The sequence below is a fragment of the Acomys minous genome, assembly GCF_964271855.1.
Source record: "Acomys minous genome assembly, chromosome: 20".
NCBI lineage: Eukaryota > Metazoa > Chordata > Mammalia > Rodentia > Muridae > Acomys > Acomys minous.
In genome coordinates this window covers 13506027-13566974 of record NC_140502.1, presented here as the reverse complement: position 1 = coordinate 13566974, position 60948 = coordinate 13506027, and the positions used below count along the sequence as shown (strand labels likewise).

At 41.8% G+C, this 60948-nt stretch overlaps 3 protein-coding genes across 3 annotated transcripts; 2 read left to right on the top strand and 1 right to left on the bottom strand.

Moving 5' to 3' along the window:
• Positions 1 to 250: 250 nt before the first annotated feature.
• On the bottom strand, positions 251 to 13897 carry LOC311591080 (vomeronasal type-1 receptor 3-like; the record flags this gene model as incomplete). Its single annotated transcript, XM_084770449.1, has 4 exons — positions 251 to 1198; positions 3586 to 3621; positions 11520 to 11581; positions 13852 to 13897. 4 exons carry the CDS (start codon positions 13895 to 13897, stop codon positions 251 to 253), a joined length of 1092 nt encoding a protein of 363 aa, XP_084626575.1.
• LOC311591079 (zinc finger and SCAN domain containing protein 4C-like) lies at positions 10177 to 19879 on the top strand (the record flags this gene model as incomplete). The annotated part of the gene is made up of 4 exons (XM_084770448.1): positions 10177 to 10213; positions 14141 to 14600; positions 18617 to 18776; positions 18861 to 19879. Exons 2-4 carry the CDS (start codon positions 14205 to 14207, stop codon positions 19877 to 19879), a joined length of 1575 nt encoding a protein of 524 aa, XP_084626574.1. The 5' UTR covers positions 10177 to 10213; positions 14141 to 14204.
• A 19881-nt stretch (positions 19880 to 39760) lies between these two features.
• Positions 39761 to 41384, top strand: LOC311591415 (vomeronasal type-1 receptor 4-like). The gene has a single exon (XM_084770983.1). The coding sequence runs from the start codon at positions 39970 to 39972 to the stop codon at positions 40885 to 40887; it is 918 nt and encodes a 305-aa protein (XP_084627109.1). The 5' UTR covers positions 39761 to 39969; the 3' UTR covers positions 40888 to 41384.
• The last annotated feature ends 19564 nt before the right edge of the window (positions 41385 to 60948 follow it).

Below are 60948 nucleotides of genomic sequence, written 5' to 3'. Positions count from 1 at the left end.
ATGTTTTCAAAACGCAGTTTTAGCATTTTACAACAGATAAAAGAACATGCCAGTACAATGAGAAAAGAGAGACCAGCCAGGCATCGTGGCGCACGCCTTTAATCCCAGCAGTCAGGGAGGCAGGGGCAGGGGGATCGTTGTGAGTTCGAGGCCAGCCTGGTCTACAAAGCGAGTCTAGGACAGCCAAGGCTACACAGAGAAACCCTGTCTTGAAAAACCAAAACAGAAAAGAAAAGAAAAAAGACAGAGATCATGTCATGCTTGGAGAACGCTGCCTTCTACCAAAACAGGGTAAAAACAGGCTGGGAAGAGACTTCATATGGCTGATGAGAACAAAGGGGCAATACATGGGAAAGCACATTTCTAGAAATGTGTGTACGCTTACTCCCCGTAGCACTGGACACTTGAAGTATGTTGTAAAGATGACCAAAACGGAAGAGAATAAGTAAGAGATGCAGAACATGCACACCATGATGAGGACAGTTTGTGCAGCTCTGCCTTCAGGTGACACTTTTAGAAAGCGTCGAGCACTGCGAATATGCCTGACCTGTCTGTTATGTCTGTAGAGAACAGTCACTATAGAGACACTGGAGAAGGCCATGAGACCCAGACACACACCATCGGAGCAGCATAGTAAAAACATATAGAGTGCGGTTGCTAAATTGCCCGACGCAAACCAGGAGCAGTAGCCGTAGCCCATCCTGTTGGTTCCGTTCTTGTTGTAACGAGGGCCTGACACTCTTGCTGGGGTCAGCACGTTTAGAAGAAGTTGCGCAGGCCAGCCGAGTGAGCAGGAGGGACCAACATACTTCGTGGTTCCGTGTTTAAGGTTCATCCACCTGGAAATACTGGGGTTGATTGTGATTGCTTGGAAACAACTCAGTAGGCACATAGCATACAGGGACATACCCCTTGTTGTTCGGTAAATATACAGGACCAGTTTGCATCCAATGTCATCCATGAAATCTTTATATCCATAATCTGACATTGCCTGTGGAATGCCTCTTGAGATGAGAGACAAGAAGTTGGCAAAAGTCAAGTGCTCTATAATCAGGTCTTTGGACATTAAATGCTTTCTACTGACTATCAAAATGACATAATAAAATAGTATTAAGGAATTACCAAGCATTCCCACTGTAATCTGGGAGAACAGAAAAATTCTCATCACAAAATTTTCAGAAGTTTTGTTTTTTAATTCCTATTTAAAAAATAAAAGAATATATTATGGCCATGAGATGCTAGAAACACATTAGCAGTGTGCATTATTCTATGCTGTTAGTTAACATAGGTTTCAGTTTACTGTATTTATACAGCTCTCCTATTGAAAAGAACGACTAAAAGTTTGTTCTTTGTTAAAGTAAATATTATCATATACTATTTAAATAGAAATTTTGGATATGGTTACTGAAATATAATGTTTTCACTGTACCAGGTTCCACTTGACCTTCGACACAGCTATCAAGAGAGAGAGGGAGACTGACATATAAAATTGAGGATAACCTAGTCTCCAGAGTCAGTGCCAGGACAGCCAAAAATACACAAAGCAAAACCCTGTTTTCAAAAGCCACACCCCCCCCAAAAGAAGACTACACGGCACACCTTAGCATGCTTATCATCAAGAGAATACACAATAAAAATTCTGCTGCTGATGTGGTAATAGGTAATCATTATCCTATCCTGGTAGGAAGGTAAAGTACTACATTCATTATGGAGATAAATACAAAGACTTCTTGAGATATTAAAAATAGAATTACTATATAACACAGCTTTATGATTTCTGGGCATATACCCAGGGGGCTCTATGTCCGACCACAGATGCTCGCATATGCACATAAGATGTTACTTTGTTCACAACAGCGAAGAAGTCATGTCCGTCCTAGATGTTCATCAGCAAATGATGGAAGTATAGTAGCTCTACATGGTGGAATTTTGTTCATCTGTAAAGCAAAACGAAATGAAGAAATATTGAGAAATGAGGTGGACTTCCAAATAATTAAGTAATGTTAAAGGTTTGGAGAAACGAAGACCACATGACGTTTGTCTAGCAGGACATGTCCATATGAATATAATAAAAAGTGGTTATGAAACCAGAAAGGAGAATTTTTTTAAAGCAGGAAAAAAATAGGTATTGAGGAATCAAGGGGAGGATAATAGAGCAAATGTGGTATTAGCAAAGGATTATAAAGGGTATATAAAGATTCAAGGAGATGTTAGGGAGGCTGGAGAAGAAATGTGGAAGAGGAGAATCAAAAATAAATCCCTCTGAAAAATGTCAAAATTGTTCAATACTATATATGCTAATTAAGATTTTTCTAGACCAAATCCCCCCCTCCTCCACACACACACAAGACTATGAGCTCATGGTAATTTTTGCCTTTGAATGGTGACAATTCTTGTAGTCAATGCAGTCTTTAAAAATTACAGTCGCTACTTAATATTGCCATCGTCATTCTTATGGTATTTGTTTTCTATGGGAATGTTATTATTTTGGAATGACTGGCGATTGAACCTAGAGTTTCAGTCATAAAAGACAAGCAGTTTATCCATGGGGTTAGAGCCTTACTCTTTCTATTTAAATGTTAGGTCAGCATTTCAAGCTGTAGAAGAATGAAATTTGTGATTCTTAGTTTATGGTGATAGAGGGGCTCTGTTGTCATTTTGTGCATGGAATAATATAAGAAAAGCAGTCTTGTTTGTGTCCCTGAAATTCTCCTTGAATGATATGGCATAAATGTTCAGTAATCTTCACTTTATATATTATATTTTAGATCATAATAATTTCATTTCTCCAAGAAATGCATTTCTATAAGACATTTATTCTGCTTTATTAACTTTGTTGCTATTATGATATAGATGCCCTAAGAGTAATTTCTACCTTTTCATATAAGGGAGAATTTCTATTTCATCCACCAATTCCACTTTTTGTATGACTTTTTAAAATGAAAACAGGGTCTGGTAGAGAAACCTCCCTAGTCAGTTCCACAGCAGAATCATCCAAAACAGCAGAAAGTTGCAATTATTCCACATGGTCATCAATGAAGAATTGCACAAAGACAACATGATGTATACACATATACAAAGGGGTAGCCTTTATCCTTTGAAAAGAAGGTTGATACATGTTATAAGACAGATAACTACAGGGACTCCTGTGTTAAGTACTATGACCAGGTATACTGTTTGATTCCATCTAGCTGTTGTAACCACATTGATCAACTACAAATACACAGAAAACGAAATGATGAGGGCCAGCAAGGCTGATAAGCACATAAACGCACTTTTCAACAAGCCTGATGCTCAGAGTTCAATCTGTGGGCCTCCATGGTCAAAGGAGAAAACTGGCTCAAAACATAGATCCTCTAACCTCCAGACATATGTGCTGTCTCAGGCGCACCCACCCTGCACAGATATAAATGAATCATATAATGAAATTTTGAAAGACATTAGAGAAGTGATGGCCAAGGTTGCAAGGAGAAGATGATGGATGTGTGCTTCATGGACACAGAGTTTGGGTTTGTCAGTCAGTGAACTGAAGGTCGGCTGCAGATCATTGGAATCACTTTTTACATGAGGGAACTATACACTCACCTGGTTAAGGTGATAAATATCTGTTTGACTTTGGTTCTAAATTTAACAATAAAGAAATTACGGCGAGTAAGTGAGAATTTCTTGCTATGTTGTGTAGTAAGGAGCTACAGTGATGACTGTCAACTAAATAGAACACGGAATTGGGATCATAGATTTGTGATATAAAACTATGACCACAGGGATGAGTTTTCCTTTTTTAATCTGGGAGGAAGACTAAGAAAAGTATTAGATAAGAGTATGATATGATAAGGCTTTGTGTTTCCTGTTTCACTTATTAAAAGCAATCCCAGACATCAGGCAAATATATGATAAGTCAATAGAAATAGCGAAATCCAAACATACTTGTGTGTATTTTCCAGAAATTGACTAACCTAATATTTTACTCAAAAACAAACAAACAAACAAAAAACCCCACAATATCTACATATCCTTTCTAATAACAAATAAGCTGAGATTTTATACAAACAAACATCAAGATTTATTTAGTGTAACATAGAAATAGAATCAGGAACATCTGCCATAGTTCAGGATAGCCAAAGAACCAAAAAAAAGAAAAAACTAAATATACTCCTATTTTGCATTCATTTGCTTGTGGTAGGTTATTCAAATTTTAAGCCATTATCCACAATTTTCCATAAAATTCATTTTCCTTTATACAAAATCACCCTATAATTCTGCCATTGGTAAAACAATTGTAATTAACACCATCAGTATTCTATACCCACCATTCCTATATTCGAATTGTTTAAACACGAAAAAATGGAATATAGCATTTTTCCAGAAGCATGTAAATTGATGAGTAGGAGGATTTACAATAAGAAAAGCTCTTCTGGCTATTCAGCCTGAGTTGGAGGTGCAGCTTGTGTCTTGTCTAGTGGGTGCACGGCCCTGGCTCTGATCCGTAATGTTATCAGTAAGTTAAAAAAAAAAAAGAAAGAAAAGCCCAAATAAATATTACTCTTAAGAACTAAAACCTAGGAAGACACAGGGTAAAAATGAAAGATAGCGGTAAGGTGAAACAGTTGGAGGTGGAGACAAAGATGGAGATGAGAGACAGAGGCTAAGTGAAGAAGGAAAGAAGAAAATGGGTGTTGTATCCATGATAAGAGAGACTTGGTAGCAGCTTATGAGAGAAAGGGTCTTCGCACAACCTAAGGAGGATTGGAAACAGTGGACTCTGCCCTGAGCTGAAAATAGCTACAATTTCACCCAGATGTCTATTCCATTCTCTACTTCCTAAACAATACTTGAGTCCCTATTCCTTACCCTATTTCTGCCCTGAGTGCCTTCCTTCCTTCCCCTCTTCCTTCTTATCTTTATTTTTTCTTCTTCCTCCTTCCATCACCTCCATCCTTCCCTCTTTTCAGCATAGAGGTTGAAATAAATTCTTAATCCAGCTTTGAAGGACAACTAAGAGTAAGAGGCAATCGGGAGGAAAATAAGATGCCTTGCAAAGCACTTGCATGGCTTCTCCGAGGATTGCTGTCTAATGTATTTAGTTTTTGCTAGTCGTATGTCCTTGCCACTCACCTCAGCTCTGGAGGACACCATGACGGTGCCTGTCACCATAAGAAGTGAGTCTCTACAGAAACTGTGGTAAGACACTCTCCATCACTTAAAGGTTCACGATCTCTTGGGGTTCTTTCCCAAAAGATGGGTGATTTGCAACTCAACTCTAGACCCATGATGATAACGTCTCCACAAGGGTATGAAGTAACTGTTAAACACCTTCCTGTCAGACAACAACACAAAACTAAGCAAAACATGAAGTGCAAATGACATGAGCCGACTCCAAGGAAGAAATTAGGAAATGGGATGAGAGCTTTTCTCTCAGTCCTTGGAGCACAAAGCCTGTGGCAAAGGGACATACAGAAGTAAATTCAGTGCTATTAAAGTATAAGCAAGTTGCTGGCCTTGCCCTGATGGGCCTTCCCGTGTCACCCACACCATGAATTCTTTTTTTTAATTTTTGAAATATACATTTATATTATTACATGTATATACAATACACTACCTACAGCAAGAAGAACCACGAAACAATCAAGAATTATATAAATATTACATTCATAGTGTTTTGGTTATTTGTATTTGACAAACTTGAAGAGAACATCTTTCCTATTTGGGTGCACCTAAAATTCTGAATGTAAATCAATATCATTATCAACTTAAAACATCTACCTAGATCTAAAATCATCTTAACCCCTAAACAGATAAGCTTAATTGTAAAACTAATCCATGGCCTTCAATCCAATCAGAGACTTGAGAAGGAATAAAATTAGTTATCTGAGTATACAGAAAGTGCAGGTAAGCAGCCTGCAAAATGAGAAGATGACAGAGACAGTTTGTTACCTGAACAGTCAGTCACCCAAAACTCTCTATAACATTGGAGCATCATCTTCAGCCTTCTGGTCCTATATATAGGACCAGACAGACATATTTGTGAGGCAGGAACTATTGAAGACTTGCTTACCCTGACTTGGCAGAGTTTGGCCAGAAACTCTCTGCCTGCGTCCAAGCTTGTTCATTTTTAGGCAGAATTCTCTCTATGGTAGAATGGGGACATTTTTACCAGTGGCTTGATTGCCACATTTGAAGCCATCTCCATTAGGAGGTTCTTTGATGCTCATTGTCGTCTTTGAGGTAGGCTGGGTGTTACCAGGAGTTAACCTGTCTCATTGTCAATGAGTCTTTAAGATAATAAAAACATATTTAAATGGCATATCCTGTAACTCTCTGAGGTTTTTGAAGACCTTATCTATTTTACCTTATGTTTCTATAAAATCATATCTATCTGTTATACATAGGATGTGTATTCTTGTGATTAAAAATAGACTAGTAATTGAGATGGCCATGATTTGATCAACTAACAATTAACTTGTATAACTTACTTATCCTAAATAGGCTGCAATAGCACTTTCAAATTATTAGAATTAAACCTTGTATTACAATTGAGTTGTATGGGTGCAATACTTCATATTAGAGTAGAAATATTTATACTATGTGTGAAGAACAATCTTAAATATAAATTTTATAGCAATGTATCAAAAGTTATTTTGCATCTAAATCCAAAATTCTATATCGGTGAATTAAAAATAACCTTGGGAGTAACAGTTAAGGCATTAAGTTGAGGAATAGATTCACTAATCGACTTTTGTCCTATCATTCCTATATATTTATATATTCTCATTTTTTTCTTTTCAATCTCTATCTCCAAACCTAAGAATGAAAAATAAAGCAAAAGAGAGACATCCCTGAGTCCAACCTTGTTTTCTCTCTAAATAAGACCAGTAATAACTTATAACCAACTCCCAAGGAAAATAAATATCTACCACCCAAGAAAACAACAAAACCTTACCCAACTCCCCTTAAGGAAAATGGGGTGTCATGCTCTTAAGGTTTCTTCTGCCTGATATGGGACAAATAATACCTTTATATGGGCCCAAATAAAATTGAGAAAAAAATGGTTAAACACAGTCCAACAATATGGGAAATACAGAATACTGCTGACATGGATTCTAGCCCCCTCCAACACTGTTTACTTCCCCCAGGCAAGATGGCCTTGCCAGGCCACAGAAGAGGATACAGGTAGTACAGATGAGACTCAATAGGCTGAGGTCAGATATTAGGGGAGGTGGGCTCCCCTTTTTGAGGACTAGGGGATGGAGGGGAGGGGATGAGGGAGGGGCTATTGGGAGGTGATACGGGAGGGGGCCATAATTGGGATATGAAGAATTCAAACTGCAGAACAAGCAGGTAACTTATATTGCTAATCTCACTCCACGGGAATAGCTCTGAGATGAGCTGAGATATGAATGTCTATGCATGGACAATGCTTCTCTTTGGTTACAGGCTCCCTGTGATTTATTATTAGATGGCATTCTTTGTATGGCATGAATGAAGGTTTATAGATGTCTTTTTCTGCTTATACAAAGCGGAGAAGCAGCCTTAATTGTTCTGAGTCTCAGGCACACCTCATACATGTATAATTTTAGGACTGTATAATGCTTGTGAGAAATGATATGTTTTCACAACAAAAAGAAAAAAAGAAAAGAAACAGACACTGATCCCGGATCAGACCTGACAGAAATCGTTTCTCTCAGCATGCTGGACACTGACATCCTGCATCCTTCATGTTCCAGCATCAAGTGCTTCAGTTGCTGTTCCTCATCAGAAAAGGACAGCTCCCAGAACAGCTGTGAAGAAAGCTTCTAATCCCAATTGGTCCAACATTTCAGACTGTCTCACACAGGACTCTAATTAAGCCTGGAACTTCCCAACATTTAGAAACTGGACCCTGAATTCTTGACAGTTTCAACATCTCAAAACTGTTTGGCCCCAAAGACACTCTGGACAAATGGCTAACCTACCAAAGCATATGATGGCTGCCGGACTCTCACAGTGTTGCAAGTACCTCTTTTTGCTTGTTTGTCTCAATTGATTTTCATTAGAAAATATTTATCAAATATTGTATTTCAAGATACATTTGACAACACATACGTAGGGTGTGAGAAATAACAACAATTCCTGCACAGGAGGCCAAATTACACAATCACTTGTCATGATGTTCAATTGACCATCTGAATGACTTTTGGAAAGAAATTTGATGGTTATGGATCCATTTCATAGAAGTAAGGATTTGTAGGAGGTCAGCTCTGATTAAATAATTAGGTGTTAATTGATCTATGAAACACAAAAGTTTCCAGTAGTACTTGTCTAGCAAATAATCCTGAAGGGGAAAAAAAGAGGACATGAGGGGGAGAGCTACTTTTGAAGGTGCCTGGAAGATTGAGAAGAGGTCATTGGGAGTGAATATGATCAAGGCATATTATTTACATGTCTGAAATTGTTAAAAAATTAAACAAAAAGTTTTTCTAAAGTATCCACGTAAACATTCGTTTTCCTATTTTACAACTTGTAACTTCAAATATTGTACGTGATATAAACAAATACCTTGATAGACAGCCTGCAAACAAACTCTCCAGCAAGTACTTTTTACTTTTTATTTAATTAATTAATTAATTTATTTATTTATTTTTTGTTTGTTTGTTTGTTTGTTTGTTTTCGAGATAGGGTTTCTCTGTGTAACCTTGGCTGTCCTGGACTCACTTTGTAGACCATGTTGGCCTCGAACTCACAGCGATCCACCTGCCTCTGCTTCCCGAGCGCAGAGATTAAAGGTGTGCGTCAGGAACGTCCAGCTCCCAGCAACTACTTCCTAAAGAGCCCTGGCTCCTCTCAGTCTTCATCTCCTATCCTAAACCTCTGGAGCCCATGAGCTTCAATTTCCTTCTGTTTCTCTTTCCTATAGACACTTTGGCCATGTGCTCTTGGTCTCTCTCTAGGTTGCTCTCTTGGCACATTTTCTACTTGGCTCTCTTGGCGGCCCTTTATCCTCTCCTCTTTTCCAAGTCTATCTCAATTGTCATGTCCATTGAATTACCTTCTATACCTGCTTGGGACCCTTCCTGATGGGTCTAGCCCTTCTCTGTTTCATATATTCAATAAAAAAAACCTCTCCTCAATCTCCTCAGTGATCCTTTGGGTTGGTGATGTCCACATTTTCAATAAAAATGTCCAAGTATTAAGGAGTATGGGAGAAGTGAGAGAGTGCTTCCAGAGCTTGCTGGTCCTGGAACTTCCCACGTAGACCAGGGTGGCCTTGAACCCACAGAGATCTGCCTGCTTCTGTCTCCTGTATGCTGGGATTAAAGGCGGGCACGTGCCACCACTTTTGGCTTTCTTCTAATTGTTAGGTAATTAGAAATTTAACATCACATTCACGAATTTAGGTATTAACACGAAAAATGGTGGCCTTATTTCAAAAGAGTGCTGACCTTCAACACAAAAGTCAGACACCTAAATGCCATCACCCCAAAGAAGGATGAAAGCTCTGTGATGAAACATTCTGATGTCTAAAGTCCCTTAGTTTATAATACTGAAACATCTGTGTTGAAACCACAAGCTATAGTTCTGCTGGGAGAATTTAAAAATAAAAATGACACCTGATAGGATTAGAAAGCCAAATTCTGGGAATCAACAACCCACAAGGTATATCGTGTAAAAAAAAAAATCATTATTTGCCTGCATTAATATTCTTTCTTGTTGATGAAATTCAGGATTTTGATAAGGTAAAGAAAGCAATATTGATCAGAAGCACTCGTTTTCGTGAGAGTAAAAAACACGCCGACAGCCGAGGAGTGCCCACTTCGGTCAGTGGTTCCTCCAATGTGAATGTGCGTGTGCCTGCGCGTGTGTATTGGGAGGTGATGTGTGTCACCCACAACTGAAAACACTTGAACGCTTACTTGGAAACAAACGCTGAAAGCGAAACTATTGTCTCTAAAGATCAGAAGCCGCCAGTGTGGCTGGCTACGATTGGCAAACTGCACCAGAGTGACCCTTTCATCTGCCTGCTTAGAAATTAGACCTTCAGGACCCCTTGCATGGAGTAGGAGGAGACAGCAAAGGATGCCATATCTAGATCTGTCAGGAAAAGCAACAGGCAGCTATAACCCTAATACGCCACTGCAGGCGCCCCCCTCATCAAGACCCAAAAGTTTCTGAAAAGCACGTAACAGGCTAAGGCATCTTCAGCTCTGGCACAGGGACCGATCGCTTTCTCTAGACGGTACGTAACAGCCCCAAATGGACAAAGGGCTGACACCCCATGAATTTCCCCACAAACCCACCCTAGGTTCGGCAGTGAACAAGAGAAGTAGAAATTCAGAGTTAAGTAAAAGTGAGCTAATTACGCTGTTGGGGGGTGGGGAGAAGGGGGGAGGAGATGAGCATCCGCCAGCCCCGTGGTGTTTTGTTATGAACTTCCTGGATCTTGGGTCCTGTTTTTTTGTTTTGCTTTGTTTTCTTTTGTTTTGTTTTTGTTGTTTGATTGCTTTGTTTTGTTTGCTTATGCGTATAAGACGTATGCCAACAGCTTTCATGGAGTCCCATTTTCCTACCTTGTCTTCGGTTTTTGCCTGTGGGGCAAGGGCTAAACGCAGGCTACGCTCAACCCATGGGCAATGTCGGGTACAGCTGTTGTTGGCTTATAGTCCTTGGCTAAGTTTTTTCCTCCGGCTTAATGTTCGTGGTTAATTATACCAGAGAAATGGGGATTCTTGGAATTCCTCCAGGCCTGCAATGTGTGTTGGTTTTAACTACTGATCCTACAACTCAAATCTAGGATCCCATACGTGCTAGTCACATACCTATCATGGATCTGTATGTTCTTCTTTGTTTGTTTGTTTTGTTTTTGTTTTTCGAGACAGGGTATCTCTGTGTAGCCTTGCCTGTCTTGGACTCACATTGTAGACCAGGCTGGCCTCGAACTCACAGGGATCCACCTGCCTCTGCCTCCCGAGTGCTGGGATTAAAGGTGTGTGCCACCACTGCCCAGCATGTGTGTTCTTTTATCTAAATGTTTCACCAGTAAACATCAGTAAGACAGAAAAAGCTGACTCCCAACTGAGAACTTTCAGCTTTGGAAAACTGTGCGTTTAACCCACTGATCTTGTTTTCTCATTTGAGAACTTTAAAAATTAAATACTCTTCCTGCTAAATTGATAAAAAAAAAAATTATGAGGATAAGGATTTAAGTAAAATGGGAGAAAAATAAAATAAAATTCCCAGTGCCAATGGATAATAGAGGCATAGGGAGCCCATGTACAGTGGTAGAAAGGCTTTATAATCCTCGCTAATTTGTGATAAGATTAACTGACTTTGTACACCTGCCTGCTGCATGGATCGATAGGTTTTTTTGCAGTAAAGGTTGGCTCTGTCAATCTGACTGATTCACATTGATTTTCTACATCGTTATGATCTTTCAGAAATTCTGACAAAGCTGAGGCTGTAGCACAGTTTCCAGGGTACATGCCTAACGTTCCAGAATCCCTGGGTTTCATAGCTTACTACATCATCCAGAAGGTTCCTCTCACCTGCAGTCCCAGCACTTGGGAGATGGAGGCCACCCGTGTCAGTAGTTCAAGGTCTTCTTTGACTGCATACCAAGTTCAAAGTCAGACTAGGATATAAGAAGTGTGACAGAAAGACATTTTTCCCTCTAGTGTTCGAAATCAATGAACACAAATGTTATTATTTTTTTTGTCCAAGTCCCAACTCACCCATGTCATGATTGTGTGTTGTTTCAGGCACATGGATATCAACTCTAGGTGCTAATAATACAGACAAAAAAAAAAAGTTGGCAGGAACTTAGATGCAGGCAGAGTCGACAGCCACAGTTGGCCAAGTCAGGGTAAGCAAGTCCTCAGTGGTTCCTGCCTGGCGAACAAGTCAGGCAGAAATATTAGGCCAGAAAGCTGAAGATGAGGCTCCAACGTTATATAGTGTTCTGAGTGACTGGTCAGGCAGTAAACCATCTTAAGTCAATTCATACATTTTGGAAACTGCTAACCCACACTGCTGGGTCACTCAGGAATTTAAGTTTTATTCCTTCTCAAGTCTCTGAGGGGCATTGAAGACAAGATAGTATAGTTTTACAACCAAGCTTAGTTGGTAAGGGGATAAGATTGTTTTAGATCAAGATAAAGAGGTTAAGCTATTAGAGTTGAGATAGGATAGACATTGAATTTCATTCAGAAATTTAGACCCAACAAGACAGGAATGACACTTACTTCAAACGGGACGAATGCAGATGGCCAATTCACTATGAATGTAACATGTATAGAACTCGTTATTCTCATGATTGTCACATGGTTCTCCCTGCTGTATGTAGCTTATTTTATACATGTGTAATCAAATAAATGTATTATAAAAAAATTGGCAGGAAGAAAACAATCACGCCCAGTGACATAAATGATTTTAATTCTCATGGAAACAACTATTTTCATATGAGTGCTTCTGATCAACGTTGCTTTACCTTATTAAAATCCTAAATTTCATCAATATGAAAGAGTATCAGGGCAGGCAAATTACAATTTTTTACACTGAATCCAAACATTGATAGATCTTGTGGCCAATTGATTCCCAGAACTTGGCTTTCTACCCCTGTCAACAGGCACTTTTTTGTTCTACCAGCAGAGTGGCAGCTTATGGTTTCAACATGTAGATTTTTCAGTATTGTAGTCTTAGGGACTTTAGACTTCGGAGTGCTTCATCACTGAGCATCTGCCCTTCTTTGAGATGATGGCATTCAGGGTTCTAATTTTTGCTTTGTTTTTTTGTTTTGTTTGGTTTTTTTTTTTTTCCTTTCTTTCTTTCTTTTGAAATAGGGCCACAGTCTGAGGTCTTTGGGGCTAATGTTTCAACTTCTGAATTTCAGGGCACACAGTTTAACCTAACAATTAGAGTACTTGGAAAGAGGCAGGCATGGTGACCCACACCTTTAATGCCAGCATACAGGAGACAGAAGCAGGCAGATTTCTGTGAGTTCAGTCCACCCTGGTGTACAGGGAGAGTTCCAGAAGAGCTAAATCTAGGGAGAGCCTTTCTCAAAAACAAAACAGAAGAACAAACCAGAGAAAAAGTATCCAAAAATGAAATGATTCCTGTGAGGGAAGCCCAGGACCGGGGAGGAAAAGCCTTAAGATTGGGATAGAATATCCTTCTCAGCTACTTAGTTAACTTGTGAGCAGACTAGGTTACAAGATACCCTTTTTCAAAAATAATCAAACAACTATAAAGCAAAGATGTCGGGGGAGGGGGAGAAAAAGAACAAATACTTGTTTTTTACCACATTTTATTTTTTTATTTTTATTTTTTATTAATTTATTCTTGTTACATCTCAATGGTTATCACATCCCTTGTATCCTCCCATTCTTCCCTCCCTCCCATTTTCCCCTTATTCCCCTCCCCTATGACTGTTCCTGAGGGGGATTACCTCCCCCTGTATATGCTCATAGGGTATCAAGTCTCTTCTTGGTAACCTACTGTCCTTCCTCTGCGTGCCACCAGGTCTCCCCCTTTTGACCAAATTTTAATTCCTACCTACACGACAGTCCTCATACCAAATCTCCCAAACATCATATGTTTCCTCCCGATAAATTAAAAGCCCCTCTCTCTGCTGACAGAGAGACGAGGCCTGATCAGCCCGTCTTTTCCTCTGTTGTGATTCACACACAACCGGAAAGGCCTCTTAACCTCTGTCTCATCCCGCTCCCACTTGACCTTGTTCACTGAAGCACTTGGGATCCAAAACCCTCTGAAGATGGTGAACTGTTAACAAGTGAGAACTCAGAGTCACGGCAGATAAATGCCAGTCTTGAGATGCCCTCGAGTGTAGTACTGTGCCCTTTCACCACAGTGACTTACCGTGCTTGCTTAGGATGTGGTCTCCTTGTGGAGACGAATCCGGCATTGCATTAGAGATGCAGAGCTGGAGTTTTGTTAGGATTCCCTCTGTGACTCTATGCCCAGGAAATGTGTATTTCCCATGTTTCCTCTGCTAGCTTGTTTTTTGCTGGGGTAGTAATGCAGCTGTCAGGTAACTCTGAAACCAAATTTGGCAGAACTCTCAGATGATTTTTTTTTACTTTAATTATGTGTCTCTTACCTTTTTAATTGACAGTATTTACACATTATTTACCTATTGTTGATACAGGTCCTCCGTCAAAAGGCAGATACCAAACTGCCATCATTGAATTTTTCTGAGGAGTCCCACCACAATGGCTTCGCAGCTCAGAGAAACCTTTAAGTCCGAGTCACCATCAGATGACCTTGAATTGGACAACACAGAGATTCTTCCAGCCCAAGTGTTTTTGGTGCAGTCAGGAAAAGACAGTTACAACTCCCCAACTTCTCAGCTCAACTGTCCCCCAAATGACAACGGCTCTTTGGCAAAGCAGGAGCTGCTAAAACTCTGGGAGATGTTTACCTCCTGGCTGCAGCCAGAAAAACAGAGCAAGGAGCAGATGATTTCTCAACTGGTCTTGGAGCAGTTTCTCCTCACTGGGCACTACAAGGACAAGTTTGCCTTGAAAGAGAAATGGGAATCAAATGGTAGAAACCTGGGGAGATTCATGGAGGATCTGACTGATGAGTGCTTGAAACCCCCTGTCATGGTGAGTACCTGGGGCAAGAGAGGGCTAAGTCAGGAAGAAAGACATTTATTCTTTTTTCTTTTCTTTTTTTTATTTTTTTTTATTTTTTTAGTGAGATTGCACTTCCCCTCCAAAATTGGTACAAGGGAGAATAGCTACTGCTCTTGATTAGCATGAGTAAATCAGAAAGGAGCCCAGCAATAGTTTTGATGGTTCTAATTAAATTTAGTTTATTTATATGATGGCGGATAGACTGAGTAGTTGACCTTTATGGGAGACTGAAATGGCTTTAGAGGAAATTCCTTAGGTCTGGGAGATGGCTCAGTCAGGGAGGTGCTCACATTGTAATCATGAGAACTGTCCTGGAAACTCACCACACACCTAAAGAGCTGGCCCCCAGCACCAGTCTGTGATCCCTGTCCCTGGAGGGCAAAAACTATGGATTGAAGTGACTCCCTAACTTGCCAAATTGGCTAAATGTCAGTAAAGTGTCTTGGTGGAAAAACGGTAGCGGTTTCTGGTGTTGAAATATGACTCAATTGTATCCAGAGCAGTGACTCAATTGTATACAGAACCATCAAAAATGCCTTAATGTATGTTGGTGCCTCAGTGCAAATGTTCAAATCAAGAAAGACTTAATATAGATATAAACAGGTTAGATCTTTGTCCAGGGTCTAGAATTGCTTAATTTTCAGTCATTGAGAGAAATGGTGAAGGTAGAGAAAATTTTAAAACACCCCATACGCACATTGGAAGAGGTCGCTATACAAGTCACACTTTAGGGTTTTAGATTATTTTGGTTTTGATTTCAGTTTGTTTGTAGGGATTTTTTTTCCCCAATTGAGGTATAATTTCATAGTGCATTCCTGGCCGGCCAAGAACTCAGCTGTAAGCTAGACTCTGTCCTCTTCTTAAGCGATGGATGAAATGTATGGACCGCCACCACATCCTGCTGTTCCTTGGAGTTCTTTTACTTTATAAACAAGTTCTCATCTTGTTTGGGAATGTTCATTCAGAACACAGCTGTTCTGGCATGAGGTCACATCCAAAGACTTTCCAGGTCTTGTGATGTGCCTGGAGTCCAAACACACCTTTTAATCCAGGAGACAGAGGTAAACGGATCTGAGTTTCAAGGCTAGCCTGGTGTAGAGCAAGTATCAGGTAAAGAAAAGGGCCTGAGGGTCGAGGCATGGTGGGTACATGCCTTTAATCACAAAAGGAAGGAAAGTCAGCTTGTAGAAAGAAGCACCGTGTTTGAAAGTGATGTCTAATTGAGTGGCAGAAAAGGTGACGAGTCAGAGATTTGACAGAGTAGGATGTGCCCAACTCTCAGAAAAAGAGGGAGGAAAGGGAAGCACTTAAGGGGCAGTACAGAGACAGGGGAGGCAGTTTTTTTTTTTTTTTAACCAGGATAGGAGAGAGAGAACTCTGAAGGAATGAGCCAGAAAATGAGAAGCCAGAAAGTTAGAGCAGATTGCTGAGTCAGTTTGAGGCCAAGCAGGGCAATTTTGGGACAAGTGAGAAGTCAGATTAAATAAGTGAGCTGGGAGAAGAGTTTCAGCCAGCTGAGGTAAAAGACCCAGAGCAGAGCTCAAAAAGAACTTGTAAGGATGAGCTTATTAAGCAGTTAAGTCTCAAAGGCTAAAACCAAAGTTAGATTTTATGGAGGCTAGAAGCTTCCAGGACTAGGCCTAGGTTAGCAGAAGGAGGCAACAGTTGAGCCATGAGGTACCCTTACATCATTTCACAGTTTTTTAAAATTCCAGTTTCACACATGTGATTTGTATTAAATTAAGAATTTCATGATTGAGCCAGGCATGGTGACACATTCCTGGAATCTGAGCACTCTGGGAGGGAGGAGCAGGATCTCCATGGGTTTGAGGCAGCCTGGACTAGAGAGAGAGTCCAGGACAGCCAACGCCACACAGAGAAACACTGTATCAATAAACAAATCAACAAACAAAATAATTTCATGATTGGAACTGAATTCCAGGTAAACTGCAGCTGTAATATCAAGGCAGGTCGTGCTCCTAAGAGCAGAGGCAATATGCATCTTGTGCAGACAGTGAAGGTGGTTGGGGGACTTGTTTCAGACAGCTCTGAGTTGTGTTAAGGACTCAATAGGAAACAAACAACCTCTCCTGAAATGAAAGGTGGTTTCTTGTTAAGGCCATCATTGGTAAAGGATAATTGTCTAGGGCTAGTATTCCATGAGAAAGACCAAAAAAAAAAAAAAAAAAAAAGAGGTATTTGAAAAAAAAATTCACACAGAGAAGTGAAGTGACAGAGGGAGAGATGGCTGACAGACATCAGAGTGGCAGCTACTGCAGAATTAATGTAGATAGACTTAAGGTTCCGGGCAAAAAAAAATCTCAATTACCTATAGGTAATCCCACGAAATGAATTACAGTGAAGACCATCACCCAAAATTTTGCTTTAATTCTGCAAGCTTTATTTTCTGTCAGACAGGGTTATGTTCCTAAGGTGGGCTTTGAGCAAATAGAAGTGAACAAAGAGACAGAGGGGGTTTATATAGTATTTAAAACCTAAAACACTAGGGGAATCCAAGGGTTGGGGCTTTCCTTTTGTTTACGTAGTAATTTGGTTGAACATTTCAAAAATTTACCTTATCAGGGTGGAGGTCAGGATGTGGGCAGAGTATAGGCGGCAGAACGTGTCGAATCTCAGAGAATGGGTCCTAACAAGGTCAAATTCAGGTTTTACAGAAAACAGCAGTGAACGCATTTTGACGTTGCATAAGCTGGTTTCCAGTCTTAAAATGGAGAAAGGTTGGGTCCATCACCACTCAGAGGCTGGATGCTAAAGTAGAGGATTTCTCCGGGATAGCATGGACATTTACTAGAGAATGAATCTAGGGTTCTGGGTACAAAGTAACAGTTTTATATCCTGGGGACAGTTGAAGGAGTGACTATAAGTAGTTTGAGATTGATGAGGAACTAAGGAATACCAGCCATAGAGACACTTTACAAACAAAAACAAATTTCTTCAAAGGAATAAAATGGGACCCAGAGATGAGAGGACCACCAGGGAATTTCTGGGTCAGACTTTTAGAGGGTTTTAGGGGGCCATCCCTCTTTCCAGACTTCCCCTTTCCCTGATTGGTCCTGACTAGCTCTGGCCTCTCTTCCACAAGCCAGTCATTTCATAAGAGTCGCAGCATCTCGGGTAGGAAGCGTTGAGGAATGCGGGAAATCCCTGGGACAATGGGTGTTCTTTCCTTTCAAAAATTTGGTTTATTCTTCTCTCATATATAAATTCCTGACCACAGTGTCCCCTACATACTTTCCTCCTAGTCCTTCCTTTCCCAGATCCCATCTTCCCCAGATCCACTCCTCCTCCAGTTCCCTTCAGAAAAGGGCAGACCTCCCATGGATATCAACCAGACGTGGCATAAAAAGTACAGTCCGACTAAGGACATCCCCTCATAGTAAGGCTGTAGGAGGCAACTCAGTAGGAGGAAAAAGGTGCCCAAAAGCAGGCAAAATGTCAGAAGATACTACTGCCTCCACAGTTATGAGGCCCCTCAAGAGCGTCAAGATACACGGCCATAGCAAATACTCAGAGGACATACCACAGAACCATACAGGCTCCATGATGGATGCTTAAGTTTCTGTGAGCCCCTATAAGCCCTGGTTGCTTGAATTCTGTGGTCCATGCCGTGTGGCATCCTTGACACTGCTAGAATTAGCAGCCTTTCATAAAGGGGCCAGCCGTAGTGTACCAGACTGTCCCCTCAACTTCATAAGATTATCCTTTGATGCGCTGACGAGTTGAGGAAAACATTTTGGCCAGATATTACAGAAACATAACCTTATGGTTTACTTAGGCACAGTGACTCAACGCAGTGTGAATATTAACTTTAGAGAACAGAACTTAGAAACTTAAGGATAGCATCATTAGCGATGAGGGATGGACAGATGAGCTAATCCGGAATTCGGGGATCCCACGCAAGCAGGTTGACAGCAGATTGTCATCCACTGGTTCTTTGACAATGGTCACTTGGTTTTTGATTACAGGTCCATGTCTCCATGCAGGGGCAGGAAGCCCTCTTTTCTGAGAATATGCCCTTAAAAGAAGTCATCACAATTTTGAGACAGCAGCAGTCAGCAACATCTCCAACACAAGAGGATGCAAGTACATCCCAACAGATCCCCCAAGACATGTCCTTGGGGACAGGTGAGTCAGGAAGCTAGACAGAAGAGGGGGTGTCATGTGGACCCCTACTTGGGCACAGTTCTGTAGAGTGTCTTATTTCCACAGGACACGAGGACAGTGAAGATAGCTGCAAAATTCCCTGGAACACGAGCGCAGCAAGTGGCAGTGTCAATAGGATTGCACCTGTGATGGACTCTCTTATTATCCAGCAAACACAGCCTCCTGAGCCTGAAGAGAGGGTTCTCTGTTATGGAGCTCCTCAGGATGTCAGAAGGTCAAGTCAGTGCACCTTCAGCTCACAGGAACAGATCCTGTGGGTACCTTCTTCCGAAAATGCCCTTATGGAGGTACAACCAGTGTTTCTCTCCAGTAATGCCCAGTCTGAGGACACTGGGGATGGCCATACCACCTTCTGGGCCACTGCTGACATTATAAATGGTGGCATTAGCAGTACCATAACTGAGGGTAATTCCATCTTCATTATCCAGAGAGAGCAGTATACTGAACCTCCTGAGGGAAGTGTTTCATACGGAGTTCCTCAGGATTCTGGAAGAGCGATTTATGGCACCTCTATTTCTCCATGGGCATCTTCTTCTGAAGATATCCCTATAAGGGTACCAGGATTTCTCTTCAGGCCAGAGCAGCCTACTTCTGAGCCTGTCCCTTTTGGCCAGAATCATGAGGCAAACTCCACATTTGTTGGTCACCAGGAGAGACTCAACAGAGACCCCGAAACATACACGTGTGAGGACTATCCCGGAACCTTCCGATATCCCCATAGCATCTCAGTCCCGCAAAGAAATCACAAGAAGGAAAGGTCCTTCTTCTGTCCCGAGTGCCAGAAAGGCTTCTATCGGGCCTCAGAACTCCGAGTTCATGAGGTCGTGCACAAGCCAGAGAAGCCTTTCACCTGCACCACATGTGAGAGGTCCTTCCGGTACAAGACCAATCTCCAGGCCCATGAGAGGATTCACACAGGAGAGAAGCCCTATACCTGCTCCCTGTGTGGCCATAGCTTCCGCCAGTCCTCCACCTACCACCGTCACCTGAGGAATTACCACAAATCAGCTAGCGGGGCCTCTGCCCCATTGCCCCTCCTGTACATAAAGAAACATAGCTTCTGAAGAGCAGTTGGCCAGTGAGGATGTTTCACTGAATGCCCAGGTGGTCCCTCTCCTGTTGTCTCATCCTTTTGGCCCGTGAGGGGAAAGAACTCTGAGCCATTTGTCAGTTTGTTCACTGAAGTTCTCCACGTTCCTAAATGTTGCCTGTTATCTTATTTCCCGTTCGTGAATAAAAGTTGACGGTTCTTGGGTTTCTTCCGTGTGTTGTGTGTGTCTCGTGTGTTAAGGCGTGCCTCTGGGTAGGGCCTTTGGTCCTTAACCTCTTACCTTATTCGAGACAGAGTCTTTCGTGTTTAACCGTTTGTACTTCAGGCAAGGTGACCGACCCCAGGAGGCTCATAACAGATTGCTCTTAGTTTCATTCTTCACACGTCTTAGGAAGCGGTTACAACGAATGTCTCTGCTACTGGATCCGCCTTTCAAAAAAATTTTTAATTTTATGTGTGTGTGCCTAAGTGTCTGTACTTGTGCTTCCTGTTTGGAGACCTTGTATGTCAATGGGGCCATCCGATCTCCTGCTTTTATTTTCGTTAATTTGTTTTTGACTGTTACCTGATCCAAAAGGAGTGTGCAGCTTTGACTTGCACCCCCTTGTTGTATTTCCTTAATTATTTGAAGATGAGGAGATATAACCGAGAGACAAAACATTATCTGAAAACCAGAGAAAGGGCGTGTGTTGATGCCTTCATTTTTGTTTTATATGTAAGAGTAGTTTAGGGCTGGAGAGATGGCTCAGTGGTTTAAAGCACCGTCTGCCCTTCCAGAGGTCCTGAGTTCAATTCCCAGCAACCACATGGTGGCTCACAACCATCTATAATGTGATCTGATGCCTTCTTCTGCAGAGAAAGCACTCATATACAATAAATAATGAATAAATCTTAAAAAGAAAAGAGTATTTTTTTTTCTGCATGTATGTCTGTGTACCACATACACAGCGTACCTGCAAAGGTCAGAAGAGGGCATTAGACCCCTTAGGAGTGGATTTAATAATAGTTTTCAGCAAACACTGAGAGCTGGAAATAAAACATGGAATCTCTGAAACATCACTACAGACTTTCACACAATGAGCCAGCTCTCCAGCTCCATCCTTTTACACATTGCTTCTCATATGTAAACACTACAACCCTTCATTTGTCATCATTGGCCTGAAGATGTAAAAAAATATATATATATATGATAGGGAACAGAGGTAACCTTAAGAAAATTGATCAGCAAGAGAGAGGAAGTGCAGAGGTGGGGGTGGGGGGCAGAGAGAGTACATATTCTAGAAATCATGAAGGCAAATGAACCTAGGGAATATGGAAAATATGTATTATTTATTTTTTTCTTGATCCTGTGACAAAACATCTGACAAAGGCAACTCAAAAGAAGGAAAGTTTTCAGGGATGGTCACATGGCTCAGAGGTTAAGAGCACAGGTCCAAAGGTCTTGGGTTCAGTTCCCAGCAACCACATGGTGGCTCACAACCACCTGTAATGAGATGTGGTGCGTTCTCATGGTGGGCAGGCACATCTGTGGGCAGAATACTGTATAAATAATAAAAAATTGTTTTAAAAGAGAGAAGGAAAAGTTTCTTTCACACAACAGTCTGAGGGTGTAGTCCATCATCTAAAAGTAATAGCAGTGAGGACTTGTGGTGAAAGGAGCATAAGGTATAGGTTAATGTTGAATTCGCACTAAGAAAATAGATGGTTGTCTGTGTTTAGTTCGTTTTTATCTTCTGCACTTTTATTAAGACTTCACGTAAGCCTTTGGGATGGTATCACGGAGACTCCAGGTGGGTCTTCAGCCCTCAGTTGAACCTCTCTGAAATAGTCTTCTTGCCATACTAACAAGCAGAGTATGATATCCATACATTTGATGCTTAACTATAAAAATCAATTATTCCCATATCTTGAATGGTCAAAATGTTACAGGGTACCCAACTTTAAAATGCAAACTTAACAATTTGAGATATATATATATATATATATATATATATATATATATATATATATCATATTTGACATAAAATTCCAACACAGAATCAACAGTGATTTGTGCGTTTGTGTGTGTGTACACCCCCAAATATTTATGCTCATCATATATTTAACAAATTCAGAAGAGCGCTTGTTGTTAAATTAAGTGGAGAAAAGTGTGAGGGTAGGACAGGGGAGGTGGGGAAATGGATAGCCAACACTAAAGATGTTTGAAAGAGCCATGTAAAATTGTTTGTGTGTGCATATGTATGTGAATTCAATTGGTCTTTCTGCCATATACAGAGGATGATGCTCATCTCAGAAGCCAGAGGTTGCCAAGTAAAAAAAAAAACATGTGTAAGATTTATACTCTTTATTTATTAGAGATACCAGGAGAACTTCAAACTATATATAGATTATTGCCATTGCTCTAGGTTACCCATGAGAATTTGATGACAAGACCCTCTAGTCAAAGACACTACATACTTTGGACATGGGACATGAAAAATCAAGTTTGTATTGACCAAGTAGCTTCATCCCTGCTGGGTGGCTTTTCCTATTACCTGAGACGCATGGTGAAGAAAGTCAGTAAATAGCTATGCATGTGTGCACTATAATTAGTTGAAAAGGAAGTTCAGAGCAAAATAACCCTACAGAACAGGCCCTATAGGTATTTTTAAAAATTGACTCACTTTACATTCTGGCCAAAGCCATTTCCCTTCCTCACCTTCCCAGACCCACCTTATGTTCCCACCCACCCACCCCGCCCCACCACGCCATCCCTCTCCCCTCTCCCTCAGAAAAGGGGAGCCGCACTTCCCATGCACCCCATTTCATCAAGTTGTATCCTACCTTAAAGTGTCCACTTCCCCTGTGCCCAGGCAAGGCAGCGCCCCCCCTCCCCCCCAGGGAGCACTAATTTAAAAGTTAGCAAGAGGGGCAGGGCCCCAATCCGGTTCCCTTCAGTTCTTCCCACCGCCCCCGCCCCCGCCCCCGCCCCCGCCCCCGCCCCCGCGGCGGGGAAGTCTGGCTCTGCAGCGCATGGGTCTCCCAGCCCGCACTGCTGCCAAGATGCCCAGGCAGAAGGTGAGCACCTAAGGGCGGCAAAGCTGTCCAGCAAGCCCGCCCTTGCCTAGGTGGACGCGAAGCCAAAGAAGGCCATGGAAAAGAGATAAATCATCAGACAAAAAAAAAAAGTGCAAGCAAAAAGGGAAGAGGGGAGAGCCAAGGGCAAACAGACGGAAGTGGCTGACCAGCAAGCTATAGATCTGCATGCAGAAAATGGAGAGACAGAAAACCAGAGTCCAGCCTCTGAGGTAGAAGAGAAAGAAGCCAAGTCCGACTAACCATCCATCCTGTATGTCTGTCAGTGGACCCTGCCTCCCTTCTTTGTACAATCCAGAGGAATATTTTTATCAACTATTTTGCAAATGCGAGTTTTTTAGTAGCTCTAGAAACATTTTTAAGAGGTGAGAGGATCCTATCTCATTCCATTTTTTAAGTGTAAGTGATTTTTTAAAGAGGTTAAATCCTTCTGCTGGTTGTTTATTTTATTTTATTTTATTTTATTTTAGTACAACCAGAAAATAGCAGGATACTGAATCAGGGGAGGCTGTGACTGTCGCAGGGGTCACATAACATTCCGTACAGGGGGCTAGTTTTATACCCTACAACACAGCGTTCTAAATGGCAATTTGGAGTCTCAGTCGTGCATTCTTGTCTGGAATATTAATATTTTCAGTTAGATCTGGTCCCCTGTTTCTTTTAGAGCTGTTTCCTAAGAAAACCACTCCTTGGTCCTTGCCCTGTCAGAACTGTAACTGTCTCTGGTCATGGCGGCCCATTTTTCTAATCATTGTGTGGAAATTTTGAGTATAATATACTGTTTGTGGCATAAAATTGTGAGTCAGTGGAATTGAGGATTGCGAACATTTGATTGCTATGTGAGGTCTTAAGGGAAACCTGTCAAATTGGAGTCTGGGACGTCAGTGGAACAAGTTCAAAGAGGGACACTCGTGGCTCTTCATGTGGGTACGTGAACACTGTGTGTGTGTGTGTGTGTGTGTGTGTGTGTGTGTGTGTGTGTGTGTGTGTGTGACTTCAGAGTCCGGGTACTTTTGTTAAGAATTGAAATGTCTGTATTCTGTTCCTCGGCCAATAAAATCTCAGTTGTGGGGGGAAAAAAAGTTAGCAAGAGAGCCCATGTCAGAGAGAGACAGTAAGTGTTCCATTTACAAGGGGGCCCACATGAAACTGGAGCTGCCTATCAACTACATCTTTGTAGGGGGTCTAGGTCAGGTCCATGCAAGCTTCTTGGTGCTTCCGTCTCACAAGGCTCCTCTGGGCCCTGGTTAGTTGGCTTTGTTGATCTTCTTGCGAAGCTCCTGTCCTCTGCAGGGCTTTTTCTCCTCACTCTCCTTTTCCAGAAGGTTCCCTATATCTTGCTCAGTGTTCGGCTGAGTCTCAGCCTCAGTGTTTAATCCTTGTTCAGGAATAGATTGTGTTCAAGCATTCATTCATATGAAAATCTAATGAATTCCATAAGACCTGAAAGGTTATTACTGGTGTCTTACCTCCTTAAAATGGAATCTTATGTTCATTTTCCTCGTTCTTCCCTTCATCCTTTTACTCCTTCCTCCCACTTTCCATGAATTTTCATTCTACTTTTCATAAGATGTGTTAAATTTCAAGCCATGAACAAGGAGCTCTTTGCAATTGATAGTTACTATAGCTACTACTGAAAGTAAACTCAGTTTTCTTCACTTGAGTGACACCAGGTAAGTCAACCATGCTTGAGGTCCGGCCTCACACTCAGAAATAGTTGGTCAACACTTCTCAGACTCTATTTTTAGTTTTGTGTTTTTCATTTTCTTTTGTCTTTATTTTTAGCTTTCTGAAGCAGAAGAATAATAAAGTTCAGTGTATATGGAATAACAGAATCTGAGAGGACTTGGTCAATGAGAAAGAATGTTAAAATATACCATATAAAATTGTGAAAAAATATGTTTTAAATGCATGAAAAAGTCATATGAAAAAAACATGGATATTACGTATCCACATCTAAAATGTCTCTAATAGTACAAAACATACTACAAAAAAAAAAAAAAGAAAGAAAGAAAAGGATTTTCATACTTAACCAGAAGCTTCTAAAAATCAAATGGAAAATAGATGTATTTCTCTTGGAATTCTCCATGAAAAGGAAGTTTGTGAAGTGAAAAACAAGTTTGTGTTGAAAATTTCCTTTGATTAGTTGATAAATACTTTTAGGTACATTAGGAATTATATTGGTTATGCTAATTAATACCAAGGGAAGAAGTGGCTATCAGTGTTCGGCTCCACACAATTAGTCAGGACCATTTATCAGAGGAATTTATCAGTTAATAGTCCAATGTTAGAGGCTCAACATTGACTAACATGATTGTTATGCTGTGAATCTGAGGACCACATTAATCCATGAAGCCAGGATTTGAAGAGGAAGATGAAAGAGCATTCAGACCGTAAAGATATATCCCTCTTGTAGGAGCCAAGAGGGTCCAGGACTCCAAAGGAACACAGCCCACAGAATCACCTAAACAGGGCTCATAGGGACTCACAGAAACTGAAGTGATAAACATAGACCCCATATGGACCTGAGCTGGGTCCTCCGCTTATACATTATTGTATAGATTGGTGCTTATGTGGAACTCTCAGCAGTGGAAGTGGTGGTTGTCTTTGACTTGTTGTTCTTGCCTGTGCTTGGGACCACTTTTTCCTCCTATTGGGGTGCCACATCCAGCTGTGATACGAAGGTTTGTGTCCAGTCTTAGTGTATCTTGTTGGTCTGTGCTAGGTGGATATCCATGGGAGGTCTGCTCTTTTTGTCTTTCCTTTTTTCAGGAAAACAGGAGGAGTTGGTCTGGAGAGAGGGCAAGTAGGGAAGAGATTGAAAGGAGTGGAGGAAGGGGAACGGCAGTTGGAATGTAATGTAGGAGAGATGAATAAAAGGAAGGAAGGAAGAAAGGGAGGAAGGAAAAAGATGGAGAGAGACAGAGCAGGGAGGGAGAGGGAAGGAGAGAGGGAGGAAGGGAGGGAGGGTAAGAGAGGGAAAGAGGGAGGGAGGGAAGGAGGGAGGGAGGGAAAAAATCCCTCTCTTCTTATCTTTGAGCAATGGAACCTTCCATTTGTAACTGTCAGAGATACGATTGGAGGGAAATAGCCAGGCTCAGAGCCAGACAGAGCCTTGTGTAGGAACCAGGCCCGACTGGGCTGCCTGCCTGTCTTGCTGTTTCATGTCCTGTTTCTAGCAGCTTCCATGTCTGTGTTTATCTTGGTCAGCTAGTCATGTTTACTGCTCTGAGAACGCGCCCCTCCCCTCCTCGAGACTTTTCCTCCTGTGTATGATCACCTCTTGAGGGATTTCACCTGGGAGGAGGATTCCTGTTTGGCTGCCTATAAGAAGGCTCTTTGGAACTCTGGACAAGAATAATAAACCTCCGCCACGGCTGCTGCTGCGGCTGCTGTTCTCTTAGCACAAAGGACCCGCTGTGTTAGTTTGTGTGTGTGTGTGTGTGTGTGTGTGTGTGTGTGTGTGTGTGTGTGTGTGTGTGTGTGTGTGTGTATGAGTTAAATCCGCAGCCCCTGACCCTCGACTCGGGCGCCACACCTTGGAGTGAGTGAGGAGCCCTGCCCATGGAGGGTTACAGCAGAGTGGTCTTGGAATTGGCATTTATCTCTCATGAATTCAGATCCTGTACTTTCAATATGGTTCATACTAAAGTCGTTTGTTTGTTTGTTTGTTTGTTTGTTGAATTCCTGTTATTCAGAGATGCTTGCATCACAAATACTTCAGTGAACAAGGTTAACCCCTTGGCAGTAGAACGAGACAGAGGGCAGGAGGCACCCAGACACTGTCTGAGTCACAGTATTGAAAAGGCAGAAGCTGAAGTGGGCTCCTCTCTGTTAGCAGAGAGAGTGGCATACATTTTATTTTGGGAAAATATGGCATTTAATAGACATGCTGTGAAGACTATAGTTTGGGGAAAAATTAAAATTGTGTGGCCAAAATGAGGTTTTTGTTCTCTCTTGTTTTAACCTTCCTTTACACACACACACACACACACACACACACACACACACACACACACACACAAAGTTTGCTTATTTTTAGTATTTTTGTTGTTTTTTCTTTTTTGCTGTTTTTTATTCTTTTTGTTGTTTTCTTACCTTGCTTGTTTTTTTTTTCTCACACATTATCTTGTAGCCTAGTCTGCTCCCAAGCTCCCTAAGAAGTTAAAGATAAACTTGCACTGTTGTAGTGTAAGAATTCCCACAAAAACCACCCAAGCACCAATCTCCATGAGATATTCATGGTCTACTGAATGCTTTTTCCAAGGTGATGGCAATCAGGGCCACAGAAAGGATTCGGGAGCCTAGCTGTGATAACGACCTGCTTTTAAGGAAGTCCTTGCATAGAGAAACCAAATGCAGAAGACAAAAAGGAGGGTGGTAACACATTTTGGCTAACCACACAAAGCAATATTGCATTTTTGGCCAACTAGACAAAGTATTGTCATCTAACCTTTAAGCTGGTAAGTCCTAAGTGAGGTAAGTGAGCTGGTAGATGGGGTCTTTCGGGGTACACTCAAAGTGTAACCAAGTGTGTAGAGAACAGGAATGCAGTCAGAGGGTAGCCAAGGGTGAAGATAACGAAGTATGAATTATGACACTGTTGAATCATCTAGTGTAATTGAACTTGACCCTCTGGCTGTGAAAGTTAGTGTCAGCTATGAATAACTACTTCTAAGAAGCATAAGCAAAAGGTTAGAAAAAATTTAACTTAATTTCACCTTATAAACAAAATGGAAGGTAAACCCAGAAATGGCTGCAGCTATGACGAAAAAAAAAAATATATATATATATATACAGGCTTCAACAACACTAGAATCCTGTAGCTTCTGTCTCCCGAGAGCTGGGGTTCCAGTGCTACCTCACTACTGCAAGCATCCAGTTTGTTTTGATCTTATTTGTCTTGAGAGACCTTCATTCTATGTAGCCCTGGAGGTCCTGGAACTTGATTGGTAGTTCAGGCTGGCCTCAGACTCACAGAGAGATTCTCCTGGCTCTGTTTCCTGAGTGCTTGGATTAAAGGTTTAAGCAAAGAGTAAAGGCCACTGACCCTCTGAAAGCATTCTAATTGTTAGATTAATTATGTCTCATGAAATTCATATGCAGGAGGTGAATAGTGACACACAGTGACATGTTTAATATTTTCATAAAACAAATATTTTCATATGCATTCTTCTTCTGGCCAATGTTACTTGAATTCCTTAAAATCCATACAATCATCAATGAGAATAATTATGAATGCAGACAATTCATATATTTTTACACTGGAAATCCAACCACTAATGTACCTTTTTCCTAATCCTATCGAAGAATTTGCAATTCTTTCCTTATCATGTGGCATTTTTTATTCTCCAAGGGAAACTGAAGCTTGAGGTTTCAACTTTGAAAATTTTGGGTGTTGAGGTTTTAGAAGACTTTAGACATCAGAAATTTTAATCCCTGAGCTACCAGCCTTCTTTGGGATGATGGCATTTAGGATTCTATGATGCTAGGATTCTGTGGTTCAGCACATTTTTTTTTCTATATAAGACCTCCGTCTTTAAAGTTAAGACCTCAACGTGTTTGCTTCAGGAGACATAATTGAACCTAACAATTAGCATGCTTGGAGAAAGCCATTCATAATGACATACACTGCACTACAGAGTCAGAGGAAAGTGTGTGTGCATTTCAGGTTAACCTGGTCCACATAGCAGTGCCATTACTGCCAGTGCTACATAGGAAGACAATGTCTCAAAAATAAAGCAAAAAACAACAAAAAAAAACAACAACAACAAAAGCAAACCAAAGACAAATAAAAGGATGCTTGAAGTACTGAAGGAGTGAGGCTTGAAGTGCTGAAACCTCAGCACTAACGAGCTGGAAGCCATAAGATTGTATTCAAGAAATGATCATACTGAGTGAGTTAACCCAGAAGCAGAAAGACTCATGTGGTAGATACTCACTTATAATTGGGCACTAGCCCAAAAGGCACGTCCCACAAAAGTCTTCACTTACCAGGAGATTGGGATAGATGTGAGGATATCCTACTGAGACTCTAGGTAAGAGAAATAGAGGAGATGAGGAAATAGAAGGACCCAGAGGGCCCTAGAAACCTACAAGAAGAACATCATGATGGGTGGATTGGGGCCCAAGGGGGTCTGCTCAAACTATTTCGCTAACCAAGGACAATACAATAGTAAACATTGAACGCCTACTCGGATCTACCCAATGGACAATACATTCTCCATAGTTATGTGGAGAGTGGGGACTGACTTTGACATGAACTCTGGTGCTCCATATTTGACCACTTCCCCTTGGTGTGGAGGCCTGATGGCACTCAAAGAAAGAATAAGCAGGCTACCAAAATGAGACTTGATATCCTATGATCATATAGTGGAGGAAGAGGTCCCCCTCCATCTTTGAACTAGGGGAGGGGAGTAGGGTGAAAGCAGGAGGGAGGGAGGAATGGGAGGATACAAGTGATGGGATAACAATTGAGTTGTAATCTGAATAAATTAATAATTTTTTAAAAAGAGAAAAAAAGATCAGTCTGGACTGTTTAATGAGGTTCTGAGCAGACTAGGCTACTAGACACCAATCTGCAAAGAAAAGGAAAGACCAAAACAAAACAAAACACAGAGACAAACAAACACAGGGTTATTTTGGGCCACACATTTAATTCCTCCCCAGACTGTAGTCCTCACAGCATGTGCATCAAACATCTTGTTTGTCCAAAATGAACTACATCATCATCTCTGCTGATGAAGACAGTCTCCTTGTAGCCTCTGTCTGTTCTGTTTTATGCTTCAGACATTTTCTGGGTGCCTCCTAAACTCTGTCTCATTCCACTGCCAAGGGCTTGACCCTGTTCAAGCAGCAGTTGGAATCCATATCTCTGGAAATAAAGACATTTAATAACTTTGGAATAAGCTGTATTTGAGAATATAGGATTATAAGTCATGGGAAATAAATGTTAGTGTTGCTATTCCATTTGACTGTGGCAGTGTTCCCTTTCACTACAGTGACTTTTGTTTTTGTTTGTTTTCATGTGGTTTGCTTTGGTTTGGTTTGGTTTTGAGACAGGAGTTCTCTGTGGAGCCCTGGCTGTTCTGGAAATCTAGAGAACAGGCTTGCCTGGAATTTACAGATATCTGTCAGCCTCTGCATCCCAAGTGCTGGGATTAAAAGCAGGCACCACAATAGTTCAGCTTGGTTGTTGTTGTTGGTGGTGGTGGTGGTCGTGGTGGTGGTGGTGGTGGTGGTGGTGGTGGTGGTGGTGGTGGTGGTGTGTGTGTGTGTGTGTGTGTGTGTTGTCAGCTGGTCTTGGGTGCTGAAAGGTGACCATCAGGTAGTTGTGTGAGAGGGGAGTCACAAAACCAATGAAAAGGGTCATGAATCCCACCCTCGGAGATAGGAGAAGACACAGCGATTATCATGCAAAAAAGACAAAATGTGAGTAAGAACCAGAGATGGTAGACAACTCCAAAGAAACAGGTTGTGCACAGAAGAACGGGATACTTACTTGCACTTGCACATGTGGTTTTACATGTTATAACAATATGCGTGAGACTTGCAAATGACCAAGCTAGACAGAATCCAGGCAGATGGAGCTTTTCAGAAGGTCCCACTCCTAACACATGAGCTATTAGCCAAAGGATGTTCCAATTTATTCTTTAAAAATCCATAAGTTGAGAGACTAACAATGCTTCCAACAATGCTGCTGTACTAGGCACAGTGTTTTTAATGAAACAAGGGATATTTGAAAGAAGTAATGACTTTGGGGGGGGCAGGTAGCAAATGAATTGACAGTGAGATGATGAAGGATACACATGACTAAACCACATTCATGTGTATGAGATGTTCAGGGACATTTAAGTAAATGTTTTTAATATATTTTATTAATTTTTTTCATATTACATCTCAATTGTTATCCCATCCCTTGTATCCTCCGATTCCTCCCTCCCTCCTTTTTTCCCCTTACTCCCCTCCCCGATGACTGTGACTGAGGGGGACCTCCTCCCCCTGTATATGCTCATAGGGTATCAAGTCTCCTCTTGGTAGCCTGCTGTCCTTCCCCTGAATGCTGCCAAGCCTCCCCATCCAGGAGAGGTGGTCAAATATGGGGCACCAGAGTTCATGTGGAAGTCAGTCCCCACTCTCCACTCAACTGTGTAAATGTTTTTTTAAAGACCTAATCTGTGTTTACTACTTGTATTGTCCTTGGTTAGTGCAATAGTTTGAGCAGACAGCCCTGGGCCCTGATCCACCTGTTCCGGTGCTCTTCTTGTAGGTTTCTACGATCCTCTGGAGCCTTCTATTTCCCATCTCCCTTTTTTTCGAGACAGAGTTTCTCTGTGTAGCTTTGTCTGTCCTACACTCAGTTTTGTAGGCCAAGCTGGCCTCGAACTCACAAAGATCCACCTGCCCCTGCCTCCCTGAGTGCTGGGATTACAGGTTTGCACCACAGTGCCCAACTTAATATTTTTTGCCAATTTAAATTCTTACAGAACTACTTCTTTCCTGCCTCGTATTAGCAGAGTGTGAGCCAAACAGGTTCAACAAATATTTTTTTTTCTTTACTTACCTAAAACCATTGGTCTCAATGAAAGCATAGCGATTTTTTTCTGTTTAATGTTCTTTCGTAAATAACAGCAAGTAAATTTGAATTTAAGATTAGTTACTTTTTAATTTAATTATTTGTAACAGTGTTGAGTTTCAAAACAATGTGTTTTACAATAAATTATAGGACAGATAACTTATGTGTGTGAAATAAAAGCTGGAGTCATTGCTTACTGGACAAAAATAAAGAGCTAAGCTGATTTGTGTTGGAAGAAGTCACAGACGCCTGTAGAAACGAACCATAGACACTTCTATACATGTCTCATGAATCTGATCTCAAAGTTTCTAGTATGTTAAAACTCAACTACTCTTAAAAACGCATTGTCCCTTTGGAGATACTATGAGAAATTTCAATTTATTTATTTTTAAATTTGCAACTGGAAAAAGTTTCAAAACGATTTTGTCTCCCAAAGCTAGTGCTGTCATCGCCACTGCAGGTGAAATGAAAATTGCCATTCTGGAGGGAGGTGAGGTCACAGTCACAAACTCTTATGTGACGCTTGAGTTGCTTTCTTCTCCCCACAGGGCTGGTTGTTATGATCTTGCGGATCAGCACACTGAGCCCACCATGCTGCAGAGTCATTAAGTCAGGTGAGGAGTTGATATGCTAGCGTGTTCTGCAAAGCCGGCAAAGCAAAGGGGCCTGCCAAATATTCGTTCTGGTCATGGGAATCTGAGGTAGGAACAGATAGTTGGAAAAACAGAGAAGGCACAAGAACAAGTCCATACCTAAAAGGTGGGTAAGGAACACAAAAGAATTCATAACATTGTGCTGTTCCACGTTGTTCCTTAGTGTGATGTAGTCCATCACTGAAGGTTACTGTGGGTAACACCAGGGTGATGCAGCCATTCTGTGAATGTGCTGAAAGAATGCGGTACTAAGTCAATGCGATAATTCAGCTTACTTTGTATGATGTGTAGACTAACTTTTTAGGTATTATTATGATTGCGGGCGAACTTACCATAGACTCACACCATAGTAACCAGTAAAATAGTAATATACAAAGCACACACCCATGGGAAGATGCGAATCTCTTCTGGAGTAAAGTGTATTCGTGTGTAAACTGTTGTGTCAGTACATTTATGAGTTACAGAGGGAGTAACTGTGTTTGTATTGAGTGACCCCTGGTACAAAGACTGCTTGGAAACCTCTCTCTTGGCCTTAGGACAGTATTACTGAAAGGACATTATAGAATGAGTATCAGGCAATGAGAGCGAGGAACAGATATGTCCTGTTGTCTCCGCTGGTTTATTCATAATTCTAGTGATAAATATAACCTGATGCATGATTTCCTTCATTGCGTATCGTTGTCACTAGTGGACCACAGGGCCTTGTGCACGGAGGGTGAGGACTCCACCCTTCAGCTATGCTTGTCTGCAAATTGTTCTTTATTTCAGTTTGGAAAAGTTTCATCTTTTCACCTGTTTTCTCCTTTGTTTCTTCATGTTATGTGCGTCTTCTCTATTTGATGGACTTAGGAATTGTATTGCAATACCACCAATAACGTAAGAAGTAGTAAGTATGTATAAAATGTAAAATGCAATATTTTAGTAATATAATTTTCTTCTCGTTCGGCACGCATTAGTATGCCCTGTTGCACTTTATACATAGTAATGTTGTCAGTAACTCATCTGTGATTAACACTGTGGCTTTTACTCCTCAGTGATAACAATGTATACTTGAGGGACATCATAAGCATCAAGACTTTCTTGTGCTTGTCAACAGAAACTGGGAGATGAGACAGCTTTCTCTCATTTCGGATCATATTTAGAACATTGTATTTTATTAAAATCTTTAAAACCTTATCTCCACTTGTCATTTGCCTGTGAAATAACGGGTAATGATAAAAATGGAAACTTTTTCATTTTCATTTAAAAACTTCCATTTTTAAATTTTTTAATTGGTTGAAATTACATCCCAATTGTAGCCTGCTCCCTTTCTTCCTCCTGGTCCCACCCTTCCTTTCTTATCCCTCCTCCACGAGTCCTCAGAAAGGGAAAATCCTTTCTCACCTATCACCTGACTTTAGTCTACCACATCTCATCTGGACTGGCTGCATCCTCTTCCTCTGTTGCCTGGCATGGCTGCCCCACCAGAGTAGGTATCCAACAAGTGGGCACCAGAGCACATGTCTGAGGTGCCTCCTAAAAAAGATTATTTTTTAAAAAGATTCATTATTTATTTTGATTTTGTGGACATATGTGTTTTACTTCCACACATATATGTGTGTGTGTGAGCACATGCGTGCATGGATGCATGTGTGTTTGCACATATACATGTGTGCATGTGTGTGTGTGTGCAGTATGAGAATGCAGTGACTGCAGAGGACAGAACAGAATGTTTGAATGCCCTGGTTCTGGAGTTACAGGTAGTTGTAAAGCGCCATGTGCTTGCTGAAATCTAAAACCCACTCTTCTGCAACAGCAGCAAGAGTTCATTTCTGCTGAGAAATTTCTCTAGCCCCTCCCCCAAAGAAACCATTTCTATAGCCAAAAGCATTGAATAAATATCAACATACTGAGCAAATGTCTAGTGAGGAAAGGAATCTACATAGAAGGCTATCATATGTTTGAAAACATCTCTCATGGCTTTGTGAGCATAGATTGGAAATGACTGTGTTTGTGTCACACAAGCTACGTCCAGGACTGTGTAGTATTTACTCTGACACAAAGAGATTTTCAATTTATAGAGTCGCTTACCTTTTTGTGTTTCTTTTTATTTGTTTGGTTTGGTTTGGTTTTTGATTTTGTTTTTTTTTTTTTTGTTTGTTTTTGTTTTTTTTTTGAGGGGGGTTATTTGTTTGTTTTTCGAGACAGGGTTTCTGTGTGTAGCCTTGGCTGTCCTAGACTCGTTTTGTAGGCCAGGCTGGCCTCGAACTCACAGCAATCCGCCTCCCTCTGCCTCCCGAGTGCTGTGGTTAAGGGTGTGCACCACCATGCCCAACCCCTTTGTGTTTCTATGTTCGTGTCTTCACAGTGGATATATATCTACTCTCTACATCAGGCATTTATGAACGTGAGAGATGGTGTAAAACTGAGAGAACAGCATTGACTTATATATTTTTACCAGTGTAGGTTGTTTATATACTTAATTAATAAAAAGTTGCACCTGTTATTTGTTTAAATGTTCACAATGAAAGAGTAGAGAGGACAGATGAAGCAGAAGAAAACAACCATGAGTCTAACCTGCAATCCAAAGAAAGGGAAAGATCTAAGATTGAGTATGGAATGGAGTCTTTATCGGGGACCAATACAAAACACTGTGAAAATTAGGGGTCCCTCTGTATTGGAACTGCAGACTTTTGAAAGGTTAGAGCACATGTTACATGTATGTGACTTTTATAAATGGAGTCCTAATCCAACAACTGTTGTACATTTTAAACTTTAGTCCTTATGATTTTTGGAATGCATTGTTGTCTTCCTCAGATCTGATGTGTGGAGTTCTCTTTTGTGGAATAATTTAAAATTTCTTTGTGGCTAGGAAAATATTTTATCATAACTCCCCAGAATGCCAGATAGGAGGAAATTAAGCAATGTGGGATACATGCTGTGTTATTTTCTCATATTTGATACTGCAATACCATTTTCAGGTAGGTACTTTAAATTAATATTTGTCACGAAAACTTTTAGGAGAGGACTCTGATTTTGAGAAATGACCAGTGGCACTAATCTAGTTTGTACATTGGCTGTGATCCAAATCTTCAGCATCCATCATTTTGGGTGGTGGTGTTTAGGATAGCTTGGAAATCATAGAATATGGTGTTTATCACCATCTTTTGACTTTCAGTGTGTTGACATAACAGCTTACGCTTGTACCTAGTGTCACGTGTTCTTTTGTTCAGAGTTGACATTTCTCACTATGTGCCTTTCTTGTAGGCTTTTCTTTTCTCCAGTCATCATAAATCTTGCGGTTTTCAAAAGTTTTCCTTGCACTTCCTGGGTGATTTCAGCATCATACCATTCCTGTCCGTTGTGGGTCACTGCTGCTGGGGTAGACCCAGATTCTTTTACCACTCTTGGTTCTATTACTCCTTTTTCTCCATAGTAAATGCTACCTGAGGAGAGCTCTGGAATGTTCTTCCCTTGTAGTTTCTGGTAATCACTCCCAACTATTTTCTTTCTTTTAATTTTCTTTCTTTGCAAAATACATACTATGTCCTCATTTCTTCTGTCCTAAATGCTTCATCTCAGCCTCTATAGCCGGCATCCCCTGACTTCTTGAGGTGTGTCTGGATCCTTTGTGCTCAAGATCTTTGTGGCACGTCTGGCCGTGATTTTTCATTTTGAGATCATCCTCTTGCTTAGCCACCTGCAGGTGATGCAGGACTAAACAATTCTGCTGAATGTTTGATGCTAACTGAAACTCAAAGATTGGTTCCTACATCCTGTGAGCCGTGCTGTGTCCCTCCACCAAAACAGAATGTCAACACAGTTCCTTCATGCTGTGAAAGCATAGATGATCACACTGATCATTATGGCTGATTTTTCTCTGGCACATGGTGACCTTGATGCTAGCCTCTCCTGCTGGCTTGGAACAGCTACCCACTCCCCCCATAACTGAGATGACATGGAATCTCTGGAGGCCGCAGTTGGTATATTGAATTCTCTTTTGTGTATATCACTTAACTGACCATTGGAGGCTACTGAGCTTTAGTGGGTGGTCTACAGGTGAAAGCCCGTAATTGATATGCAATCACGTAAAATGTGAACTTATATGTGTGGTTGTTCTTAAATGTGGGGTTACTGTGGGATTCTCTTAATCCCTGTTATCATGACTGTGTCATTGTTCAGATTTGCTTAGGCATCCAGGTTGAGACTTCATCAGTGTAGCTTCTCCGACGTTACTAGGAGATATCATGTCACGGCAGATCTATATTCCTCTGGCTCTTGCAGTCGTTCTGCCTCCTCTACCAAAATGCTCCATGTGCCTTGTGTGCTGCAGTTTTATTGTGGTGGGTAAAAATCAGGTTTGGTACCTTACAGTTCATTGATTTCTGCATTGTGATCAGTCCTTGTTTTTCTGTTTTCTGCCTTTTGATTAACACCCCCCTGTGTGTGTGTGTGTGTGTGTGTGTGTGTGTGTGTGTGTGTATTATGTGCATGAATGATGGCCTTTTTTGTCAATGAGAATTTTCTTTCTTTAGGGCACAGAGCTGCACACAATGAAAGATTGCTGAGAGGAGGAACAAATAGTCTTTCCTCAGCAAGAGCCTCACAATTGACTATCCAGCACCCAATGTTAAGCACTGAAACTATGTACACATAAGTAACATGCAGGCTGAGCAAAATATTTATGTATGTATGTATGTAATGTATGTATGGGTGTGTATATATATATGTATATATATATAATAGCATATAAGCACCCACATTTATACATATATGAAATCACAAATTAAGAGAAAGAAGCCAGAGGCCATGAGTCTGAGAGTTTCTTTGTGTGTGTGTGGGGGGGGGCAGGGTGGTGTTTTGCAAGGCTTTGGAGGAGGAATAGTTCAATGAAGCAATGAAAATTTAATTTCAAATATTAAAAAGATAGAACAGTAGTTTATAAAATACACTTACCATCTGTAACACAGATTTCATTGTAATTATACAAGATTCTTCTCAGAATCATTAAATAGTGAATACAGTGTTGGAAAAATAAAAATGAATGTGATTAGCAGTGTGTATGGTGATGGTTTGCTCTACTTAAGCAGATGCAATCCATTTTCAAATGTTTGGAGAAGTGTTCACATACAGTGCAGGGGTACAGGTTTCCTGGTTCATCCACAAGCAAGCCCAAATTTGGTATTTTCAATGTATATTATATTAACTTAAAAAACACTTTACTAGGTCCATTATTTAATTTTTCTCACTTTTAAAACACATGTATTGTTTTACCTACACTACCCCACTACTAGGCCCTGTTATGGGAACTTTTAAGTCTCCTGGACTCCAAACACACTCACTCCCACTTTAAAACACACTTCTAAGTTAGAAGTTATGAAATTACACTCTGGACACATTTATCTGTCTCCTTGAACTTGGATTCCATAAGTATAGAGTAGCTTCTGTTTTCTTGCAGCCATTTTCTTCTCTCTTTTTTTTTTTTAAGTATTGATGACTTTAATGTATCTACTTTTCCCCCTAAGTTGAGCTATAGACTCAATACAGTACAAGCCACAGTCCACAAAATGTGTGGGAATTAAATCGACTTGTACTAGACAATGGAATTTTTTCCAAAAAAATGTATGCTATCTGAATTTATGATTTATGGATTCGTGTTAATCAAGACATATAGAAACCATTGAAGACAATTAGGTCCATGGCAAAAAATAGAGTCCAGAAACAACGAAGAGATGTACAAATAAATTGATTTTCAACATAGTGAAGAATTACATATTGCCTTACATGTGAAAATCATTTGGTGCCATTTTTGCAGCCGTCTTCCATGTTCCGCAAAGCGACTGCATGGAGAAGGGGAGGCTGCTTTTACATGCTGTGTCCAAAGGGCTCGGTAATCTCCCCATTCAGTTTAAACCTCTTCAAATCTGAGGATTCATTGCCGGATCTGCCATACTTCTTGTCTAGTTAACTTGTCCCTTCATGGTTGATGAGTGTCAGTGGCAACAGTGATCTTCCTTGAAACGCTTGCTTCAAACGGGCGCTGTTTCGAAGCTTCTACTGTAGGCTTCTTCAAGGACGTATCACCAAATTTAAGAATGGTTTGAGGAGGCTTTCTATCATAGGGACAAAAAAAAAAAAAGGGTTCTGGACTGTGTTCTCTCCCTCTGCAGGGCATGGATGTGGTTAACCCACCTCCTGCTTTCCTGTCCTGTTCACTCTCGGCTTCTGAGTGGTGCACGATTATCCCAAAGTTTTAGCAGAGAAGCTGATCATTTCTCCAGTAGCGCTCATTCAACAGAAAGCGATATTCTCCCTGCGTGTCTGTTGGCGTATTATATCTTGCATATTTTTAGTTTGTTGTGCATTCTGTGAGGTTACATCACATCAGATGACCTCGTTTCTCTAAGAGTTTTGGCCTGAAGGTGCACATGTGCACCTGTGTTTATGTTGTGTGAAGAGCTAGCTCTTTGTTTTATTTTTTTAACATGAGTTATTTTTATTTTATTAATTTATTCATATTATATCCCAATTGTTATCCCATCCCTTGTATCCTCCCATTCTTTCCTCCCTGCCATTTTCCCCTTACTCCCCTCCCCTATGACTGTCACTGAGGGGGACCTCTTCCCCCTGAAAAGCTCATAGGGTATCAAGTCGAAGAGCTGGCTCTTAACTACAAATATGATGTGAGTTGTCACTTGAACCATCATTCTAATACATTTTGTGACTTTAATAGTGGGTTTTTTTTTCCTTGTACAACATAAATATGAGAAGGTGATCCAAAGACCGCTGAGCCCAAACAAAGTCCATATTCAGAGTCTGTATTTAGGAGGCTTTAATGACTGCCTAGAGGGAAACAGTTTTCGCAGAGCAGCATGGATTGCATTTTACACCCAGCTTTTTGAGGCAAAGAGCCCAGAACATATAAATCTTGATTGGCAGTGGACATGTGGAAGCAAAGCAAGAAAGTAGCTTTACACAATCCAAAAACAATCAATTAGCTGTGGCATATTGAACCCCATTGCCTAGAACAGGGTTAGGCATATTCCCTTGGGATTTTTTTTTTTCTAGAGTCATTGGAAAAAGGAGAAATAATTTGGTTTAAACCATAGATGGCTCCAGCAAAGATAAGATAGAGAAAACTTTGATCTTGTATATGAGTATACATGTATTCTGGGTGGTATTATAGAGTTCTCATGATTTATCTTTGATTTTAGAATATATATACATATACATATGCATATACATATACATACATATGGTTTTAATTTATTAAACTGACCATGCTCAGGTAAGGAAAAAGGATTTAGTATGGTTAATTTATTTGTTTGTTTGTTTTTTCGTGTGAGATTATGACGGAGGAGGGTAGATTTGGTGAGTGAAGAAATGAGAGTTATCAGGGTAGATTTTCTTGAAGTTTCAAAAATAAATTAAAATGTTTTATTGGAAAGTGCTTTATTTACGTTTTGGGGTTGTTAATTGAAGTTGATTTCGTTTAAACATCACTAGAAAATATATTACATTATTTTTGTTTATATTGCCTGTCATTTTTCTTTGTTCTCATGAGCAAATATCACATCAGGCTGAATGCTTTATTTTCTAGGAAACTTGATGGCTCTCCTTCCATCAATGCATGCATACTCAAGTATTGAGAAAACTCACAGTAACAAGCATGGGAAGTAAGCACGCCTTCCAAAATTTTGGGGATGAGGCCTTTTTAATTGGTCTAGACTGGCCTTGTACTCCTGAGTTTAAAAGACCCTCTTCTTCATCTGCCTAGTAACAACAGGAATTAAACCCCAGGCTACAATCACAATTCACCAAATGGACTTCGGGAATCTGGCAATCAGAGTTCTTTTTTTATTACCAACCACAGTTGGAATTCTGGGGAACTTGTTTCTTGTGGTCTACTATCTGGGTCTGTACTACAGAGAATTTGTGTTAAAGCCCATAGATTTGATTCTCACGCACCTCATGGCAGCCAATGCCTTGATACTTCTCTCCACAGGGGTGCCCCAAACAATGTCTGTTTGGGGACTGAAGGGTTTTGTGAATCCTTTAGGATGTAGGCCCTTGTTGCTCATTCAAGGATCTGGTCAAAGTATGTCCATTTCTACCACCTGCCTCTTGAGTGTCTTCCAAACAATAACTATCAACCCCAGGAAATCCTGCTGGGAGGCTCTGAAAGTCAAAGCTGTCAGGTACCTTGGCTGTTCTGTTTCCCTTCTCTGGGTCTGGAACTTCTTGTTGAATTCTATTTCCTTTGTCTACTCATTTACCAAAAGGAATGTCTACAATGTGACAAGAATACGAGACTACGGATACTGTTCCCTTAGAGGGAGTGACAACATCAGTGACTCACTCTATACAGTATTCGTGGTGTGTCCTGAAATCTTCTTTTCTTTGCTCATTGCCTTCTCCAGTGTCTCCATGATTGTCATTCTTTACAGACACAAACAGAGAGTTCAACACATCCGTAGCTCTCATAATTGCAGGAGAACGTCCCCAGAGTCCAGAGCAACCCAGAATGTCCTGGCCGTGGTGTCTACTGTTCTGGCCTTTTGCACTCTCACCTCCATTATGAGAGGCTGTATTGCTTTTTTTCATAATCACAACTCATGGCTAGTAACTGCCAATCACCTCACTTCTCTGGGCTTTCCCACTTTTGCACCTTTTGTTCTTATGAGTCACTACTCTATTGTGTCCAGTTTGGCTTGGTTAAGAAAAAAAATTGCCTCCTGACTTTCTTCTACCTATGTAAAACTGTTTGCTCACAATTGTTTACTCACCCTTCGCTTTAAAAAAATCAGTTAAAATGTTAAGGATAGAGTGCCTTGTCTTCCTAATAGTACCCAGAATAATTACGGGAATTTTGGCAGCTGGTTCAACTGGCAGCAAACATGAAATGATCATCTTGTGTTTGATACATTGTACTCCACAACTTAAAGCAAATAGTTACTCCTTTGCACAAATGTTCTGCAAAAATCTAGTAAAACTTCCAATGCAGATACTCTTCTTATGGCTTCCATCCTGTCATTCTTGGCTGCTTTTAACTGCTTCACAGACATCTTCTGGGTGCTGAATTTTGATGGCAAGGCAAACTGAGACCATGGATGGCATTAAGTGTGTGCTTCTTTCGGGGAAGGTGACCCAGCCTAGACGCACACCACCTTGTGCTGCGCTACCCTGGTTCCACGACTGACCTAGCCCTACTTGGCAATTTAAAGGGACCTGGGAATTTTCTGGCACCTTCTTCATCCTGGAAGGCTGTACACCCTTGATTAAGGTAGCGATTGGACAGGAGTTTCAATATGAAATGGATTAGATCTTGTCCTTGTTTGGCTTCTGTTGCTGTGATAAAACAATGACAAAAACCAATTCAGGGAAGCAAATGTTTATTAGGCTTGCATTTCCCCATCACAGCCCATCATTGAGGGAAAGCAGAGCAGGAGCTCAAGCCAGGAAGTTGGGGGCTGGGGGGAGGGGCGGGAACTGAAGCAGATACAGCTTGGTCACCTTGCTTTATTGTGGAGGAATGCTAAGTGAGTGTATCAACCGTCAATAAAGTGCTGTTTAGCCAATCAACCGGGCAGAAGGACAGGAAGTGGAAGGCGGGACTTCCTGGGAGAGAGGAGAAAAAGTTTGAGGGCTGGAGAGGGAGGAGGAGTTTTTTGACGGTTGGAGGAGGACAGTGGGGACTTGATGAGGACTGGTCATAGTGAAAAGTGCTTGGAATATATGTATGTTATAAGGTATAGAGTAGTTTGTTTAGTTTATGGGTAGATTAGAATCAGTTCAGACTCTGCCCGGAGAAGTGCTGACAGCTGTAAAGTACATTTCAGTCTCCCTATGTCAGTTATTTGCTTTGTAGGCCGAAGGGATACAGTTTACTGTAACACTCTGTTGTACAACTAAGGACCACTGCACAGTCACACCACCAATCACAGTAATATGGCCCCTCCTACATCCATCTCAGTCAAGAAACTGCTCCACAGACTTGCCCACAGGCCAATCTGATAGAATCAATTCTTCAGTGAATGCTTCCTCTCTTCAGATGTCTGGAGCCTATATCAAATTGGCAATAAATAAATAAATAATAAAAATAAAAACCAAACAAACACCCCATTCCCCACGACAACTAACTAGATCTAGATATTGTGAAACACCCCTGACATTCACACACTTGGAAAACTGAGGTAAGAGGGTTTTGAATTTAGCAAGCCTGGGGTACTTAACAAGGTTTTGAATTTAGGCAAGCCTGGGGTACTTAACAAGGCTGTGGTGCCGTGGATTGCTTCATTCCCGGAGAGACTGCAGTTAGCTACTCTCACAGCTGCTCTAACCACAGAGAGGGGATAAATTCCGGAAGGAAAGAAGTTGTGAAGGGTCTGGTTAGTTGAACAAACAGCTCCGGTAGCTGCCGTTCCTGGAACAGGATGGCCTCGCGGGCAGCTGGCATTTATCTGATCTTATCAGTAGTCTTACTGGAAAAGGTAATTTATAGCCAGAAAGGAGTAGATCTTACTATGAGCTGGGGGTGGGGTGGGGGTCTTAAAATGACCGTCCCCAACATATTTCCATTGTAATCTCTCAGGTGTGGGTCAGCACCATGATCCAGTAATATGGAAACACTGATAGAAGGAAGATAATGAGGATCCCTTGAGCTCACAAGACTAAACCTTCCAGGATTCAGTTCAGCAGGGTGAATTCCTTAATGTCTCCTGGCCTGGGAGCAGATTCTCTCCTGGAATGAAGCAATCTGCACCACCACAGCCTTCTCTCTCAGCTCCCTGCAGCTTCTCCCAGGCAGCCAGCAACTCCCTGGACTCTCCTCTGGTTCCCTCCTCCCCCTAGATGGTTGATTTGCAACGCAACAGCCCTGTTGGAATCTCAGGTTCTTTTCCCCAATTCAGGACCCAGGATGGAGCCTCTCAGTTCATCACAATGAGCATCTGAGTGGGGTCTCGGCTGTGTTTCCAAGGGACAGAGCATGCTAAGATTGCCCACACCTGAGCAAAGCCAGCCATCCTTGCACAAATCACCAGATTTGTCTCAAATGAATTGATACTGTTAGACTTTGATTGTCAGAGTCTATTCCTGGAAGCCCGATTGAGAGCCAGAGTCCAGAGTCTATGCAAAAGCAAAGGAATTTATTAAGCTGACATGTCAGGGTCCACCATACTCTGGGGAGATGGAAAGAACGCATTCTGTAATGGAGGAGGGTTTAAATACCCTTACTGATGCAGAACTTAGTACAAACATGACTGGTTAGTTGACCTTTATTTTATCCCTGAGGGGGCAAGAGCTCAGCTTGGGACATCACGTGCTGTCAGGTGCTCGGGCCAGGTATGGGGATGTGGTTTTTCTCAGATAGAATACAGCAGCCCTGAGGCCATCTTGGAAAGTACCGAGTGGCCAGGGTGGAAAAACAACTTTTCTATCTCTCCATTCCCCCATCTCCTATGTTAGTCTTTTAATCTTAAAAGACCGAGACCATCAGGATCTATGTTCTTGGAGGGCCACTCCATCCTTGAGTACCGTTGTCTAAGCATCATGATCTGGACTGTATTTATACATTCCTTAATAAAGGATAGCAAGTGGTTAAGAATGCAGGCACCAGGTACTTTGTCCTCATGACTATTAGCTGGATGGCGCCCAACCTTTGTTTGGTATAAGGTAGGATGCAGAATGTGACTAGGTTGGACACAAAGCATGACTGGTTCAAACAGAACTAAGAGTCAAATTTTTGTAACCATTTGTCCCTCGTGCCAGAGAGTCGTCCTTGACTTAGCATTTCAGCCTATAAAGTGGGAAAGTGGGCGAGGTCATTCTTTTCTGTAACTTCTTCCTGCTGACATTAGGGGCGCTGTTATCGGGGCCTAGAAAGGCTGAAAAGCTAGTCAAAGGCTACTGAGGCACTCATCAAAGGCGTCTGTTTAGCTGATCCAGTTGAAGATACAGGGAGTAGTCATATCTGCGGGACTGGCTTACATCAGCTTCCAGCAGGTCCAGATCTCAGCAGCTCTGGATGGAGTCTGTTAGCCAGGTAAAAATCTGCTGAGACAAATTCAGACTAGGGACAGAAGTTAAAATTGTGTCTATAAGACAGCTGGAGTAGGCTTGTGCCTTTGAAGCACAGTAAAAGCATGAACATTTATTTCTCAGTCCAGAAGACTTGATATACACATTGGACAGACTCATTTTTAGCATGATGAAAAGAGCCCTTAAGTCTATATTCAGAATGCAAACAATTCAAAATACGATTTCAATTGATAAATTGAATCTTGAGCTTGGGACTGATTAATAAGCAACCCGTACTCCACCAGCTCACTGATCTCATTTTAAATCTGTAACTTGTACTTAATGTACCTTAAAACTTTTCTTAAGATCCTTTAACTTTTATAACTTGCACTTACCGACATTTAAACACTTTCTTAGACCCTCAGATATTAAACACTTTCTCAGACTCTCAAGCACTTGTATTTCAACTTGGAATATTTTCTTATTAACATTCTTATCTTGCATGCATCAACCTTTAAGTGCTTTTCCAAACCCTCAAATGCTTTACTTGTCCAAGTTAAACTTTCAGATCCTCAGACCTTATACAAACCGCACCTTTTTCTATCTAGTTATTTACTAAGAGATACAGCCAGTTGAGTTACACTAAAAACTGTTTACTGTTTAACATGAAGCCTGTGGGCAAGGCAAGCCTGTTGTCTGTCTGTCTTTTTAAGTTAAGAGAAGAGACCTAGTACCTAGTAGTTCTAACTAGCTAATGAATTGACTAGGGTACTAACAGTAGATCTATTTGTCCTCTAGCTGCCAAGCTACCATTAGCTTAGCCATCAAGGCAATCAGAGACCTGAGAAGGATAAACTGTAACCTAGAGAAACCAATCAAACGACAGAGATGGCTAGCCATATCCTGGTACCCAGACAGTTGTCCCAGTCATCTCCTGTAGTAACATGGTACCATGGGCAGAGACAGTCTGGCCGTCAGGCACAGAGGCACAGGAGATGAGAGGCTGTTTCTGTGGAAGGAGAACACAGAAGAGATTGACCTCATCTCATGTTCAGCAACGTGAGACAATGACTCTCTGGGTGTCCAGTCTGTCCACAGTACATGCTGGGCCTAGCAGCAGTTGAAACATTGGGGCAGGTTTGCCCAATGGTTAGAAACCACAATCCAGAGTTGGAGTCATCTGCCGTGCCTAATCTTCCCAGTAACCTTGAGGATACTTCTAGGAAGTAGGATTCTCTGTCATAATTAGTTTAAATATGTTTAATGCCATATTCAGCAGATCTCTGACAAACTTGAGGACCAGCATATCTGTGCTCAATCCTTGTCTGTATTTAGCTATCTGCTCTAAACTACATCTTACAAACATAAAACAGAACGTTATAATCTATAATCTGCAGATAAGTGCTAGAGGACCATATCTGAATTCCTTGTTTTTAGCTATATGTTGGCTTATTATCCTAGAAAATACCTGTGATTAACTGAACTAATACCTAACAAAACCATAAGCTTTAATTATCTTAATCTGTTTGCGATAGTAGCTTTTCTAAAAGGAATGAAACTACACAGAGCATTCTGAGAATTACATAGGCACAATACCTTAAAAGAGTTGATACATAGAATGCTGTTATTAAAATACAACCCTAATTTTGTATCAATATACAAAGGTTTGAACAACCAAACACCATCTACCTCACCTAGGGAATGAGGCATCATTCTCTTGGAATTGTTTCATTAACTATCAGGCAACTGATTCACTGATACAGCTGACCACAAACTGCGTCAGTTATTAGTACAACTTTAAATATATTTCTGAACTAATATCAAAGCAAAACTTTTGATCACGGATACAGTTCACTGATGGACTGGCAATCTTGCTGATTCCGTCACATTTTCTCATTAAGACTGAATAACAAAAGGTAGGTTAAAGGACAGAAGTTGCTCTTGGTACTGAACAGCATTCAGCCGAGAGGCTTGAGTCTCCCACAACCAAACTGGCTGCCAGCCTTGTAGCTACTGTTAGCCAAGATGGTGGAGAGACTACAGCAGGGCAAATCCCAGCCATGTGACTTCCCTTAGCCATATTCAGAAAATAAAGCCAAACATATTCCTAAGGCAGTGATTTTTACCTTTTTGAGAATGAAGGTAGAACATAATAACCATAAATGTAGAACACAAAACCCAAATTTTAACAGTGTAAACAATTCAGTTTAATAGCTCTAAAATTAACATTTTTTACCTTAAAAGTAACTTTTAGAATTACCCATTTCCAAAGTCTGCAATACAGCAGTCTGTTAACCTGAATAGACCTTCATAACAAGCAAACAGCTCATTAGGACCAAGAGGCTCTAAAATTATTGCCCTATACCATGTGGCTGTCTCAAGATCGTGGAATCACGTGGAAAGCTACAGAATCACAATGTTGTTATTTTAAAACATCTGTGTTACAAACGCATACACTTATTTTCTAAACAAGCATTTGAACTTAAAATTTAAACATCACACCCCACAAGCAAATTACAAATCTTTAGATAAGAGTTCACAGTATATAGCCTGGATATGCAGCTTTAATACCTTATTAAAGAAACATTGTTTTAATTCTTATCTTTTATAAGTCAAGTTTTAAATCAGCACAGTAATTACATAAAAACCTTAATGTAAAAGTACCTTTAGAGACCTGTTGGCTTATGCCATTTGCTGCTTAGAATGGCTCCAACTCAAACTTAAAAGTTTAAGTTAATCTTTAGTAACCAATGTTAAAGAATTTTTTGTTAACCATCTTCAATAACCAGTTATTTATAAGCAAGGTGTGCAGAACATAATAAATTTGTACATTTAAAATCAAACATATAGTGGCCGCATACATTAATACATCTTAAGATAGGCAGACAAGAACCACGTTTGGAGGGCCATGCTCCCGACCAGACTTCAAGATGGAAAAAGCCTTCACCAAGGCCAAACAACAGCTGCCCCCAAAACACTACAGTTCCTGTGTCAGCTTGGTGCTTGTTCAGCCCAAGTGGTGGGACAATTTAAAAGACAAGGAGGAAGTAGGCATGCCTTAGCAGTCCTGTTTCCACACTCAAGCCGGAGAGTGTAAGCAGGTGGGGAGCAGGGCGCACCTCAGTTGGCTGAAGGCTCAGGTGGATCTAGCAGGGACTGAATAGCCTCAGGGGTTCCCAGAGGGCCTCTCTAGCAAGCAACTCAGCAGCAGCCAAGTGTTCAAGCAGGAAGTGGGCGGCACTAAACTCCAAGTCGCCATGTTTGAGACCTGGCCTATTTCCAAACCGAATGTTTCAAGCAAACAGAAAAACCAAATGTACCGGTGAGGAACAAAAGGACCAAAATTCAGAACTGCCACTGTCCTGAGAGTCATCAGCCTCCGTTTGGCCGGAAACCAAATTCCAAGGAGCCTGTCCTGTAACCAGGCTCTGCTGAATCAGAAAACCAGACCTTCTTGGCTACAAGAGTCACACAAAGACAAAAAAAGGGAAACAAAGCACAAACCGACAAATATCAGACTGCGGGAGCGACCCGCTTTGTCCCTCAAACTTGAGGTTGTTTAGAACTGACAGGGAAAACCACACACAGACCACGCTCCTGTCCCCGCGTAGCCCGGACCTGCAAGCGGAGCCTTGAACTCTCTTAGGCAAGAGCAAAGCGCTCGCGCACAGGTCGGAGAGGGGATATATCACCCTCCTCCTGGGACTAGAGCATCCTCTCAGTCCATCCAGGCGGGGATACCATTCCCCAGTGGGGGCAGCTCTCGCTGGAGACCCCGACTTTTGTGAGGACACCAAGAGCAACGTGGTTGCTTCCTCAGCCGAGGCAGTGACACGCACGCTGTCTCCTTAACCTAGGCAATGGGGTTCCCTGTACGTTGCTTCCTCAACCCAGACCAATCTTTCACGAACCAGATTCAGAGTAAAGGAGAAAGTGACAGAATTTACACAGACAAGAGACTAGGCAAGCTGCGCAGCAGTACCGCTTACTCCTCAACCGGAGTCTGATTCTCAAGGGGCTTCACATCTCGTTGAGACCTCCATTTGTTAGACTTTGATCGCCAGAGTCTATTTCTGGAATCCCGACTGAGAGCCAGAATCCAGAGTCGATGCAAAAGCAAAAGAATTTATTAAGCTGCCGCGTCAAAGTCCACCACACTCCTGGGAGATGCAAAGACCCCGATCTGTAATGGCAGAGGGTTTAAATACCCTTGCGTATGTAGAACTTAGTACAAACATGATTGGTTAGTTGACCTTTAAAATGATTGGTTACTAGTTATTTTATCCTCGAAGGGGCAAGAGCTCAGCTTAGGACACCGCGTGTTGTCAGGTGCTCGGGACAGGTATGGGGATGTGGTTTTTCTCAGATAGAATACAGCAGCCCTGAGGCCATCTTGGAAAGTACCGAGTGGCCAGGGTGGAAAAACCACTTTTATATGTCTTCAAAACCAACAAGCAATGAATCTGCTCACTTATGTATACATTTCCATATTGGTAATAAAACACATTTTGTCATTTTTTTTTAAAGTACACTATAGTACTTATAGAAATACCATCTGAAGGAAAGATTTACTCAATTTAACCATACATAACCTTAAGGGAAATTCACAGATAAGAAGCCAATTATTGTTAAACGTGCTCTGAGATATTGAATCATATACTAAACACTAGCTTAATGTTCCCACTGTGTAATGCCATATAATTGTAGACTGAAAACTTTTTGTTGTGTAAACACGAATTTTACGCTCACCCATTATTTCTGAAGCACTAACTCCCTTCTTTGGAAAAGCATCTTCTAGTGTTAAAGTTAAAGACACCAAATTGACTCTCCTTACAGGATGTGGATCATTCCCGCATTAGTAGTTACCCTTTGAGGTACACTGAGCACATTTAAGTACTGAGAAAATACAGGAATTGGGAACACTCTGGGTTATCTGACAGTATCCCAGGAACTTCAATGTTGCTTTTCATCTTTGACCAAAGCTTTACATGCAAACTCCCTTGGGATCAATGAGGAACACCAGAGCAGGAGCTCAAGTCAGGAAACAGGAGGGAGGGACTGAAGCAGACAACACCGGGAAGGATGCTTTCTCACACTACTCAAGTCCACCAACCCAAATCACCTGGTCACTTCCACCTCAGTCTAAATCCAGAGAGACCTCCACTACTTTCCCACAGGCCAATCTGATAGAGGCAAACTTTCAGCTGAAGCTCCCTCACTTCAAATGCCTGGAGCCTATGTCAAGTTTGCTAAACAAAAGAACCCCCATTCCCCAAAACAAACACCCTGGCCAGATCTAGGTATTGTGAAACACCCCTGACACTCACACTTTTGGGAAGCTGAGAAGTAAGAGGATTTTAAATTTAGGCAAGCCTCTGAGACTTTACAAGACCCTGGCTCAAAAGGAGAAGGATTGTGGACATCAGCTAGGCAAGTGTTCCCAACTAAGTGAAACTATCCAATGCAACTGTAGCAGTTGTCATTTTGACTTCCTTGAATTGAAGATTTTTGACTTTGCATTAAACCCACAAGCAACAGAGATGAACATCCCGAAATCCGTTTGCATATTACGACAGCATGGTGCTGATCCACACATGACAGATTTCCATGGAAATGCAGCCCTCCACTCTGATGTTTGATGGAAACAACACAATTACCAGGGAACGGCTTGATCACAACGTAGATATTAATGCAAAAACAAAGGAAAAGACCATTCACCTTCATTCTCAACCTGCTTCTAGCACTGGCACTGAGATACATTGACCACACGCCAAAGCTCAGGAATTTTCAGATTTTTGTCAAGAGGAAAACATTTCTTTAAATTTAGAAGACCCACATTTCCTCAAACTGACTGAAGCCAACACCACAGAGGAAGGATGCTCTCTCATATCACTCAGGACCACTAGCTAATCATGCCACCAACCCATGTCATCGGGTCCCTTCCTACTCAATCTCAGTCAAATATGGCTCCACTGTCTTTCCCACAGGCCAATCAGGATACAGACAATTTTTCAAGTGAAGCTCCCTCTCTTCAGATGCCTGGAGCCTGTGTCAAGTTTGCAAAGCAAACAAACAAACAATAAACCCCATTCCTCAAAAACAAAAAGAAACTGCCAAATCTAGGTATTGTGAAACACCCCTGACAGTCACACTCTTGAGAAGCTGGCAGGTAAGAGGATTTTTAATTTAGGCAAGCCTCCTTTACTTTGCAAGACCCTGGCTCAAAAGAGAAAGATGGTGATCATCACCTATGCAATTTGGACCAACTAGGGGAAACTATCCAACACAACTTAACAATGGTCATCTTCACTTCCTTGAATGGAAGATCTATGTCTTTGCACTAAACCCACACGCCACAGGGATGAACACACTGAAATGTATTTCCATATTACTATAGCATAGTGCACATCCACACATGACAGATTTCCATGGAAACACAGCCCTCCACTCTGCTGTGTTTGATGGAAACAGAACAAGTGCCAGGGAACTGCTTGACCACCATGACAATATTTATGCCAAAACAAAGGTAAGGTCCATTCACTTTTATCCCCAACCTGCTTCTAACACTGACACTAGGATCCATTTATGACATGCCAAAGCTCAGGAATTGTCACTAATTTTTGTGAAGAAAACATTTTTTTAAAAATCAAAAAAAACTTATTTTTTCCCTCAACATTCATTTTTCATATTTTTGGTAGTTAGTCAAGAGAAACAAAATGCACCACATTTTTTCTTTGCTTTCCTTCCAAAATAAGAACCCGAGTGTCCAAGCAGCACCTCAGATCCAGGACTGCACCTGATAGGTTATAGAGCAGTGGAAAGGAACATGGCCAAGCCACACAGATGAGGCTGACCCTGTAGTGGGCACAGAATGAGGTACAAAACATTTCAACTAAAGCAGCGCCTCTCTGATCTGACCCACCTGGGACTCTCACCCTCCTGCCCTCCACAAACTCTTCTCAGATATGAAAACACTGGGCAGTTTGGATATGCCACTCACTTCCCATCCACTTCTAACCAAGTCTCCAAAGTCAGGACATTTAGGAGACCTTTTCCCAATTCCCAACAACCAAAAGACAGCCCCTGCTCACATGAAGGCCTGGAGGACTAAGTGACACCATGGACTGCCCCTTGCTGAGGGCAGAGAAGGTGGAGACAGTCTTATTCACCATGGCAGAGGGCTGACTGCCCACTTTAAGGGAGAAGGGATTCTGCAACTAGGTCAGGCCCATGCAGGCTTCTTCACATTGAGCTCATTTACATGACTGAGGGCAGAAGGAAAGAGTTCCCTCCTTCTTGGCCATGATACCTGCTATATTCATGGGTCACCCAGGTGAATTGGGACCTGTCATAACGACCACTCACGCCCATGAGCTAGTTATATCACCAGCAACTCAAAAATAGGAGCAGATTGTCCCACCAAACATATGTCCTCAGCATATAATTCAAGACATGGACCTTCCAGATGGACATGGTATGCAGTCATGAAGGTACATGTCTTCCACAGAGCATCAAAACAGCATCTTCAGCCCTGTGTAATCAACCTTGCCTGTAGGGGACGGTATCTATGGACAAGGTTCAGCCATCTTGTCAGAGCCTAGATTCCTATATCTCTAGCAGTCTGCCATTTACCACACACCAGCTGACCCTGTCGTGGTGAGGCAGTTAGACTAAAGAGAAGATTTAGACAGAGGAGCCACCCTATTGTAGTTTAACAATGAGAGTAGAAAGATCACAAAATATTTGGTGTGGCAGGATAGTGTGACCTGCTTAGAATTCATCACACCTTGAGATAGCCTGCAGCTGGGTTGCAATTGCAATATGCTTCCCTGCCCTCTGACTTATAAACATTCTGTGAAATTTCTCCAATAAAGGGGGTTTGATCAGAATCCAAACTTACCCCGTTCTTTATGTCTTGAGTTCTTTCCCAAGAGTTAGTCGAACCCCGGCAGGCCGGGACACTAGCCCTTTCCCACTAGGTGCAAAGGAGAGACAGGGCTTTGCATGAGCCAAAGGCAAAACTTGTCCCCTCATCAGTTGAAATCACTGAAAATGTTGGACTTTTGCAAACTAGGTAACTCTGAACTTCTCATAGACAAGGTCACAGGGCTTCCTACCAAATTTAAATGAGAATTGATTATTTCTCATATCCGACTCTCATATCTCACCTCTATTTGTATCAAAGAGGCCCAGACCGAGCCTTGGAAATCAGAGCAGTCCACTGAAGCTGACTGTGGTCTGACCATCAACTGCATCCAAATAGTGCAGAAACCATTTGACATCAGGCAGATGCCAAATCTGAGAAACAAAAGAGTTTGATATACTGGACACACAGCAGCTCCCATGTGTCCTAAGGGCAACGCAGGGATCTTGTCCATGCAGATGTGTTCATAGAGCTCAGAATATGGTATGACGCCTGTGGACTTTCTCTGTCCAGAATTTCAAAGCCCTTTGAAATTCCCAAAGTCTCCTCCTTAGTTTTTTGTTCATAAATGCGAGAATCTTTAAGGGAAATAGGACTTTTGCTTGTTCCTCTTTTTTTCATTTTTTTTTGTCTTAAACTTAGCTTACTCCTCCCAGCCCATGGGACCATCTATATTACTGTCCTTTCTGTCCTCTCTTATGTCATGACTACTGCAGTTCTGGAGCTGACTGTTGCAGCTCCTGCTGAGGCCCAACATAAATTCTCCTGGAAGGGGACACCATGGATGGCTGGAGGCTCTTCTGCCTTCCACTGGCTGCATGCCAAAACCCTTCATGCTGCCAGTGTCTGCAAACTACAGTAAGAGGAGCCACACGTGACTGCCCAGTGCACCTCAGATCAGACGCCCAGGAAGGACTCTTATTTCAGGTCCACAGAGATCTCCTGAGTGATGCCCTCCAGCTTGCTAAGATCCAGGTTGGCCATCGAAAACTCCTCCATCTTGACCGATAAGCAACTGAGCACAGGGCACTGGTTGTATGTACTCTCCGGGACAGGACACGTCCTCAGGATAGGCAGCTGCTGAGTCTCACGACAGGAATGGCTGCTCCAGAGCTCCAACTGTCGCTGGGCTCTGAGCACAACCACATTCGAGATTCCTGGCAGCAACAGGGCCTGATCATCGCTAAATGCTGGCGATGCTTCCATCTTCCTCTCACAGATGTGCAGACGAGATAATAATTCTTCATCAAGGAAAGAAAGATAGTTTAAAATGCAGATTGAGGAATCTTGCTTCAGAGACTTCACATAAGCTCCCTCATTCAGCAAGGATATCTAACTTTTACTATATGCTCTGGCTGAGAGCAATGGATGGAAAATATCACCCAGGTGGATGCTTGGAACCAGTGAGTATTTTGGCGGGAATTCAGGACAGCACTGGTGTTCACACTACTAAGTGGGACAGGAAAAAGCTCTGTCAAGGAAAGGAAGCACCTGTGTATGGGAAATAGAGCAGGGCTGAAGGAAAGTCTATTCTTTGTGACTCTTTCAAGTACATATTTAATTCACAGATCCTGTGAAAAATATTTAGTGGAAAAACACACTCTGATGTAAACCTTATTTTTTTTTCCTTTACAGAGTGCCATCACACTATTTTCTGTTGCTGTATCTAGAAATGCTGAGCAGCTGGCAGCATTCATAAAACAGAGAGGTGCAAACATTCATGAAGTCATTGAGTCCAATAGGTACAGTCCCTTCTTTGTCACAATCTCAGTGCTGTTCTATAGGGTGACAATGACTTGAGACAGAAACAGTAAACTGATAGGAGGAAGATAGTGAGGAACCCTTGAGCTCAGAAGAATAATCCTTCCAGGATTCAGTTCAGCAGGGTGAATTCCTTAGTGTCTCCTGGCCTGGGAGCAGATTCTCTCCAGAATGAAGCAATCTCCAGCACCACAGCCTTCTCTCTCAGCTCCCTGCAGCTTCTCCCAGGCAGCCAGCATCTCCCTGGATGCTCCTCAAGTTACTTCCTCCCCTAGATGGTCGATTTGGAGCACAACAGCCCTGATGGAATCTCAGGTTCTTTTCCCCAATTCAGGAGCAAGGATGGAGCCTCTCAGTTCATCACAATGAGCATCTGTTTGGGGTCTCTCCTCTGTGTCCAAGGGACAGAGCATGCTAAGATTGCCCACACCTGAGGCAAAGCCAGCCATCCTTGCAGGAATCACCAAATTTGTCTCAAAAGAAGTGAAACCAACAAGCAATGACTCTACTCACTTATGTATACACTTCCAAATTTGGAATAAAACACATTCTGGTTTTTTGCGTGTGTGTGTGTGTGTGTGTGTGTGTGTGTGTGTGTGTGTTGCACTGTACTGTTTATAGAAATACCATCTGAAGGGAATTGTAATTACTTTAACAATACATTAACATGAGGGAAGCTCACAGAGAAGAAGTCAATTCTTGTGAAATGTTCTCTGCCATCCTGTTCATACACTTACTGCTGGCTTAATGTTCCTACAGTGTTAAGCAACATCACTTTATTCTGAAAACTCTCTTTTTGTTTCTCTAAACATGAATTTTAGACTGAAAACTTGCTTTTTCTTCTCTAAACATGAATTATAGGTTCATCCATTTTCCCTGAATCATTAATTATCTTCTTGGAAAAGAATCCTATTGTGTTATAGTTATAGACATCAAAATGACCCTACTTATAGGATGTGCATTTTTCCTTCCTTAGGAGTTACCCTTGGAGGTACATTGAGCACATTTAACTACTGAGAGCAAAAATGACTTGGGAACACTCTGTCAGTATCCCAGGCATCTGAATTTTGCCTTTCTTCTTTGACAACAGCTTTACATGCAAACTCCCTTGAGATCCCTGAGGGACACCAGAGCAGAAGCTCAGGACAAGTAACAGGAGGGAGGCAGTGAAGCAGACACCACAGGGGAAGGCTGCTCTCTCATACTACTCAGGACCACCAACCCAAGTCACCTGGTCACTTCCACCTCAATCTAAATCCAGAAAGGCCTCCACTGACTTTCCCACAGGCCATACTGATAGAGGCAAATTTTGAGCTGAAGCTCCCTCACTTCAGATGCCTGGAGCCTATGTCAAGTTTGCAAAACAGAAACGCCCCCATTCCCCAAAACTAACACCCTGCCAGATCTAGGTATTGTGAAACAGCCCTGACAGTCACACTTTTGGGAAGCTGAGAAGTAAGAGGATTTTGAATTTAGGCAATCCTCTAAGACTTTACAAGACCCTGGCTCAATAGGAGAAGGATGGTGGACATCAGCTAGGTAAGTGTTCCCAACTAAGCAAAACTATCCAATGCAACTGTAGCACTGTTCGTCTTGACTTCCCTGAATTGAAGATTTTTGACTTTGCATTAAAGCCACAAGCCACAGAGATGAACATCCCGAAATGTGTTTCCATATTACTACAGCATGTTGCTGATCCACACATGACAGATTTCCATGGAAATGCAGCCAACCACTCTGCTGTGTTTGATGGAAACAGCACTATTGCCAGGGAACTGCTTGACCTCAACGTAGATATTAATGCAAAAACAAAGGTAAAGATCATTCATCTTTATTCCCAACCTGCTTCTAGCACTGACACTGGGATCCATTGACCACATGCCAAAGCTCAGGAACTTTCACACATTTTTGTGAGGAGGAAAACATTTTTTTAAAAATTAAAAAAAAAACATTTTCCCTCAAAATCCATCTTTCATACTTGTAGTAGTTAGTCAAGAGAAACAAAATGCCCCTCTTTTTTTTTTTTTTTTTTTTTGCTTTTGTTCCAAAACAAAAACCCGAGTGTCTAAGCAGCACCTGGGACCCCGGGCTACACCTGATAGACTGTGAAATAGTGGAAAGGAGCATGGCCAAGCCAGACAGATGAGGCGGATCCTGTAGTGGGCACAGAATGAAGAAAACATTTCAACTAAAGCAGCACCTCTCTAATCTGACCCACCTGTGACTCTCACCCTCCTGCCCTCCACAAACTCTTCTCAGATATGAAAACACAGGGCAGTTTGGATATGCCACTCACTTCCCATCCACTTCTAACCAAGTCTCCAAAGTCAGGACATTTAGGAGACCTTTTCCCAATTCCCAACAACCAAAAGACAGCCCCTGCTCACATGAAGGCCTGGAGGACTAAGTGACACCATGGACTGCCCCTTGCTGAGGGCAGAGAAGGTGGAGACAGCCTTATTCACCATGGCAGAGGGCTGACTGCCCACTTTAAGGAAGAAGGGATTCTGCAACTAGGTCAGGCCCATGCAGGCTTCTTCACATTGAGCTCATTTACATGACTGAGGGCAGAAGGAAAGAGTTCCCTCCTTCTTGGCCATGATACCTTCTATATTCATGGGTCACCCAGGTGAATTGTGACCTGTCCTAACGACCACTCACGCCCATGAGCTAGTTATATCACCAGCAACTCAAAAATAGGAGCAGATTGTCCCACCAAACATATGTCCTCAGCATATAATTCAAGACATGGACCTTCCAGATGGACATGGTATGCAGTCATGGAGGTACATGTCTTCCACAGAGCATCAAAACAGCATCTTCAGCCCTGTGTAATCAACCTTGCCTGTAGGGGACGGGATCTATGGCCAATGTTCAGCCATCTTGTCAGAGCCTAGATTCCTATTTCTGTAGCTGTCTGTCATTTAGCAGACTCCTGCTGACCCTGCGTGTTGAGGCAGTTAGACTAAAGATAAGATTAAGACAGAGGAGCCACCCTGTTGTAGTTTAACAATGAGAGTAGAGAAATAGGGCAAAATATTCGGTGTGGAATGGCATTTTGACCTGCTTGGAATTCTCACATCTTTAGATAGCCTGCACATGGGTGGCCATAGCATTATGCTTCCCTGCCCTCTCCCTTATAAAAACTCTGTGAAATTTCTCGATAAATAAGGTTTGATCATATCCAGACTTGCCCTGTTCTTTGTGTCTTTAGTTCTGTCCCTATACAGGAAAATTCTCCTCACAGGCTGTTATCGAACCCCGATAGGCCGGGGCACTTGCCCTTTCCCACTAGGTGCAATGGAGAGACAGTGCTTTGCATGAGCCAAAGGCAAAACTTGTCCCCACATCAGTTGAAATCACTGAAAATGTTGGACTTTTGCACACTAGGTAAATCTAAACTTCTCATAGATAAGGTCACAGGGCTTCCTACCAAATTCAAATGAGAATTGATTAATTCTCATATCCAACTCTCATATCTCACCTCTATTTGTATCAAAGAGGCCCAGACCGAGCCTTGGAAATCAGAGCAGTCCACTGAAGCTGACTGTGGTCTGACCATCAACTGCATCCAAATAGTGCAGAAGCCCTTTGACATCAGGCAGAAGCCAAATCTGAGAAACAAAGAATTTGATATACTGGACACACAGCAGCTCCCATGTGTCCTGAGGGCAACGCAGGGAACTTGTTCATGCAGATGTGTTCATAGAGCTCAAAATATGGGATGAAGCCTGGGGACGTTCTCTGTCCAGAGTTTCAAAGCCCTTTGAAATTCCCAGAGTCTCCTCTTTAGTTTTTTGTTCATGAATGCAGGAATCTTTAAGGGAAATAGGACTTTTGTTTATTCCTTTCTTTCCCCATCTTTTTCTGTCTTAAACGTAGCTTACTCCTCCCAGCCCATCTATATTACTGTCCTTTCTGTCCTCTCTTATGTCATGACTAGTGCAGTTCTGGAGGTGACTGTTGCAGCTCCTGCTGAGGCCCAACATACATTCTCCTGGAAGGGGACACCATGGATGGCTGGAGGCTCTTCTGCCTTCCACTGGCTGCATGCCAAAACCATCCAGGCTGCCAGTGTCTGCCAACTACAGTATGAGGAGCCAACTCGTGACAGGACTGCCCAGTGCACCTCAGAGCAGAAGTCCAGGAAGGAATCTTATTTCAGGTCTACAGAGATCTCCCGAGTGATGCCCTCCAGCTTGCTAGGACCCAGGTTGGCCTTTGAAATCTCCTCCATCTTGATCGATAAGCAACTGTGCGGAGGGCACGGGTCGTATGTACTCTCCGGGCCAGGACACGTCCTCAGGGTAGGCAACTGCTGAGTCTCACGACAGGAATGGCTGCTCCAGACCTCCAACTGTCGCTGGGCTCTGAGCACACCCACATTCGAGATTCCTGGCTGCACCAGGGCCTGATCATTGCTAAATGCTTGCGATGCTTCCATCTTCCTCTCACAGATGTTCAGACGAGATAATAATTCTTCATCAAGGAAAGAAAGATATTTTAAAATGCAGATTGAGGAACCTTGCTTCAGAGACTTCACGTAAGCTCACTCATTCAGCAGGGATATCCAACTTTTACTGTATGCTATGGCTTGAGGGCAATGGATGGAAAATATCACGCAGGTTGATGCTTGGAACCAGTGAGCATTTTGGCGGGAATTCAGGAGAGCACTGGTGTTCACACTACTATGTGGGACAAGAAAAAGCTCTGTCAAGAGGAGGAAGCACCTGTGTATGGGAAATAGAGCAGGGCTGAAGGAAAGTCTATTCTTTGTGACTCTTTCAGGTACGTATTTAATTCACAGATCTTGTGAAAAAAATTTACTGGAGAAACACACTCTGATGTAAACCTTATTTTTTTTTTCTTTTACAGAGTGCCATCACACTATTTTCTGTTGCTGTATCTAGAAATGCTGAGCAGATGGCAGCATTCATAAAACAGTGAGGTGCAAACATTCATGAAGTCATTGAGTCCAATAGGTACAGTCCCTTCTTTGTCACAATCTCAGTGCTGTTCTATAGGGTGACAATGACTTAAGACAAAAACAGTAAATTGATAGGAGGAAGATAGTGAGGAACCCTTGAGCTCACAAGAATAAACCTTCCAGGATTCAGTTCAGCAGGGTGAATTCCTTAGTGTCTCCTGGCCTGGGAGCAGATTCTCTCCAGAATGAAGCAATCTGCAGGACCACAGCCTTCTCTCTCAGCTCCCTGCAGATTTTCCCAGGCAGCCAGCATCTCCCTGGATGCTCCTCCAGTTACTTCCTCCCCTAGATGGTCGATTTGGAGCACAACAGCCCTGAGGGAATCTCAGCTTCTTTTCTCCAATTCAGGAGCCAGGATGGAGCCTCTCAGTTCCTCACAAGGAGCATCAGAGTGGGGTCTCTGCTGTGTGTCCAAGGGACAGAGCATGCTAAGATTGCCCACACCTGAGGCAAAGCCAGCCATCCTTGCACAATTCACCAGATTTGTCTCAAATGAAATGATACCAACAATCAATGACTCTACTCACTTATGTATACATTTCCATATTTGGAATAAAATGCATTCTAGTTGTTGGTGTGTGTGTGTGTGTGTGTGTGTGTGTGTGTGTGTGTGTGTGTGTGTGCATGTTGCACTGTACTGCTTATAGAAATACCATCTGAAGGAAATTGTGATTACTTTAACAATACATTAACATGAGGGAAGCTCACAGAGAAGAAGTCAATTCTTGTGAAATGTCCTCTGCCATCCTGTTTCATATACTTACTGCTGGCTTAATATTCCTACAGTTTTAAGCGACATCATTTTATTCTGAAAATTCTCTTTTTGTTTCTCTAAACATGAATTTTAGACTGAAAACTTGCTTTTTCTTATCTAAGCATGAATTACAGGTTCATCCATTATCCCTGAATCATTAATTATCTTCTTGGAAAAGAATCCTATTGTGTACAGTTATAGACATCAAACTGACCCTCCTTATAGGAAGTGCATTTTTCCTTCCTTAGGAGTTACCCTTGGAGGTACATTGAGCACATTTAACTACTGAGAGAAAAAATGACTTGGGAACACTCTGTCAGTGTCCCAGGCATCTGAATTTTGCGTTTCTTCTTTGACAACAGCTTTCCATGCAAACTCCCTTGAGATCCCTGAGGGACACCAGAGCAGAAGCTCAGGACAAGTAACAGGAGGGAGGCAGTGAAGCAGACACCACAGGGGAAGGCTCCCATCCTACTCAGGACCACCAACCCAAGTCACCTGGTCAGTTCTACCTCAGTCTAAGTCCAGAAAGGCCTCCACAGACTTTCCCACAGACCATACTAATAGAGGCAAATTTTGAGCTGAAGCTCCCTCACTTCAGATGCCTGGAGCCTATGTCAAGTTTGCAAAACAAAAAGGCCCCCATTCCCCAAAACTAACAACATGGCAGATCTAGGTATTGTGAAACACCCCTGACACTCACACTTTTGGGAAGCTGAGAAGTGAGAGGATTTTGAATTTAGGCAAGCCTCTGAGACTTTACAAGACCCTGGCTCAAAAGGAGAAGGATGGTGGACCTCAGCTAGGCAACTGTTCCCAACTAAACGAAACTATCCAATGCAACTGTAGCAGTCGTCATCTTGACTTCCTTGAATTGAAGATTTTTGACTTTGTATTCAACCAACAGCCCACAGCAATGAACATCCTGAAATGCGTTTCCATATTATTACAGCATGGTGCTGATGCACACATGATAGCATTCCATGGAAACGCAGCCCTCCTCCCCTCTGTGTTTGATGGAAACAGCACAATTGCGAGGGAACTGCTTGAGCACAACGTCGATATTAATGCAAAAACAAAGGTAAAGACCATTCACCTTGGTTCCCAACCTGCTTCTAGCACTGACACTGGGATCCATTTACGACATGCCAAATCTCAGGAATTTTCACACATTTTTTTGAGGAGGAAAAATATTTTTTAAATTAAAAATAAAACAGTTTTTCCCATAAAATCCATGTTTCGTATTTGTATTGGTTAGTCAAGAGAAACAAAATGCACCACATTTTTTTTTTTGCTTTCTTTCCAAAAAAAAAAAACCCGAGTGTACAAGAAGCACCTGGGACCCCGGGCTGCACC

Bases quoted from the DNA above. Each gene is read 5' to 3' on its own strand.
- LOC311591415 (XM_084770983.1), top strand. From the start codon at position 39,970: ATGGACTTCGGGAATCTGGCAATCAGAGTTCTTTTTTTATTACCAACC.